Source organism: Coffea eugenioides, unplaced genomic scaffold (assembly GCF_003713205.1).
Source record: "Coffea eugenioides isolate CCC68of unplaced genomic scaffold, Ceug_1.0 ScVebR1_60;HRSCAF=301, whole genome shotgun sequence".
In the NCBI taxonomy this organism is placed as follows: Eukaryota; Viridiplantae; Streptophyta; class Magnoliopsida; order Gentianales; family Rubiaceae; genus Coffea; species Coffea eugenioides.
The window spans coordinates 903-62358 of NW_020864464.1; the positions used below are offsets into that span (position 1 = coordinate 903).

A 61456-nucleotide genomic window follows, 5' to 3' on the forward strand; every position below is an offset into this window, starting at 1 on the left:
AAGGGTAACTCCCTAACCTAATCAAGCAAATGAGCTAGTCTAAAATGAAAATGCAACCCTAAATGTGTAAGGGAAAGGTTAGGGGAGCATGCAGAAGTGAGAAATACTAAAATGGAAATATGCATGAAGTTGCAATGAGGCATGCAGATATGATACTAGCGAAAGGGGGACGACCCTATTGGGTCTAGCATTGGACTAGCCCTTTAACTAACCTTCTCTTATAAGCATTGGGCAATATAAGAGCTCGGGGGGAAGACCATGACTAGCACTGGACTAGCCACGGACATAATCAGATATAATGCTAAAAGCAAATAGACATGCAAGGCACATATTTTCACATAGCACGTAGCACATAAGCATGCTTATCTAGATGTAGAAACCTAGGGAAAGCAATTAAAAACATAGGCCATAAACCATGCAAATCACACAAGGCAACAAGCCCTAACTATTACATTAGGGGGGCCCTACTACAATCTAAAAGGGGGAAATGAAATAAATAATTAAAATAAATACCTAACTATTACAAATTTGGCATTCAAGTGCCTTTCAAATGATCAAAATTGAACTAAAATAAATATACAAAACTAAAGCCAATGAATGAGTAAATAAAATAGTAAATATAAAACACTTTCAATAGGCATGCAATTAAACACATAAAATCACATAGGGCATGTAGGATCCAATAAAGTAAGAAATAAGGGATAGGGTGTACCTCCCTTGAGTTGGGGCCCTAGTGAAGTGAGATTACTTATTTACCCTCCAAAATAAAAGAAAAGGTCAAGGCATCACTTTAATCAAGAAATAATCATGAAATTGAATTGGTTAGATCATGTAAACAAACTACATTTAAGAAATTAAAACAAGTAAGGACTTAATTACAAAATTAACAAAGTTTTGGGGGTCAAATTATAATTATCACAAAGATTTGAGGTCAAAATTAAAGAAAAACAAAGTTTAGGGACATATTTGTAATTAAATTAAGGACCCATCTGAAAGAAAACAAAAGTTTTTAGGGCCACAATAGTATTATATACAAACTAAAGGGTTAAGTGCACTCAAATTAGGGACCTGAATGGTTCAATTACAGAAGATTCTGGGCCATAATGCGATTAGACAAAAGTTGGGGGGCTAAAATAATAAAATACAAAAAACTCAGAAATTGTCATGCATCGTGCCCGAAGCTCTTTTGCGGCTTTCTTCTACATACTTTCTTCTGTAACTCATCCCAAGAATCGCACGAAACAGACTCCAAACAAACAAGTCCTTTTAACAAATTCAATCCCCTCTTAATTAACACAACCCAATCATGAATATTAAATCATTGAAGATCAACAGAACATCAGCGGCCATTTAGCCTTTCTTCGCAGAATAAAAAAAATCAAAAAGTTCCACTTCAACTCCTCTGATCCCTTCCAAGAGAAAATGAAACTCACCCAAACTCCCTTGCACACAACCTCACGACATAATTTGAGTTCATACCAAAGGAAGTACAAGAAAACAAAAAAAAACGGAGAAGGTGCCGCACACAAACACATCAAGATCAAAACTCTCCTTTCTACCATGAAAATCAACTATTATGTTTTAACAAATATTGCACTTGCTCTCTGTTCATCATTTTTCACACGCAAGACGCAGATGAATTGTCTTTCAAGTAAGACTTTCAACTAGGCATTTCATCGAACAGGTTAGGGGTATTAAAATTCCAACAGTTTCCTACTCAAATGAGGTCGCTGCTGGACTCAAAACTATCAGAAAACAACAGGGACTCAATTCAATCGACACATAGGGCATACATATTCTAAAATCATGAACAACCAATAGGAGACTTGTACTAAACAAAATCACGGCAGACATGCTCTTAGAACCTGAAGAAGAGTGAAGTTTAAAAGAAAAGGGATAAGCTTACAGTGCTTTCTCTCGATGAAATTCGCAGGCCGCAATGGATGTGGTGGAAGACGACGGCGGCGTGGGTATAACCCGGTTGTTGACAATAGGAATGTGCGGTCTCATCATAGCATGGTCGTTTCTTCTTTTATTTGCTGTTGAAGATTAGCGCCTGCGCATTATGACTAGAACGGGGTAACTCCGGAGCCGACTGAGATTCTTCTGACATAAACACATCCCGAGTTCTAAGTTTCCATATCCGTAATCGTACGCCAAGGGAAGATGGGAAGGGTTGCGGCTGGGTTGTTGCGGCAGGGGAGCAGACGGAAATCTCTCTAGCCTTTGTAAGGTGTTTGATAAAGGGCCCATTAGCTGTAGATTTTTGAGCTGATGATTCGGCTGAAGGCATTTGCCGGGATAAGTCGCCGGGGAAGCGTGCCGATTTGCGGCCGACTGAAAATTAGGAGCTTTGCCCTTCTTTTGCTCCCTCTGCCTTGTTCGTTTCTTTTCCTTTTCATCCGACGGAGCCCCCTGTTTTTCTTCTTTTGTTGCCTTTTGTTCCTTTTCTTCTTTTTTCCTCTTCCAGCCGCCAATCCAATTCCATTTTGTATTTTCTTTTTTGATTTTTGTCCCCTCAAAATTTCCTAAACCAACCAAGTGTCCCAACACCTCACCTTCTAGGTGTTGTGTTGTCAAAGACACAAAGGGACACTTGTCCCACATGCAAGCTTCCACCTATTCACACATTATATTTTTCCTTCAAAAATTAATTTAAGTAAACAAACAAATGATTAAAACAACTTTTTTTTTGTGGAAATTTTCTTTCTCTGAAATTTAATACTAAAATGTCTAAAATAAAAACTGAGAGACTAGAAATGAATAATAATTAACATTTAACCAATAAAAAATAAAAATAATAGTAAATAAAACTAAATTAAAAATTTGGTGTCTACAGGGCCCGAACTCCACAATAAACATTGGTGGTAATACTCGAGTATACCGATTAGTCGAGGAGATAACACTCCACTCGACATCACTAACTACCCATGGTTCGTTATCTAATCGACCAAACCCTTGCCGGCTCGACTCGATTAACTAGTCAGTGGGGTTTGGGTCCCCAAGATGTCGATGAGATAACATCTCCAATCGACTGAATCAAAATAAAGTACGGAGACGGGAATGAGAGGCACCTCCCACTCGATTGAGTGTGGTACATACTGCCGCTTCGCACTTACAACTCAAGTAACAAATATATCAAGTTAGTTGCAACAATAAACAAGTATATACCACATTAGGACAAGTGCGATAAAGTACACTCTTGCCAGATCAAACAAATCACATATCATTTATTTACATTGATCAAGTATTGAAAACAAGTGTCCAGTTCAAACCAGGTATTTGGAAGCACTCACCAAAATGTAGTGCTTTTTCAAAATCACGTTCAGGTCCAACTCCTTTGGTTGGAGTCCAAATCTGCGATAAATATATCATTTAAGAGTTTAAAATCCACTAGGATTCGAACATAGGAGTTTTCACTTCAAGAAGATCAAGTAAATGAAACTTGTTTAAGTAGTAGTCATATGAGTTCTTAAACTCTCGAAAATTCATGCTCGCTCTTTTAGTTTCGGTAAGGAAACGATTAAAACTTTAGAATCCCCATTTGAGTCGAAAAGACGAGGAAAACGTATTTCTATTTTTCCAAGGGTACGAGTTTTGGCCAAATTCCAGTTTATATACCTGTACGAAAGAAGACTCGAATACCCTAGACAATTCAAGTGCAATTCGACCTCAATTCTTTGCTCGAGTCACAAGTACATCCGCCTAACGTTCGAGTGAAAATTTGGGCGGCATGTCCCTTGTATTTAACTATTTTCCAGCCATTTATGGCTTTATTATTTTCCTCAAATCAGCCCCAAAATCACACACAAATAATATTACCACCATAGCCCTTCAATTAGGCTCCAATTTATCCAATTACAACACAAGTCTTAACAAGGCAACCGGAAATCAAGTTTAAAGGCAAATAGCTAAATGGTAGATTTGACATCTCTTAGCATATTGGTCACAACCGAAGCTACGCTTATCAGATTAGGGTAAAATTTATATCGTTTCGAAGCTAAGAAAAAGGGATACAGCTTTGATGAAGACAACTCAACATAGTTCATAGTTTATCCAGGTCGAATCTACAAATTACAGAACCAGAAGTTCATGACCAGGAGGGTTGTCAGTACTGAATTCAAACGGCAATAACTCAGGCTACACAATTCCGTTTGAGGTGTTTTTGGTTGCGTTGGAAAGCTGAAACATAGGGCTAAAATTTTTATGTTTTGGCCAATGGCTAATTTGAAACGGATCAAGGTGAAAAAATGCAGCCATAATGATGAAATGTCAAAACTGTCCGCAAAACTATACCTATGGCAGTCAAGGATATTTTTGTCATTTCAAGTGCTACAGTACTCGGATTGAGATGAAATTTTACAGACAGCTATAAAACATTATTTCCCACAACTTTCATGTTTTGAGTTAAGCCCCATTCGGCCTCCATCATGGCCGAATGAAACTGGTCAGAACAGGGTAGTACAAAAACTTAAAGCTGGAATTAATGCATTCAAGTGATAATCTTCTTATTCGTGTATAAAACCACTACTACCACTCCCTATCTAAGCTTATTCACATCATATTCTAGATAAATAACACTAATAAAAAAAGAAAATTACAAACCCTAGCTGAAAATTATAAGTTAATAAGCCAAACCATGAAATCTTCCATACAATCCACCACAATCAAGCCATGCTTTGCTTAAATTGCAAAATAAGAAAGAAACAAGGGAGGTTTCTAGTATAATACCTCAAAATCTCCAAAATAACTTGTGATACAAGAACTTTCTTCCTCCCAAAAGTTCCACCAAGCTCACCTCCAAGCTTTCCCAACGATTGATCGGAGTAGAATCAAGTTTTACGGTAATTTTCTCAAGAATCAAGCAAGCTCTCAAGTTGGAAAAATGGAAAATTTTCTCTCTTCTCTTTTTCCTCTCCTAAGTCACGACCAAGCATGAAGAAAATGAGGTGTTTTTTGTTCTATTTTACAAGATGAAGACTAAGGATAGTCTTGGTCAAAGGTCTTGGTCAAGACCTTGGTTGGATTTTTGACAAATGGCTTAATCACAAATATTTCCACCAAAATATCTCTCTTTTTCTTAGTCAATAATGGTGGCTGACTTAAGGGTTAATTAAGAGCTAATTAGCTCAACTAAAACAAGGAGATTAAGGTAATAAAGTAGTATTCAAGTGATGCACTCAATCGGTAACGAACGGTACACATCGGTTCAACCCGTTTTTCCCTTTTTCGCACTTACTAGGGTTTTCACTTACAATTCAGTAACTTATTATTATTACTTCTAATCATACACTTAATATCATCTAAAACTCACTCTAAATCACTAAATTTGATACACACTCCGTACCGAATAATTACACTACAAAAAGACGTAAAAACCCTAGTTTACCTTAACGATGAAAATAAAGGGAAAACCCTTGGTTCTATGATTAATTGTAACTATTGAGGAAGTGAATGAGTAGTAAAGCTATTGTAAAATAATGGATTCCAAATAAAAGGGAATTTTTAAGAAAATATGAGGGATTTTACAAGTCTTCACAATCACACTAACAAAATGCACACAAAAACACACACCAAAACCCTAGTATGCACAAAAACCCTAATTTATGCCCTTCCTTTAGAAAAATTATAACTTGAGTTATAAATATAAAAAATTTATATAACTTGGCTTGTTAAAAAAACTATACTTCAAATACTAAGAATCTTTAGAAGACACCTCAAAGAGATTTAGTTCATAAGTTGGTCCAAATTGAGCCATAAGCTACTACAACATTCCTATGTTTACTTGTGCAGGGCAGAATTTTCAGTCAATTTTGCCAATTTCCTAGAATTTATAGACATTGAATCAAACTCTGAATTTTACACCGTAGGAAGCCCTCGGAGTCTAGTTTCAAACGCAACAAATGGAACTCAATTCCGACTTTCCTATACGAAGTTATAGCCAATTTCCCAAAGCTGCGCAGAGCCTCCTGCGAAAATTTCTAGATTTTCTAACAACTTGAGATTATGAAACTTTTCTTAACAAAATTCACTCCCTTGACTCAAATTCAACCATTAAAGCAACCAAGAATCAAATGCAAGTGAGTTCACATAAGGGTTATAAAGACAAGTGAATTTTCGGAGTCTCACAGTTAGCTCATCCCATTAATTTGTTTTCCTTAACGGGAGCTCGGAATGAAAAGATTTTTGGAGAAGCCGACTTGATTACTTTTGATTAGAACTTTTGGATGTAATTGATTAGTCGACTTCTAGTGGTTGTATTTTTGGGGAAAGTTGATGTACTTTTGGTAACTTATGATGTAAGATTTGAATGTTCCATTAAGGAAGCGACTTTTCTTTACTTCGACTTTTATTATTTGGTTGTTCGTCTTTAAGTTTGAATTTGACTTGTATCGAGTCCTGGCGAGAGCTAGGTAGGTGTTCCGTGGATACCCTTGGGTTCACCTTACAGAGAAGTGGAGGCGTCACAAAGTGACCTTGTGGGTGACTTATAAACGAAAATTTTTCCCAAAAGTGTATATTTCTCAAAAACAAAGTAAAGACCCCTTTAAACGTGATTTTCTCGTTTCTTATACCAAGTTGCGAATTTACAAGTTTTAATCACTTCTTTATTAAAACCAAAAGAGTGAGCATGAATTTTCTAGGGTTTGATAGGTAAAATGAATACTATTTAAACGAGTTTCATTTACTTGATTTTCTTTAAGCGAAACTCCCATATTTTGAAACCTTAGTTGATTGCAAATTGTTAAACGGTATTTTATCGCAGATTTGGACTCCAACCAGGGAGTTGAACCTAAGCTTGGTTTTGGAAAGCAATAACTCATTGGTGAGTGTTTCCAAATGCATGTTTGAACTTATTACTTGAATGAATTGCTTGGTTAACGTGATTGGACGGTACTTAACTTGTTCGATAGGGCAAGGGTGTACTTTATCGCACTTGCCCTAATGTGACTTATTATTGTGCACTGGTTACAATTGGCTTGATATATATGGGTGTGTATGACTTGAATACTACTTGGGATCCTAACCCTATTGGTTAGTCAGTCGAATCGAACCAGTAAGGGCTTGGTCGAGGAGACTGGAGAGCCGTCACGCCCCATTTTTGATTAATTTTGAGTGAAACTGAGTTTTTGATTTGTAGAGAATAAATAAAGAAAAAGGGCCTAAAATGGAACTTAAAAATGCGACGATTTTGGCCCAAATTAATAATTAGAAAAAGGGTTTTTAATAATAAAAAATAGGAGTCACCACTTGGTATTGAGTTAAGGTGTACCAAGTCACCTAAAATGAATTCAAATAAAAAGTAGAGAAAACCCTTTTAAACGACTCCAAGTCTGCGAAAATCAAAAGAAAAGGGGTCGGGAGTCACATTTGAAGAAAGAAAAAGTAAGGATAAAATCCAAGGCACCCTTTCGACCTAGCCTAGAGCTAGTTGCGTGATTTAGTCAAAAATTTTCTTATTTTAACCTAAGAATTTATCTGTGAGGACTCGAAAATTTTCTTATTTATCGAATATTACAAGTTTACTTGAATATTTATTTACACATTTTCTCCGAATTATTTATTTCGACCATTTAAAATCCATTTATATGGAACGACGCCTTTTTTATATTTTTAAAGCGTTTTGTTGAAAAATTCACTTTTCAAAAAATTCGTTTAGTTTGGAACAACGAGTGCACGTCTTTCGAGGCTATACTTGAATCGGGAGTGTATTAATATTGGAGAGATAAGAATGATCAATGGTAGATTAAGAAAGATTAATTGAGGAATTAATACTCGACTCATGTGAGCACTCGCAAAAATTTACCTATTTTAAACTCCTATTACTAGCTCATTTAATTATTTATTTGGCCAATTACCCCGAATATTATTTTCTAACCTCTCTAGACCTAATTACATGGGTGTATAACTTAATTATATTTTTAAAGTGACTCGTTTCAAAATTTAATTTTTGAAAGCTCGTTAAGTGAGAATAGCGAATGCGCGGTTGGAAGCAATAACCGTTTTGAGAATACTATAAGTGTTATTCTTGGTTTTGATGATCACAAAGGACTTTGAAATGTTTATCTAACTCTCTTCAAATATAAGTGTTTTTTGCCTATCAAAGAATCAGGTACGAATATGTCAATAAATGAAAATCAACCAAAAGAAGAAGCAAAAATAGGACACTCATGTCGGACGTCCTAAGGAATCGGTCGGACGTCCGAAAGGATGAAGATCATTAAGAAGAAGATTCTGTCGGACGCTCGTGAGGAAGCATCGGACGTCCGGATGGATCGGACGTACTCCTCGGACGCACATCGAACGTGTCGGACGTCCTAAAAATTCCACAAAGTGTTGATGACTCTCTGCCAAGACTCTGTCGGACGCTCGTAAGGAAGCATCGGACGTCCTGAAGGATCGGACGCATGCTTCGGACGCACATCAATCTCATCGGACGTCCTAAAAATTCCACGAAGATTTGATAACTCTCTGGACGACGTTCGGACACAGAAGCTCGGACGATAAAATCCCATCGGACGTCCGAACAACAACTTGACTGATTTTTGGACGATGGGATCGGACGATGACTAAGCCGTCGGACGTCCGACAGCTCCAACGGCTAGCTGACTCTTCATCTGCCTTCTATCCGTTGGAAGTATTAATGAAGCCCATTTTTGGCTCCCTTTAAATACAAACGATTCTGATTCAGAAGAGGACTTTTGCACACTTTGTTTACAAGATCTCAAGAGATATTTTAGCTAGAAAATAGTCTCCAAAGCTAGATTTGTTCTCCAAGTGGTGTGAATTTCTTGTGAGCTTTTCTCTTGTGGTTGAAAGTTTCATTAGTGTAGCTTTGTTGAGGGTTATCTGAGTGATTGTAAAACTTCTTAGCTTGACTAAGTGAGGCTTAGGGCAAGGAGGAAGTGCTCCCTCCATTGTACATCTAGTTGATCATCTTTCATCAAAGAGAAGTTGCTCAACCTAGTGATTGGTCTTCAAGTTTGAGGAAAGCTTGGTAGACAATCGGTTTGATATTCTATCTTATTCTTTTTGTTTAATAAAACTCTCATTGCTTATCTATACTTGTTTTTCGAATCAATATTGCTCTCTTCTTCTAATCTACTTGATTGATCATTATTAGAAAAGAAGGTAAATTTTATTAAGCAAAAATTGCATAAATTTGATTAAGATTTTAATCAACCTAATTCACCCCCCCTCTTAGGTTGTCTTTGGGCCTTACAATTGGTATCAGAGCTTGGTCTCCTAGAGATTAAGCTCTAACGGCTTGGAGTAAAGATGACAACCAGTCATGCTATGTTTGTTGAGGGGCAATCTGTTACTAGGCCTCCCATGTTCAGTGGCTCCAATTATGTTAGCTGGAAAGAAAGGATGATTATCTTTTTGCAATCTATTGATATTGAGCTATGGTTTATTGTGAGTGAAGGACCGCATGAAGCTAACTTTCTTGATGCAGATACAGGGTTGCTTCGGCCAAAAAGAAGAGCTGAAATGAATGCTCAAGATAGGACTAATCTCACATTGAATGCCAAAGCCATGAATGTTCTTTATAGTGCCTTAGATTCAAATGAATCAATTAGAGTAAAAGGCTGTAAATCGGCCAAAGAAATGTGGGATAAGCTAAGAGAAATCCATGAGGGTGGTGACAACGTGAGAGAACAGAAAAAGGCTATCTTGGTCACAAAGTATGAATCATTTAAGATTGAACCTCTTGAGGATATTGACAAAATGTATTGCAGGTTCAATGACTTGATCAAAGATCTCGAGGTGTTGGGCAAAGAGTACACCTTGGGAGAGAAGAACAGGAAAATTCTCAATGCATTGGGCAAAGAATGGGAAAATAAAGTGACTGCAATAGAGGAGGCTAAGGATTTAAATTATGTGCCTATTGAATCTCTCATTAACTCACTAACCTCTTATGAGTTGAAACTGAAATCTAAAGTGCAGGAGGAAGAGGATGCTAGAGCAAAGAGAAATATTGCTCTGAAGACTACTCAAAGTGAAGATGATCTAGCTCACTTGGATGATGAAGACTCGGATGGTGATGATAATGATCTTGCTCTCATTACAAGAGGCTTCAAGAGAATCTTGAATAAAAGGAAGTTTAGAAAGGGAGGACCTAGCAATCAATTTCAAAATTATTCATCAAATGCAAGGAACAAAGGAAAACAAGAATTCAACAAGAAGCTAGTGGATAAATGCTATGAATGTGGACAGCCTGGACACTATGCAAACGAATGCCCCATGAAGAAAATGAAAGATGGGAAAGCTGATCGAAAGCCAAGATTCAACAACTTCCAGATTACTTGGAATGAATGCAACTCTGAAGGGGAAGTTGGAGAAGAGGAAGAATCAGCTCAAATGGCCTTCATGGCTATTGGAGATAATGAGGTAACTTCCATACACTCTCAATCTGAAAGTGATGATGAAGAAGATGATGATCTTGAATCCTTTGTTGAAAAACTGCATAATGCCTTGAAGGAATCTTATGATAAAAACAAGCAGCTAAAACAGAAAATTGCTTTTCTCATTCATGAAAATACAAGTCTTCTTTAACAAAATAAACAACTAAAGACTGACAATGATTGTCTTGTAAGAGCCGGATTTAATGTTCAAAATGAGCTTGATAGAAAGACAAATATTTGTAAAATGCTGAAGGAAAGACATGGTGATTTGAAGAAAAGAATGGACAACTTGGATGAGACTTTGAAAGCAAGAAAACAAGATTTTCTCAAAAAGAACATGTCATCTACCTTTCTTACTGCTCATCAAAGAACATTAGCACGCAACAAAAATGCACATGGTTTCACAACATATAGAAGAAATGGATTGAGATATGTCAAACCAGTACATGTTAAGGACTCTTCCATTATGTGTGATTTTTGTTGTCAAAAAGGGCATTTGAAAGGAGATTGCTATGTGAAAAGAAATCTGAACAAAGGGATGAAATGCATATGGTTAGTGAGATACAATGCTAACTATTGTGGACCCAAAACTTAAAAAGGGTACCAAACATTTTCTCTTTTCAGGAAAAAGGCTCAAACAAGTCCAAATGGTTTATTGATAGTGGCTGCTCAAGGCATATGACCGGTGATCCATCTTTGTTCATAAAGCTAAAATCAAAATCAAGTGGAAAGGTGACATTCGGTGATGATGTGAAAGCTAAGACAATTGGAATAGGTGATGTTGGTAAGGATGGTGAAACTTTTGTTCATAATGTGCTCTTAGTTGATAATTTAGGTTATAACTTGCTTAGTGTTAGTCAATTGTGTGATAAAGACTTGAATGTGTTGTTTAAAAAGCTTGAATGCATTGTGCTTGATTCCAAATATAATGTTGTGTTCAAAGGTAAGAGGTTTAACGACATATATAGTGTGGTTCTTGATAAAATTGATTCTTCTAGCTTCAAATGTCTTAAAGCTTCAAATGAAGATCCTTGGTTGTGGCATAGGAGACTTTGTCATTTTAACATGGATTTACTAAAGGAAATTTCGAAAAAGGAGCTGGTTAGAGGCTTGCCAAAAATCTGTTTTGAAAAGGATAAAATTTGTGATGCATGTCAATTTGGAAAGCAAACAAAAGTTTCTTTTAAACCAAAGAAGTGTGTTTCAACTTCTAAACCTTTAGAACTCTTGCATCTTGACTTATTTGGTCCTACTCAAATCACTAGCTTGGGAGGTAAGAAATACTGCTTTGTGATTGTGGATGATTATTCTAGATATACTTGGGTGATATTTCTTGCTCATAAGGATGATGCCTTCAAGAATTTCACTTCATTGTTTGCTAAAGTGCAAAATCTGCTTGGCTTAAAAATTGTTAGGATTAGAAGTGATAATGGAACGGAATTCAAGTATTGTGGTTTTCCAGATTTCTGTGATCATAATGGCATAACACATGAGTTTTCAATTGCAAGAACTCCACAACAAAATGGTGTTGTAGAAAGGAAAAATAGGACACTACAAGAGGCTGCTAGAACTATGTTAAGTGAATGTAGCTTGCCAAAATACCTTTGGGCTGAAGCGGTAAACACTGCATGTTATGTGATGAACAGAATCCTTTTGAGACCCATTTTGAATAAGACATCTTATGAACTGATTTTTGATAAAAAACCTACGGTTGGATATTTCAAAGTCTTTGGTTGTAAATGTTTTATTTTAAATTTAAAGGAACATCTTGGTAAGTTTGAGAAAAAATCTGATGAAGGAATATTTCTGGGTTATTGTGAGAACAAAAGAGGATATAGAGTCTTTAATAGAAGGACTCTTGTGATTGAAGAAGCCATTCACATAACATTTGATGAAACTAATGATGATAATTCCAAAAGTTCGTGTGAGGATGATGATGTAGGTGTTCGTGAAGGAATGGAAAAGCTGAAAATTGGTGATGAAGGAATATCTAAACCAGCAGCAATGGAAATGATGGATGAAGCTCATAATGATCAAGAAAAGGGTGATGAAGATGAGAATGATGATTCAGTCAAAGACCTTCCCAATGCTTGGAAATTTAGCCAAAATCATCCAAGAGAGCTTATAATTGGTGATCCATCCGAAAAGGTAAAGACTCGTTCTTCATCTAGAAAATTGATAGACAATTTTGCTTTAGTTTCTCTTTTTGAACCCAAAAATATCAATGATGCTTTAAAGGATGATAACTGGATCTTGGCTATGCAAGAGGAACTTAATCAATTTGAGAGAAATAAGGTTTGGACACTTGTTGATAGACCTCAAAATCAACCTATCATTGGCACAAAGTGGATATTCAGAAATAAATTGGATGATAAAGGTGTTGTTGTAAGAAATAAAGCCAGATTAGTTGCTAAAGGATATGCACAAGAAGAAGGAATTGATTTTGATGAAACATTTGCTCCCGTAGCGAGATTAGAATCTATTAGAATGTTCTTGCTTTTGCTTGTTTCAAAGGTTTCAAATTGTTTCAAATGGATGTGAAAAGTGCCTTTTTAAATGGTTTTATTGATCAAGAAGTATATGTGGATCAACCCCCTGGTTTTGAAAATACAAAATTTCCAAGTCATGTGTTTAAACTATCTAAAGCATTATATGGTTTAAAACAGGCTCCAAGAGCTTGGTATGAAAGATTAAGTGGTTTCTTGATTGAAAATGGTTTCAAAAGAGGTATTGTGGACACCACACTTTTTACTAAGCAAGTGTTAAATGACCTTCTTATTGTGCAAATATATGTTGATGATATTATTTTTGGTGCTACTAATGAGTATCTATGCAAGGATTTTTCCACCACTATGCAAAGTGAATTTGAAATGAGTATGATGGGAGAATTAAATTTCTTCCTTGGTCTTCAAATACATCAAGCCCTTGAGGGAATTTTTATAAATCAAGCAAAATATACCAAGGAATTGCTGAAAAGGTTTAGCATGGAGGACTCAAAGCAAGTTGGAACTCCAATGTGCACTTCTACAAAACTTGACAAAGATGAAGAAGGTAATCATGTGGATGAAAAGCACTATAGAGGTATGATCGGAAGCTTACTCTATTTAACCGCAAGCAGACCTGATATTATGTTTGCTGTTTGCTTGTGTGCTAGATTTCAATCTTGTCCAAAAGAATCACATTTAAATGCTGTTAAAAGAATTTTTAGGTATTTGAAAGGTACATTGGACTATGGTCTTTGGTATGCTAGATCTTGTGAATTTGCTTTATATGGATATTCGGATGCGGATTTTGGTGGTTGTCGTGTGGACAGAAAAAGTACTAGTGGAACTTGTCACTTTCTTGGTAATTGCTTAGTTTCTTGGTTTAGCAAAAAGCAAAATGCAATATCTCTGTCTACAACCGAAGCGGAATATATTGCTGCTTGTGCATGTTGTGCTCAACTTTTATGGATGAAGCATACCTTGAATGATTTTGGATTGTTATATGACTGCATGCCTATATTCTGTGATAATACTAGTGCTATTAATTTGACCAAAAATCCAATTCAACATTCTAGGACAAAGCATATAGATATAAAGCACCACTTTATTCGAGATCTTGTTCAAAAAGGTGAAATTTGTGTAAATTATGTTTGTTCTAAAGATCAATTTGCTGATATTTTTACCAAAGCTTTGCCATTAGATCAGTTCATTCATCTAAGATCAAAATTAGGAATAATCGAAAAATCATCTTAAAATTTCTCAAAGTCTTCGGACGTCCGAAAGAAGATGAACGGACGTCCGATAATGTTCTTCAGCTATTTTTTTCAGAAAACACCTGTTCGGACGAAGCTGTCGGACACACGACTTCGTTCGGCCGTCCGACAGTGCAACGGCTAACTTTTTAAAATAACTTTCTCCCTCATTTGCTTCAAACTCTTTTTCTTCTATTTCCTCTCGGACGACAACTCTCTCATTTCTCACTCTCAAATTCATACCATTCCGAAGCTCTCATTCCCAAATTGACTCAAACAAAACTTTTCCTGGTTGATTGCGATTCATTTCTCCTGATCATTTCACCGAATCGCTTAACAATTCGTAAATTCCCAAATTTCCCTCAAAACCCTACTTTCTCATAACCGCTCTGTCAAATCTTGTTCAAGGCCTTTTTGTCCCAAAATTTCTGTGCGATTCACTTCCCTACTACTGTGTGCATCATTTGCATCCTTCATTCCGCACATTTCGCACAATGGTGAATCTAAGAGGAGGAAAGGTTACTGCCGGACGCAAGCATCCACTCAGGGATGAGGAGGAGGATCTTCCTACGGTCAAACGTTCATCCAAACGCTTCAAGAGAGGAGCCGTAAAAGGTCAAATGTCACGGCCTACTCCACAACCCACCTCTCAACCTGAATCTGGACAGGGAACCTCTTCTCAACCGCCTCCAAAATCAGCCACACTCCCTACATTCTTTGATGATGCGGCAAAAGACAAACACTCCTGGATATCCCAGAAAGGTGTCATCCCTCAACGAATTGTAAACTCTTCTGAATTTCGCCACATAGGTTTAGAATCCATTCTGAGTCTATTTGCTTTCCAGAAATGGTCACATCTCGTTTCTATGCCCAATGTTTATTACCCTGAAATGCTGTATCAATTCTTTGCTAATCTTAGGAAAGGCACTGATCAGACTGAGATTATGTCCAGGGTTAATGGGGTAGACTTAGTCTTTGATTCTGAAATTGTGAATGATATTTTAAAAACTACTATTGAACCTGGATGCAAGGACAAAATTACAAATTTCTTTTCCTATGAAGAGCACCCTACTGCTGATAATCATTTTGATGGGGCTAAAATGTTAACTTATTTTAAAAGAAGTTTTTCCTCCCCTGCTGATGCTAAACTGAATGATCTTGCTCCTGTGAATCTAATTGCCTTTTCAATCATTTCAAACCTGCTTGTACCCACTGATGGCCATAGAACTGATGCAAACAAAATGGAGTTGTATCTCTTTTACTGTTTTCGAGAAAAAATTCGTATTGATTTTGGTTTTGTCATGTGCAAGTTTTTACTTCGCTATGCCACTGATTCTCGCAGAAAATTATCTTATGGAAAGTTTCTTCAAAAGATTTTTGAGTTTTACAAAGTTCCAATTCTAGGTGTTTGTCCCAAAGAAGCATCTTCTTATGCCTTTACCAAAGGATATTTTGAAAGGAAAAATCTTATTTTTAAAGATAATCTGTGGGCTTATAAGGGGGCATCATCTAGTGAACAGAGGTCTAAGACTGCACATGATCCTTCATCTGTTTCACTCACTCCCATTCATCCCAGGAAGTCTGCCACTAAAGCAGCTTCCTCCTCCAATGATGAAGTGATTGAGTTCCTTCGTGAACTCAAACAGCATGTTCTTCTTCTAGAACATGGTCTAATGCTCACCATGTCCTCTGAGCAACAAACAGCCTTGCTAGACAAAAAGAACCTTCTTTTTCCCCCACCTGTGGTTGAGGAAGTTTCCCATGACAAATAACCACACCCCACTGATCCAAGCTCATCAATTCCAGACCCTGGTTCATCAACTCCTGTGACTCCTCATGGCCCTTCCACATCAGATAAAGGCAAGGCATCAGTTGAAGAGGCTGCTGCAGATGATGAAGAAACTGAAGAGGAGGACCTCTCCCAATATCAGCTCTCTCGAAGAACACCTGGATCCACATAGTTCACCATTTAGGACATTTACATTTTGTTTGTCTATTTCATGTGTTTGTGGTGTTCAACAATGGATATGTAGATGAATTCAACATTTGGTTATGATTATGTTTATGTTTCTTTTGGTACTGTTTAAGTATTTTGAATGATGATTGTGTGGATGTAATGAATTTTGTGGATGATTGTGTGGATGTTCAAGTATTTTTGAATGATGTTTGTGGATGAGATGGATGTGATTGATTGCCCTTTTGTGATGACAAAAAGGGGGAGAGGACTGGATTGATTGATGATTGATGATTGATTGATTGATGATTTGATTAAATTTGGATTGGCTGATGGATTGAATTGGTAAAATGTTGGATGTTGGCTGCTTAATTGTCATATTTTGGATAATTGTTTAATTCGGTTGGGCAGCCAAGTGAGGGAGAGTTTTTCAAAAATTTTTATGATTCACTAAGTAAGGGGGAGTTCTTGTCTATTGAGAAAGGGGGAGTTTTTATTGCAATCATCAAATCTCATTTCAAACCTTTGTTTTGTCATCATCAAAAAGGGGGAGAATGTTATTCTTGGTTTTGATGATCACAAAGGACTTTGAAATGTTTATCTAACTCTCTTCAAATATAAGTGTTTTTTGCCTATCAAAGAATCAGGTACGAATATGTCAAGAAATGAAAATCAACCAAAAGAAGAAGCAAAAACAGGACACTCATGTCGGACGTCCTAAGGAATCGGTCGGACGTCCGAAAGGATGAAGATCATTAAGAAGAAGATTCTGTCGGACGCTCGTGAGGAAGCATCGGACGTCCGGATGGATCGGACGTACTCCTCGGACGCACATCGAACGTGTCGGACGTCCTAAAAATTCCACAAAGTGTTGATGACTCTCTGCCAAGACTCTGTCGGACGCTCGTAAGGAAGCATCGGACGTCCTGAAGGATCGGACGCATGCTTCGGACGCACATCAATCTCATCGGACGTCCTAAAAATTCCACGAAGATTTGATAACTCTCTGGACGACGTTCGGACATAGAAGCTCGGACGATAAAATCCCATCGGACGTCCGAACAACAACTTGACTGATTTTCGGACGATGGGATCGGACGATGACTAAGCCGTCGGACGTCCGACAGCTCCAACGGCTAGCTGACTCTTCATCTGCCTTCTATCCGTTGGAAGTATTAATGAAGCCCATTTTTGGCTCCCTTTAAATACAAACGATTCTGATTCAGAAGAGGACTTTTGCACACTTTGTTTACAAGATCTCAAGAGATATTTTAGCTAGAAAATAGTCTCCAAAGCTAGATTTGTTCTCCAAGTGGTGTGAATTTCTTGTGAGCTTTTCTCTTGTGGTTGAAAGTTTCATTAGTGTAGCTTTGTTGAGGGTTATCTGAGTGATTGTAAAACTTCTTAGCTTGACTAAGTGAGGCTTAGGGCAAGGAGGAAGTGCTCCCTCCATTGTACATCTAGTTGATCATCTTTCATCAAAGAGAAGTTGCTCAACCTAGTGATTGGTCTTCAAGTTTGAGGAAAGCTTGGTAGACAATCGGTTTGATATTCTATCTTATTCTTTTTGTTTAATAAAACTCTCATTGCTTATCTATACTTGTTTTTCGAATCAATATTGCTCTCTTCTTCTAATCTACTTGATTGATCATTATTAGAAAAGAAGGTAAATTTTATTAAGCAAAAATTGCATAAATTTGATTAAGATTTTAATCAACCTAATTCACCCCCCCTCTTAGGTTGTCTTTGGGCCTTACAATAAGTTTGGAAAATTGGAGACTTGTACATTAGTCTTAAAATAGGTAATTTTATACTTAAGTATTCAAGTATTAATTAGTGAAGCTATCGTTATAAGAATTTCTTGGAGATTTCACTTTATTGCACAAAAATCGGAAGTACGCGTTTTTACGCGCGCGATTAAATTGAGGGACTTAAAACCATTATTTTTAGACCATTAAGTGTGAATAATAATAGTATGAATATAAGTGCATTAGAGGTTTAGTGCACTAGTGAAACAAACTCGAGAGGAATCGAGCACAAAACACGAGCGTACGCGCGCGAAGGAGAGTTGACTTTGGAAGCAAATGTTGGCCACAAATTTTAAAGCTTCTCACTGAAGCTTACCCTCAGCATTAGCTCTTCTTTTGCTGCTCCAAACAGCGGACCAAGAGGAAGGAAAAACAGCTCCAATTTCCTCTTCATTTCCTTCACCAAATCTTCTCTATTTCACCTCAAATTTCACCTACACTTAGCAAATCACTTGGAGATTACATCGAGCTAAGAAAGAGGGCTGCTTTCCACGGTTTTCTTTGGCTTTGTTGGACCAAAAATTCTGTCTTAGTTCATCTAAGAATGTAAATCACGATCAACCCTTCAAATCTTACTTTATAGAAGTAGTAGTGCACATATGAGCTCATGTTTGCATATGGGTAGCTTGTTTATGTTGGAAAAATTGTTGTGTGGGCTCTATGAACTCCCACTTTGGTTGGATGAACTGATTTGGTGAATGATGATGCTAATAATGTTGGTTTAGTTCTTAAAGTAGTGGAATAACATTGTATTGTTGGTAGAAACTCAAAGGGGAGCGAAGGTGAAAATTTTCCAATTCTGCCCCTATGTTGTCCGTGACCCTTAGGGTGATTTTTAGTGATTCTAATGGCTTATTTATGATGTATACATGTTATATGAATGGTGTAGAAAGTTTCATTGAAAAATAACATGATTTGGTTGGTCAAATGTGGTGATTTCAAAGGTTTAGCAAATCTGGAAATTTTCCCGTCATTGCCCAGGCAGTCTTTTTCTTTCGGCTATAACTTGTTACTCCGATATCGAAATCGAGTACCATTTGTGGCACTGGAAACTAGACATTCCCAGATTTCCAATGGTATAAAATTTACATTCTGATTCTACCGGAGCAGTCCATGCCAATCATTTAAACATGACTGTCCTGTTTCTCGTGTACACTGGAACCCTGTTTTGAACAGCGAGTTAATGCTCAAAAATGACTTAGTTGTGGACAGATTTTGGGAACAATTTCTTCTATGAAATTGTAGACTTGAGAATATAGTTTTCAACGCCACAAACCATGATCAATTCCGAGTTGAATTGAGTAAATTATGACTAGATTTCGAAACCGACTCTGTAGGCGAAAACCCTCATTTTGGACAGATTGTAACCAATATTGATTTGGGCCTTGCTATTTGAAAGTTTTGGTGTAAATCACCTACCAAACACATATTGGATGATTATTAGACCTTTTCTACACCAATGAACCATGTTTGAGGAATTTTCCTTGGCCAAATGCTTGAAAACGGAAAAACGGAAGTCCAAGGCAGATTTGCCTTGGAACTTCTTGGGACTTTAGCGGTTTTATTAACCAACTTCCCATGCGTATTTTTCTATGAAATTTTACAGCGGAATAGCCCTTATATGGTAGTATAATACTGCTAATTTGGTGCCATTTCGAGTCCGTTTCGATACTCAAACAAAGTCCCAAAGTTTGTAACTTAAATCTGGAAATTGCCCAACCGTCTCAATTTTTCAGCAACTTTGAGCTACTATAACTTGGTGCTCAAAACTCCAATTCTTGTTCTGCTTCTTTTGTTTTAAACTTTGAATGCAACTCTAATTGAGTTTCAAATTTGAAAGGCTAGTTCAAATTCTGTGAATTTCACCAAATTTCCAAAGTTGGCGAAAAACCAACCCCGAAACTGTCTAGCAAGCTTTAAACAGCGACTTTGAGCCAATTTTTGAATACCTTCCGTTTGGAATCATGGGAAAGTGTATTCTAGGAACTTTTAGTACTTTGGAAGAAGTGTCCAACGGTACCAAGTTTTCCAATTTTAGACTTGTAAAGAGTGAGATACGATTTTTCAAAAATCTCGTATCAAAACTGAAATTTTCAGAACTTAAGGAAATGGAGTTTTTCGAATTCTCCTTTTTCCCTCATATTACTTGAACGTTTTATACTTGATTTCAAAGATGAAAACTAGATTTCTCTTGTACTTTAAAACCCCACTTTTGAGCCTTAATTTGCGAGTAATTTAGGCTCATTTTAGTGAAATTTTCTAGGATTGTACAAGCGTGCGATCTTCCTTGATAATTGGGGTTTATAAGTGATTGCTCACTATTAATTGCTCACGCTCACACGAGGACCTTCAAGAGGATCCTACGGTAGACGCTTGAACTTCAAGTAACATTTCTCCTTGGTTGATTTGGTGAGTGTCAAGTGCATGACTACTTGAACTCCTGTGAATTTGATACATGCTTACTTGGTATCCATGACTTGAGATTTTGAAAATGGAGACGAGTGTGTACTTTATCGCACTCGTTCTCATTTGAAACCAATGATTCATGATTAACTTGCTTGACATAAAATGAATGACCTTCTGGACATGACATGAATGCTTGAATATATCACATGCTTGCTTGACCTGAAATAGTATGCTATCGCTGCATACGTCGCTGGAGTGAATCTCCTCGACACTCAAATGTACATGGGGGACGCCCAAATCTCACTGGCTAACCTTGGACTCGAGCCGGCATGGGTTTGGTTGGGCTCCTTGGCGAACCATGAGAAAACAAAAGCTTGATCTATTAAGAGATCTTGCTTGGCATACTCGAGCAGTATCGCCTCAAATAAACGACAGGCAGGCCCGATACAGGGGTATGTAAGGTGAAAGGGGACATGATAAGTGAAGTTCTACGGACTAAACCTACCCGATTGACGGAGTGTTAACTCTTGGAGGTTCGTGATCATGCAAGTGGAAAATAGCTCCTGAGAGCTCCTATATTCTTGAATTGTTTCTGTTTACTTTTCTCGCTCGAATTGTTATTTATTGCAATATTATTGCTCTACTTGTTAAATTGGGATTGTTACTTGAACAACGTGCCTGCATGTGTGTTCTTGGCCTCACGAGCGTTTTGCTCACCTGTAGATTTGTTTTCCTTTACAGGATTTGGCATGGAATGAGACTTGGAGGAACCCTTTTGGTGCACTTTTGGCTTAGGGTTTCTAATATATTTTGGGCTAGACCTCTTATTGGTTGTACTTTTGGGAACCTAATGTATGATTTGGATATTTGATGTACCTGGATGTTGTATATTTTGGGTATTGATGTAACTTTTGGGAATTTGATGTAAGGATTGGATAATCGTTATATATATTGTTAAGTTTGGAAGTTTTCCGCACTTTCTTACTTATCTAGTGTTGTTGAATAGTATTGTGCTAAGCTTGAACGGATATTGCCATGAGTCCTAGCGAGAGTTGGGCAGGCATTCCGCTGATACCCTTTGGTTCGCCTTAGGGAGAAGTGGGGCGTCACATTATCACTTTTGGATGTCACTATATGGATGCAAAATCTAACCCTAGGAGGATATTGGGGGGTCGAATATCTCTTCGAAACCTAATTCGTGCAAATCACATTAATTGTGATGCCCAAGTTGACTCTTTGAAGAGGTCACAAATATGCAAAAATATGAGATTTGAAGGAAAGAAAAGAAAATAATAATTATACAAATATACATGATCTAAAGGAATGCATCATAACGGGTGCGGGGGAAACTAACACTCGTGACTTCAATTTTCCCTTTAATGGAGGGAATACGAGCGTGCTAAGGTTAGAAAGCCATACTCGTCCATATCCCATATTTGAGGGGTATTCTGCTGTCTTGTGGTCAAGCAAATGTACTAATGTACCCCTAATTTCCTAAATGAGATGCAAATCTAGATGTTATGTTTCACACATAGGGATAGGAATATACATATAGGGAAAATATGGGATAAGGGATATACATATAGTGGGAATATCATGCAAATATGAAAAAATCCTAAAAAGTAGAAAATATGCATGAAAATATAGTGATTATCACACAAACATGATCTAACGTGTGAACGGTTCCTAAGGGTCTAGCGTTGGACTAGCCCATGTCTATAAGTTCTCACTAGCATTGGATTAGTGAGAAATCAGAAAAGAGGGCCACAACTAGCGTTGGACTAGTGTGGAATCGGAAAAAGTGCCACAACTAGCGTTGGACTAGTGTGGTGACGTCATGCATTTATTATAATCAAAATAAATCATATAAAACATGATAAAAGCAAATAAACACATAAATCACATATAACACCTAACACATAAGCATGATATCTAGATGTAAGATCCTAAGAAAGCAAGCGTCGAGATGTTCTTGCTGCGAAGGGGCGGGCGAAACTACGGAGCATCTTTTTGTGACCGGTCCAGTGGCTACTACCATTTGGGGTCATTTTGGTCAGCAGTTCGGGATTCTGAGGCTGGAGTTCTTCGGGGTGTCATCAGTGCTGATGGCGTGGTTCCTATCGCACCGTATGGTGAGCGAGAACCATGTTCGGGTAGTAGTTCCGATTGCGGCCCTGTGGTTTTTATGGAGGGCACGGAATCAGGCTAGGTTTGAGGGGGTGAAGATGCATGCAGATCATGTTATATGGCAGGTGGGTAACTTCATTGAGCTCCTAGGGCAAGCGCGGAAATTGGGGCGGGCATTTCGAGGAGATAGTGATTGTATTTGGGCTAGGGTGTCTCACGGAACGAGGGCGGTGAAGCGACCGTCTCTCGTGGCGTGGGCCAAGCCCCCCGCCCCATACCTGAAGCTGAACACAGATGCCCGGGTTGGCCAATCTGGGGCGTTCGGGGGTGGCGTTGTCCGAACGAGCGAGGGCATGGTGATTTTTGCGTTTTATAAGGAGTTTGGGGAGGTTGGGGTGGATCAGGCGGAGGGACTGGCAGTGCTGACTGGGTTAGCCTTATGTCATGACAGACAACTGACCGCAGTCAGGGCAGAGAGTGACTCTAGTGCGCTCGTTCGGATGGTCAATTCGGGAGCTGTGGTACGCTGGCCGGTGTGTAATGTTGTGAGGAAGATACGGGGCTTATTGACGGAACTGGGGGCGTCGCTCTGTCACATCTCTCGGCAAGCTAATATGGTAGCAGATGCTCTAGCTTCTTTGCAGCTGGGACACGACCAGGTTTACACTGGTGAGGACTTACTTCCACGAAGGATTCCGCACCTCATGCGCTTGGATACCCTAGGGATTCCGTTTGTTAGGGTATGAACTGCCCACAAAACATTATGTGTTTGCCTATATTATTTTAATAATATTGTAACATTGAAAAAAACAAAAACAAAAAAAAAAAAAATGTAGCACGTAAACACACAAGCATGCAAAACACACAAGGCAAATAAAGCAAATAAAGTCCTAACTATTACATTTGGGGGTTTTAACTACAATCTAAAAGGGGTAAGGAATAAAATAAATAATAAAATAAATACCTAACTATTACATCTTGGCATTTAAATGCCTCCCAAAATAACCAAAAATTAAATTAAATAAATGTACAACATTAAAATAAATAAAATGAATAAAGAAATAAATAAGAAAAACATTCAAACAGTCATGCAATTTCACACATAAAATCACATAGTAGCACATAGGATCAAGTAAAATCAAAATAAAGGAGTAGAGTGTACCTCTCTTGAATTGTGACCTAAAGAAATGAAATGTTTCTTATTTACCCTCCAAAACAAAGAAAAGGGTCAAGGCATCACTTTAATTACAAGAAATGGAAATAAACACAAAATTGAATCAATCAAAGCATTCCAATGAAAGAAACAACCCATATTCAAATTGGGACAAACAAGGACCCAATTGAAAGAATTAAAGAAGTTTTAGGGGTCAAATCACTATTTTTACAAGTATTAGGGTTTAAATTAAAATTAAAATTAAATTAAGGGCTTAAGGTGAAGCCTACCAAAATTAAATACTAAAATTCACAAAATCAATGAAAATCCATTTGCTATAATGAAACAATAAAAATACCCGAATTTTCACTAAAATCCCAATCAAAACTATGCATCTATCAAAAATTATTAAATCTCCAAATTTCATTCTAAAATTTACCAATAATCTGTCCAAAATCACACTAAAGCATGCCAAAGAAAAATAACATTTTAAAAGGACAAGATTGATTGATCTTTTCAATTTTCTGGGCCATAATGAAATAAGGGGAAACTTGAGGGGTTAAACTGCAATTTTATGAAAAATTTCATGCAAGCTTCGAATGCAATCTGCGATTCTGGGTTTCTGAATGCCATCTCCTTTCGTCAAACACAACTCATGACTCAACCAGCTAAAACTTGAACCAAAGTGAAAAACAAACACCAAGCATTCTTTCCACTTTTTGACCATTGTTTAAATACAAAAATTCAGAGAAAAGAGAGCATGCAAATTCTGGCAAATTGCTGCAATTCCAGAAGCCTCCTGCAACTTTCTTCTGGGTTTATTCACTAGTCAATAAACTCTACCAATAATCACCAACATTTGGCCTAAAGCAAGGCTACAAAGCCCATTCTCTACCCAAAACTTCAACATTTAAATACAGAAATTCTAACCAAACTGTTTAGCTATTCTCACGCAGGAAACAAAACGGAAAAGAAAGAAATAAACTGTCATGGATGGAACAGCTCTGATTGATGTATTCTACACGTTCTTACTCCCTTTTTGCAGCAAAGAAAACACCATGTAACGCAAAACCATGAATCAAAACCTTCCCCCCCCACCAGATGCACAAATAGTGAGTACAAGGAAGGAAGAAAGCGAAAGAATGCAGTAACCGTCATAGCAGCAAAGATTTTGATGCCTCTGATATAAACCCAATAATCCATGAACAGAAAGGATGGAATGATTACCTTTAGCCCTTTAAGAGTCCAAACAAAATTCAGATCCTTGCGAAACCGATCCTTGCAAAGCCCTTCTACAGGTAAAGTCAACTTTCGTGCTGCAAAATTCCTCCCCGGGCTGATGACTTCATAAGTTTGGGCTTAAATTTGACGGATCTGGAACTATTTTTCCCAAATTATTTTTGAACAAATGTTGTTAAGGAACCTCCTAGGGAAACGCAGAAGCCAAGAAATCGTTATAAGGGCTTGGGATATAGTCGGAAAATGATAAAAAAAATGAGTTGATGGCTCAACCTGGACGCCAGATTTTCCAGAAAATTTGCTTGTTATTTCCTTCTCTCCCCGCTGCCTCTTACTCTCTTTCATTCCTTCTTTGGTTCTTTAGCCACCACCTTCCTTCCTTTCTTACTTCTCTCAGATTCTCTCCTCTCTCTCTTTTCTTTCTCCCTTTCTTTTCTTTCTTTTTTTTGCCAAAAACCTCTCTCAATCTCTTGCTCTCTCTCTTTCTCTCAGTTTTCTTTTCCCTCTACTACCCGTAGCCTTTCTTTTTCCTTGCTTGGTTTTTCTCTTGGCTTTTTCCTTCCACAGCCCCAAGACCCTTCTCCCGCAGCCTCTGAAGCTCTTCCATTGCTCCTTTTCCGTTCCTTTTCCTTGTTTCCACCTCCCCCAAGCTCTCTCGGTTTCCTCTTTTGCTTCAGCCAAACCTCCCTAGCCTTCTTCATTTTTCTCACTCCCCAACCTCCCTCTCTAGTTATTTCCTTTCTTGTTCCTTTTTTTGTCTGTTCATCCCCGTAGCTCCTTTCATGCTTTTTTTTTTTGCTTTTTTGTTTCCCCTTTTTCTCCCGCCGCCAGCTCTCTCCTTTTCCATTTTCTTTTGTTTGTTTTTTCTTCAAATTTTCTTAGGCTCAACACTTGTCTTGCCACCTACCCCCTTCCCTTTACATGTGTTGTGCTAAAACTTAAGACACTTGTCTAATACTCCTTTAACACACTTGTCCAACATGCAAGCCCCCCACCTATCTTCTTATTTTTATTTATTTATTATATTTTTGTTTTTCAAAATCAATTTAGGCAAACAAAAATGTTAATTCCTAATTGCAAATGCATTGCAAAATTTTCATTTATTTTAAAGAAATTGAATCTAAGAGGATTAAAATTTTTTTTTTTGAATTTTTGTGAAAATTTTCCTTTTTAGAAATTTAATGCAAAAATATCTTAAAAATAAAAATGATGAACCTAATTTATAAAAATAAGCAAAAATAAACACTAACTATCATTTAATCAAATAAAATAAAATAAAACAAGAATTGAATTAAATAAATGAAATTTGGTGTCTACAAGAACCATAGGTACTGTTTATTGTTTATTTTTTATTGTGGAATCCTATGGATATGGTCCACTGGATTCGGTATACTCGAGCATTACCATCACAATTACTTTGGAGTTCGGGCCCGATAGGGGGTTGATTGGTGGATGGAGATTGGAGTTAAGTGGTGATCTACTGGACTGGTTACTCTACTTGAAAGTTCACGGAGTGTCAACTATTGCTTGGTGAAGCTATGATGGAGCTAACTCGCAAGAACTACTGTATCCTTTTACCTGGAAATGTGGATATCTAATGATTTGTTATTTGAAGTGTTATTACTCATTTTTATGAACTCTTATGCTCATTACTTTGATATTTCAAGTTTTATACAGTGATCAACTTGCTACTTGAGTTTTGCATGATGTTTAGAACCTCAATGAGTTTTGACTCACCCTATTAGTTTTGTTTTCCTTACAGGGGGTACGATCGTGGGCGTGAGGTTGGTGCAAGCTAGCGTCGTCTAGATTTTTTGGTTTTTGTGAATTGTACTCGAGCTAGTGCTTGATTGGAGTTGGAAGTAATCTGGATCTTAAATCTTTTGTTGTATTTGGGAATGTATGAACGATTGAGACAGACTTGAGCATAAATGTACATTCTAAGTTTGGAACTGCTGTTTCATTTTCTTTTGAAGTTATAACTTGTTTTCTTGAAGTGAGTGAGTGAGTCCTGGCGAGAGTTGGGCAGGTGGTCCGCTAAACCCTGGGGTAGGTGGGGTCATCACAAGTGGTATCAGAACCTAGGTTTGAATTGGTTTGGGTGGATTGAGTGACTTGTACTTGATATGGCTTATGTACGAACGTCTAAGTGTGAAACCCTAGAGGGTAGGTGGCTAACTTAGCTTTACTTGTTTGAATTGCTTATTCCCGTAATGTTACTTGTGCTATAGGAAATGGAAGGAGATGGCGAGAATGGGAGTGCCGAACGACCTCGACGGGTGCTTAGCTATCAGGAACATCTAGGAGGACCGGTACTTTAGTGGGCCCTGGGACGTGGGGTAAGGCACTGTGATTGCTGGCGGACCTACTCATATCCCGATAGGGTGGTCCTTGCCATAGAGGACGAGAGGGAAATGTTGGCCAGTGCTAATCGTAGGGCCCAAACTAAGATCGAGCGCTTGAGGGCAATGCTGGGGGAGCAAGGTGCTAGAATTCGGGAGCTCGAGACTTCTATTCTCGAGGAGCAGGAGCGAACCAATGCCTTTCGAGAGCAAGCCCAGGAGGCTAATGGTCGCCTTGTTCGAATAGTGAGGGAAGTAAGGGACCGAACCGATAATATTTTAACCGAGTGTGGGGCACTTGTGGAGGAAGTAGTACTGGTGAACTTGGCCGAGGAAAGTCAAGGGAACGTAGCTCCTAGTGACTCAGGAGCCAGCCGCACCTAAAGAGATGGTGGAGTCGGCTGGATCGGTGACAAACTAAGTTAGAGATCTAGAGTTTGGGGGATGTGCAAGATAGCTAGGACATAGAATAGGATGGCTGGGATGACATGTCACCTTTCTTGTTTTGCTTTTGATATTGACGTGTTATGGTTGATGTATATAGCGTACACTTTTGTTCTATGTCCTTTGGTTGCTATAAGTACTCGATTTTGTTAGGTTGATATGTACAGTACTTCAAGATTTGATATGTGAATTACTATGATATGTATATAAAGAAAGTATGTTATTTTAAATGTGTTCTATTCTTCTCATTTTATGCTTTGGAAATGCTTTTATCAAGTTTTATAGCTACTTTATTTTGCTTATACCCATATAGCCTATTTTCCAAAAGGAGGCATGGAAGGTAGGTGACTTCAAGGATGTGGAACTAGTCAAGGACGCGGTTCTAACCGTGGACGTGGGGTTAGACGAGTACAAGAATCGAAAGAAGAGAGAGATACGATGGGCGAGCAACAACCTGAACCGAGGGTTGAAGGAGGGAATCAAGTAGCAACGGTAATCCAGTAAATGACTAATATTTTAGCTGGATTGGTAAAGCAACAGGGTCAAGCCCCTGTCAATCAGCATAGGGACCCTGAAATAGGGGAAGATAAGGCCCTAGAGAGGTTTCAAAAGCTTTCTCCTCCCAAGTTTCTTAGAGGGCCAGACCCAGAGGTAGCGGAGAGATGGCTGGAAACAATGATAAATATTTTCGCCGCCTTGAATTATACGGAGGAAAGGCAGGTGAACTTTGCCGTATTCCAATTTGAGGGACCAGCCAGAGTTTGGTGGAATGTAATTAGGGCTAAGTGGGAGAGAGAGTGGATAGTGTGGGCTTGGTTGAACTTTGTGCGAGAGTTTAATGAGAAATATCTTCCACCAATAGTCCAGGAGAAAAGGGAGGATGATTTCATTAGGCTACGTCAGGGAACCTTAAGTGTATCTGAGTATGAGACTCAGTTCACCAAGTCATCCAAGTTTGCTCTTGAATTGATAGCTACGGAGCAAAGGAGGGTGAGGAGGTTTGTACAGGGATTAAATGTAGAAATACAAGAGGCTTTGGCGGCGGCACAAATTAATACTTTCACGGAGGTTCTTGAGAATGTGAGACCCCTAAATTTTACTTGTTTTTATAGCTCTTATTTGAACTTACTTGCCTTAGATTCTTGGTTGTTTTAATGGTTGAATTTGAGCCAAGGGAGTGAATTTTGTTAAGAAAAGTTTCATAATTTCAAGTCGGTAGAAAGTCTGGAAATTTTCGCAGGAGGCTCTGCGTAGCTTTAGGAAATTGACTATAACTTCATATAGGAAAGTCGGAATTGAGTTCTGTTTGTTGCGTTTGAGACTAGACTCATAGGGCTTCTTATGATATAAAATTTAAGATTTGATTCAATCTCTATAAATTCCAAAAAATTGGCAAAGTTTACTGAAAATTCTGCCCTGCACAAGTAACAATAGGAATGTTGTAGTAGCTTATGGCTCAATTTGGACCAACTTATGACCTGGATCTCTTTGAGGTGTCTTCTAAAGATTATTAGTATGTGAAATCTAGTTTTTAACATGCCAAGTTGTATGAAATTTTGATATTTATAACTCAAGTTATGATTTTTCTAAAGGAAGAGTGTAAGTTAGGGTTTTTTGTGCATACCAGGGATTTTGGTGTGTTTTTGGTGCATTTTGGTAGTGGAATTTGAGTGGGGAGAACTTCTGAAATCGTTCGAGGGCTCTGTCCTCACCCTCTACATTGTTACCAAGGTTTTCAGGTTGAGGAATAGGGTTTTGGCCCTGGCGTTCCACTACTTAGGCCAATAGATCGGTCATACGCTGGATAGCGATGGCTACCTGAGATTAGGATGCACTTCAGGTTCAGGGTTTGGTTCCGGCATTGGTACACGAGTACCCTCTTCAGTTAAAGGTTGTCTAGATCCGCGCCCACGGCCGCGTCCATTACAGGTACCCTCCATTAGATTAACCAATCTAGGGTCGATGCGCGAATATAATATACAGACTAGCGGGGTCAGTCAGTCAGATATACATATAACACATCTACATCAAAGCAAAAGCAAGTATACATATAACATGACTATATCAAACAAATCACACAGTGGCAGTCAATCAGATACAAGCAAAAAGAATCCCATGGAAGTAGGAGGGTCATTCAAAATTACAATATGCAAACTAGGTCAGAAGTACAAAACAACTAACTGAGAACTTTCCCTATCTATCGCTCACATGGAATCAAAACATGGCTCAAAGGAGCCTTAATCTAGTTCCCAATTGAACCAACGTACCCTCCCGAATAACACCATTTATATCCTAGACAGGGCTAATCATACTTAATGATACCTTAACACATCGCACGAGGTTTCGTAGAATCAAAGTTCAAGCTCGCCCAAGTTATTTCTAACCTAGGCTCTCATCTTTAGTATCCGGGTACAAGAATCCAAAATAAGATAATTCACAACTTGAGCTGGCCAGTCCCAAGAGTAAATAATCTACATTTGAGATTCCTACCTGATATACATATATATTACCTCCAAATACCATGATAAAGGTTTGAAACCTATAACATTTCACGATCCATAACTTATGCTCAAAAGAGCACTTAGTCCTTTACACTCATTCACGATATCAGGATCATAACACCACTTTGCCCTAAGCTCACTTCGCGCAGAGGAATTGTACCTGGGTTGAGAATCTGCAAATCATTTCTTGTCCTAAGGGTCCTACTACTTATGCAGATCCTTCTCAGTTTGGGCCTGCTCGATCAATTAGGCTAAACTGAAAGTCCTTGATGGGATGAAACGCCGGTAATATCCAGCCAGTCCTAAAAAGCTGCGGACCTCGGTGGGAGTTTCTGGCCTCTTCCAATTCGTCACGGCCTCTACATTTTCCGGATCAACCGAGATACCTTCGTGGGAAATTACGTGTCCCAAAAACGCAATTTTCTCCAGCCAAAATTCGCACTTGCTGAACTTGGCGTACAGTTGATGGTCTCTTAGGGTTTGTAAAACAACCCTCAAGTGCTGCTCATGCTCTTCACGCGTCTTGGAATAGACCAGAATGTCATCGATGAAGACCACGACAAAGCGATCCAGATAGGGCTTAAAAACCCTATGCATTAAATCCATGAAGGCGGCAGGAGCATTGGTTAATCCAAAGGGCATAACTGCGAACTCGTAATGCCCATATCTCGAGTTGAAGGCAGTTTTCGAAATATCCTCCTTCCTGATTAATAACTGGTAATACCCTTGGCGGAGGTCCAATTTTGAAAAGACCACTGCTCCTTGCAGCTGGTCGAACAACTCATCTATGTGGGGCAGTGGATACTTATTTTTCACCGTAATATTATTCAGGCCCCGATAATCGATACACATCCTTAACCCACCATCCTTTTTCTTCACAAAAAGTACAGGAGCTCCCCAAGGAGACCCACTCTCTTGAATAAATCCCCGCTCCAGAAGGTCTTGCAATTGCAACTTTAGCTCCTTGAGCTCAGCAGGAGCCATTCGGTATGGGGTTTTTGAGATAGGTGAGGATCCCGGTAGCAGGTCTATTTTGAATTCAATCTCTCTTTCCGGAGGTAAGGCTACTAACTCATCAGGAAACACGTCCGAAATTCCTTCACTATGGCCACATCCTCTACCTTCACTTTATCTGTGGGGTTGTTGATCAAAAAGGCCAAAAATCCTTGCGCCCCTCTACTTAGCAATTTCCTAACCCGAATGCCCGAAATCAAAGCAGATGAGGCTAACCGACCCCTTATATCCAACCTTAAGGTCGCCTCACCAGAAATGCGAAATTCTACCACTTTTGTTTTACAATCCAGTTGGACATTATACTTGGCTAGCCAGTCCATACCCAATATCACATCATACCCTTTAATAACCAAGCTTATCAAGTCCCCTAACAATCTCTTCTCTCCTACCCACACTTCACAGTCCCTATAAACCATACTAGTAACCAACCGTTGATTCCCCGTAGGTGTACTAACTTCTAGGTCGTATGGTAAACTAGCAGGTTTTATATCGATGCCACACATGAAATCAGGGTTAACGAAAGAATGAGTGGCACCAGGATCAATTAAAACTTTGGCAAAACGGTGGAAAATAGGGATCGTACCTTCTACGACCTCCGACGAATCTGGGACCTGTTGAGGTTCTAATGAATATACTCGAGCTGGCACCTTAGGTTTCGTCCCATTCCCCTTATCCGGTCCTGTATTGGTCTTTGGCGCGGTCTGAGTTCCCTTTCCGTCTTGCTTTAAGAGCGGGCAGGTAGCAAGCTGGTGGTCTGCGCTTCCACATCGCAGACATTTGCCTCCCTTCTTCCAGCAATTATCTTCGGAATAATTCGGCTTTCTGCAGTACCCACAAGGCCCGCGGGACGCCGAACCTGTACCCTTTTGGAAGTTTCCGCCTTGGCCTCTCCCGGCTGGGCCACCCCTAGACTGAGCCCCTCTGCCGGAACCTGACTGTCGTCAACCTCCAGCTCCGCGTCCGAACTTGGAGGGGGTACCTTTATCCCCTTGTCCCGAGCTGCTTCCAGGAAAACCCCGCTTTTTTGCCTGGAAGTTCCGTACTTGTACCCGGGCATTTTCTACCCGTTGGGCCTTCTCAACGGCCTCGCTAAAAGCATTGATTTGAGCCACTGCGAGGTCCTTCTGAATCTCCACGTTGAGGCCCTGGATAAAACGCCCAATTCGCCGTTGCTCCGTCACAATCAACTCAGGCGCAAATTTGGACAGGCGGGTGAATTGACTCTCGTATTCCGTCACAGATTGAGCCCCTTGGCGGAGTCGAATAAACTCATCTTCCTTCCTCTCCCGAACTAGAGAAGGGAAGAATTTCGCGTTGAATTCCCTGATAAAATTCACCCAAGTCCTGAGCGTTTGTTCCCATTCCCATTTTTGCCGTATTACGTTCCACCAGGAACGGGCCGCCCCTTCTAATTGGAAAACGGCAAAAGTCACCTGTCGTTCATCGGTGTAGTGCAAGGCTGCAAAAATATCGACCATCTTTTCGAGCCACCTCTCGGCAACATCCGGATCAGGCCCCCCAATAAACTTGGGTGGAGCAAACTTTTGGAATCGTTCGAGAGCTCTGTCTTCGCTCTCGACATGGTTGCCAGGGTTTCCAGGGTTAGGGTTTGGGTTCTGGCCTTATTGCTGCACCACTTGTGCGAGCAGGTTAGTCATTTGCTGCATAGCGGCAGCGATTTGCACATTGGGGTCAGGGTTAGGTCCAGAAGAGGTTTCCCTAGTACCCCTATCCGGTGTGGGTTGTCTATTACCGCGCCCACGCCCCCGTCCACTACGTGTGCCTTCCATGAACTTTACTTGGTCTAGACAAATGTACTAAACCAATATAAGAACAATGCATGTAAGTAAAACCCAAAACTTTTCCAAGCAGATATATACATTCCAAACAAGGCAAACAACACACATAGCAACAAGCAGTCAAGTCAAGTACAAACATGGACAATCCCCAAGGGAATGGCCTCATCAAAAGAAATATACACGTAGCTAATCTAGACGTACAAAACGATTAGCTAAGGCTCTTTCCCTATCCGCCCTATGTACAGAAACAAAACTATCCAAAACAAACCCTAGGAGTCGTGACCTAGTCCGACGACGAGCTAGTAGACCCACCGGACGGAGTGGATCCAACCCCAGCCTCAGGCCCAGCACAAGAGTCCTCGTCACTCACGCCCTCGACCACGTCCGCGCAAAGGTTCAAGATCGATGCGGCTCGAACCTTAACCTTTCGAGCTCTCTTGGACTCGCGCTCACGCGTCTCCCTAAGCTGAGTGCAGAGGTCATCAACCCTATCCTCTACCTCAAGCACATCATACTCTAGCCCCTTAATGCGCTCGGCCTGTCTCTCATTGGCCGCCCTCAGCTGGGTCACCTCGGCCTCAAGTCTAGCATTCTCTCCGGCCAACTCCTTACGCTCCTCGGCCACGGCAAACACTAGAGCGTTAGGGTAAGCATACTTATGTCGACACTCACACCGTCGGAGACGATTAGACGGGCTCCAACGCACGACGGCCCCTCCTGGCCGTATCTGGTATGGTATCACGGGGAGCGCTCCACGAGGTCTCTCGCCCGGAGGACTATCACTAGGCTCACCCTGTCCGGCCATCCTACACCAAAAGAGCAATTAACCATAAATAAGCTTAAAGGCCATAAACAAAGAACCCTCAAATCAAGCATTTCTATTACTCCCAGGCTAATTCAAACCTAGGCTCTGATACCACCTGTGACAGCCCCACCTTCCCCTAAGGCGAACCAAAGGGGTTAGCGGACTGCCTGCCCAGCTCTCGTCAGGACTAACGGTGCAGTTTAGAGCGATATATCGCGTTCCGGAACTTATAAACGAGTGTAAACAAGTCAAAATGGCAAAATAATCCAAAATAAAAAAAATGAAATCCGGAGTCGGCCATGAATAGTAACCGACCCGTCAAAACCCAACCAAATAACAAGCAAACAATCACATCTTGAAATTTAGCATTTACAAGCCAAAGTGGCATACAAAAGTATTCAAAAGTGGATATATACACGGTTTGCCAAATCAAAAGAGAAAACGCCCCAAAAGTACATTTAGGGTTTCAATCAATGAGCTATACAAAAGATATGTCCAACTAGCTCAATTCGGCAATCAACTATCAATTGCAGTCCAAAAGTATTTATTTTCCTGTAAGGAAAACAAAAGGAATAGAGTGAGCTAATTGCCCAGTGAGATAATACTACTCAAGCAACCAAGTTCATATAAGCATCAAGCTTTTCATTTCAATACATCAAAAGTAGACAAAGGCACACACTAATGGTGGTGATAAAAGGATACAGGCGGCTCTCAAGAGCCCTTTTCCTCGTTTGCATTCTTGATCGGATCTCATTGACTCTCCGTCAATGTTTACAAGTAACCAACCGTAGACTTCACTTTACTTCCATTCCTTCCACCTAACATCCCCCTACCGGGCCCGAACTCCAAACACTTGCACTGTGGTATTACTCGAGTATACCGGAATCGAGAGTCTCTCATACTACAAGATTCCATATAACATTTCCCCAAGGATCATTAATTGGCACGACCAAGCCCTCGCCGGCTCGATTCAATGAACTACCAATGGGGTTGAGCTCAATGATAACAATTGTAGTCGTTGGATACTCGTCCAATCGACACCGAGTCAAGTACTTTCATTTCATGTAACATTTCATATAACATTCCAATAACATGATAAACAATAAGTGAGAGTGATAAAGTACGCTCTCTCACTTCAATCAATTAACATTCAACTCATCAAGTTCAAGTATCAAAGCTATATAGTAACACACAAGTGAGTGGTACACTCACCAAGCTTGCAAATGGTGTTTCATGCACTTCCGTCAAAAGAACGTCGTGAACCACTGTCACGCCCTAAAACATGCAAACAAGTACAATGAGACTCGATAACGAGTCATAAACCAATGCCAAATATTCCCAAAATAGGGTTCCATAAGCATATACAAGCATAGGGAAAAACCAGAAAATCCGGAAATGGAATTAGCTTTAGCCCTGAAAAAAACAGTTTTTGACCTCATTTTGCGGTAATGGTGCCAATGGCACTACGATTATCGGATGAAGGTGCAAGACCCACCGTTTCGAAGCTAAGAGATAGGGATACAATGTTCCAGAAGGTAACTCTGTCCAGTTTTGAGTGTAACAAGGTAAAAAATGCAAGATACTACACCAGAACCGGAAAAACAGATTCAGAAAACGTATTCTGGTGTAAACATCATAAATCAGCCTACCTAAGTCCAAATCCAGAAATTACAAAGCCATCTGAAAGCTAAGAAACAGGGTTACATTTCATCAGAAGGCCTCAACAACCAATTCGGAAGCATTCCTAACCAAAACAACCCATAACAGAAGCAATTCTCAAATTCGGGTAAAACCAGGACAGCAAGGGTAATTTCGACTTTTCTCAAGCTACGCTACTCCGATTGACCTGAAATGTTGTAGGCACCTCTCAAATATCATTCCCTACAACTTTCATGTTTTAAGACAAGGCCAATTCGGCCTCTAACTATGAGCTACAAAACCGGGCTGAATGTAATTTCATAAACCCTAACTTTCCAACATTTCTTCCAAAACAGAAATTGCTTGAAATTATCCACTTTTTCCACCTCCTAGGTCCCTTACACACCATTTCCAATCATCATACATAGCCACACAATCATATTCATATTAAAACAGAAAAATTCCCAATAATTACAAAACTTCATCAATTCAACCAAAAATCACAATATAATCCATAAAGTTGCATCTTATACCACCACTAAGCATAAATTAAGCTTTATTAGAGGGAGGAGAGTGGTTCTTCATAACTCACCTTAGAAACAAGAGAGAGAGAGAACAAGTCCTCTTAGCTTTCCAAACAACTCCACCAAACCCCACACAAACACTCACTTAAGGTTTTCTATGGAACAAAAGTAAGATTAAGTGGTTGTTTTGATGATTTGGAGCAAGAAGGAATCAAGAACTTGAAGAGTTTCCTTCTTTCTTCTTGAGAGAGAGGGCCGGCCAAGATGAAGAGAAAAATGGTGAATTTTTGGGGATTTTTGTGATTTATTTGGTCAATTGGACAAAAGGTGAATAGTGGTCTTACTTAAGACCAAATCCCATGGTGACACTTGTCACCTTCATTAATGCTTGCCTAACTTTTGTCTCTCTTATACCAATCCACTTAGCATCCTCTACTTATCTCTTAACACCCAGTAAATTAAATCCAGTATCCAAAACTTAACCTAGTTGGCCGAATTTTTCCGAACTTTTCGCACTAGTAGGTCCCACGTCCGGTATACGCTCTTAATTTCTCAAAACCTATTCGATACTAGAAAAATCATCTAAAAACTATATTTACTCATAAAAATTATCTAGAAAATTTTTCTAATAAAGAAAATGCAGAAAACAAGCCATTAACCCGAATAAAACCTAAAAATGGAAAAATTACGGGTTCTCACAGCTAAGTTCTCCTTCACCTCGATGGGTTGGTCCTCCAAAATATGACTCGGGTCTGATACATACTTCCTCAGTTGGGAAACATGGAACACATTATGTATTCTTGACAAAGCAGGTGGGAGGGCAAGTCGATACGCCAGAGGTCCAACTTTATCCAGTATTTCGTAAGGTCCCACATACCTCGGACTTAACTTGCCACTTTGTCCAAACCTCATCACCCCATTGGTAGGGGACACCTTCAAATATACCTTTTCTCCTGGTTGGAACTCCAAAGGTCTCCTTTTTGAATCTGCCCAACTCTTGTTACGGTCCTGGGCTACTTTTAATCTTTCTCGTATGATCTTAATTTTCTCCAGAGTCCGTTCCACCAAATCAGGGCCAGTGATTAGTTTCTCACCTATCTCATCCCAATATAAGGGGGATCTGCACTTTCGTCCATACAATGCCTCAAACGGCGCCATACCTATACTGTTATGATAGCTATTGTTGTACGAGAACTCCATTAGCTTCACCAACCTATCCCAACTATCCGTAAAGTCTAGTGTACAAGCCCTGAGCATGTCTTCTAGAGTCTGTATGGTCCTCTCCGATTGTCCATCCGTTTGAGGGTGGAATGTTGTACTTAATCTTAGGTCAGTCCCCATAACTTCTTGATAAGTCGACCCAAATCTGGACGTGAACCTAGAGTCTCGATCAGACACTATACTCACTGGAACCCCATGAAGGCATACGATTTCCTCCATATACATCTCTACCAGCCTCTCCATTCATATCCCATTCAATATTGGTAGAAAATGGGCCGGTTTGGTTAATCTATCGACTATAACCCAAATGGCATCATTATTTCTAATGGTTCGGGGCAGTCCCACCACAAAATCCATTATCACATGTTCCCACTTCCATTGGGGAATCTCTAGGGGTTGCAACAAGCCGGCAGGTCTTTGATGCTCGGCCTTTACTTGTTGGCACACCAGACACTTCGCCACGTATTTGGCTATCTCTCGTTTCATCCCATTCCACCAATAATTCCTCTTCAGATCTCAATACATTTTGGTCCCACCAGGATGGATCGAGAACCTCGAATTATGTGCCTCCTTTAGCAATTCCTGCTTTAATTCTTCATCCCTTGGCACACACAACCTACCATCCTTCCACAAACTCCCATCGTCTTTCAATTTAAACCCATCAAAGGGTTCTAATTCCAGTTTTTCCTTAATTTTTGCAAGCCCGGCATCCGAGTGCTGCGCCTCATTAATCCTATCTATCAAGGTAGGTGCGACTACCAGGGCAGCTAGCACTTGGGCCGTGGAGTCTACCATCTCCACCTCAAAGTTTTCCATCTGATCCTTCGCCGTGGGCTCTCTTAACACCCTCGATTTCCTACTAAAGGCATCTGCTACCTTATTTGCCTTGCCCGGATGGTAACTGATTGTCAAATCATAGTCCTTAATTAATTCTAACCATCTCCTCTGCCTCATGTTCAATTCCCTTTGAGTGAACAAATACTTGAGACTCTTGTGATCGGTAAATACCTCACATTGTACACCGTACAAGTAATGCCTCCATATTTTTAACGCGAATACTACCGTCGCCAACTCCAAATCATGCGTTCGGTAATTCTGCTGGTAAGATTTCAGTTGGCAGGAGGCATAAGCAATAACTTTTCCATTTTGCATCAAAACGCATCCTAAACCGTTCTTAGAGGCATCACTATAGATCACAAATCCTTCTGTTCCAGAGGGTAGGGTAAGTACTGGGGCTGACACTAATTTCTCCTTTAACTTCTGAAAACTTGATTCATATTTATCTGTCCATTCAAACTTTGCTCTCTTTTGAGTTAACCTAGTGAGAGGCATAGCAATGGTGAAGAATCCTTCCACAAATTTTTGATAATATCCAGCCAATCCTAAGAAACTTCTCACATCGGTTACATTTGTGGGTCGTGGCCAGTCCACAATTGCCTCTACCTTTTTTGGGTCAACCGACACCCCTTGACCTGATATCACATGTCCAAAAAATGCCACACTCTTCAACCAAAATTCACATTTACTGAATTTAGCATACAGTTTCTCTCTTCAGAGTATCTCTAGGACCTCACTAAGGTGGGCAGCGTGGGTTTCTTCATCTGGAGAGTACACTAGAATGTCGTCAATAAACACTACCACAAAACGGTCTAGTTGCGGCTTAAATACCTGATTCATCAAATCCATAAAGGCTGTCGGAGCATTGGTTAATCCAAAGGGCATTACCAAAAACGTATAGTGCCCGTACCTTGTACGAAATGCACTCTTCTGGATGTCTTCAACTTTTATCTTCAATTGATGGTATCCTGACCTTAGATCTATTTTTGAGAATACCTTAGCACCTTTCAATTGGTCAAAAAGGACGTCTATCCTTGGAAGGGGGTACTTGTTCTTTATTGTGATCCGATTCAACTCCCTATAATTGATACACAACCTCAAGCTACCATCCTTTTTCTTTACAAAGAGCACTGGCGTACCCCAAGGAGAAACACTAGGTCTAATGAATTTCTTATTCAATAACTCCGGTAATTGCTCCTTGAGTTCCTTCAATTCCGCAGGCGCCATCCTATATGGGGCCTTAGATATGGGGTTCACTTCAGGTATAACATTTATTTCAAATTCTATTTCCCTATCTGGAGGTAGACCAGGAAGGTCCTCCGGGAACACGTCAGGAAAGTCTTTCACCACTGGAATCTTTTCTAAAGACATCCCCTCCTCCTCCGTATTCACAACATAAGCCAAATAGGCCTCACACCCTTTTCTTATTGCCCTATACGCCTGCATGGCAGACAGAAGAGGTAATCGACGAACTCTTCTATTACCAACATTTCCTTGGTATGAGAAATCCTCCTCATCCGGTTTCATAAATACTACCCTCTTTCTCCTACAATCAATTTGTGCAAAATGCCTAGTTAGCCAATCCATTCCTAGGATAACATCAAAGTCACTCATGTTTATTTGTACTAGATCCACTTCTAATTTCTTATCCTCCAATTTCACACTACAGTTTGGATACCTAGTATGAGACACTAAGATTCTATCTCCTGGAGCAGCCACTCGGTAGGGGTGGTCCATCCATTCAGGGGGCATGCACAAGTACTTTGAAAATTTCTTAGCGACAAAAGAGTGACTAGCTCCACAATCAAATAACACGTATGCAGGTACAGAATTAATTAGAAGAGTACTTGTGACCACGTCGCCTGACACTCCCGCCTCAACGTCGGTCATGGCATGCACCCTCGCGTTAACCTTTGGCTTCTTATCAGGGGGATTGTTACCTTTATTTCCTTCTACCTTCTTACTTGGGCAATCCATAGCTCTATGACCCTGCTGCCCACACTCAAAACAAGCTCCAGTCCTCATTCGGCATTCCCCTCGATGTATTTTCCCACAAGTCTTATACGGAGGAAAAGTCGTCTTAAATCGGCATTCCCCCCGGTGCATCTTCCCGCAAGTTTTGCACGCCGGAAAGGTATTTCCCCCAGTTACCTTCGATGGTGGCCCGTGACTCTTCTTAATTAAGCGGAATCGTCCGCCGGGTTTCAGTGCTCCCGACACTGCAAGTTCGTTCCCTAGTCTAGGCCTTTTATTCCTACCCTCTTCATCCAATCTTTTGCAATCAGCCTCCGCCTTAACACTGGCATCCAATACATCATTAAACGTAGGGGTATAAGCGGTGTTCACCCTGGTTTGAATCCTACTCGACAACCCCCATATAAACTTATATTTCTTCCATTCGACATCCGCCATGGTCGACGGCACGAACCTTCCCAGTGCCGTAAACTTATTCGAATATTTCACCACAGACATCCCTGGTGTCTGTTTCAGGTTTTCAAACTGATCTATTTTCTGCATCCTCACGGCAGGTGGGAAAAAGTATTTCAGGAACTCCTCTCTAAATTTTGTCCAACTTACTGGTGGGACAACGGTAGGTTCCAGAGTTGCCCACCACTTATTGGCCTCTCCTACCAAAAAGGGTTTGACGATTAGGTGTTTCATCTCCTCCGGCACTTGCAGAAGCGCAAAATTATTTTCTATTTCATCTAACCACTTTTCTGCCAAGTCCGGGTCAGGGGTTCCATCAAAAGTAGGGACATGGACCCGTTTCATTTTCTCATAGTAGGATTGGGTTCCCCCCTATCTATGACCCTGGGTTTGGACAGCCTGAACTTGTGCTAACTGTGATTGGGCTTGTAATGCTTGGGCTACTCCAGTTAGTACAGTCACTAATTCCGTTGGTAGCATCAGGTAGGGTTGATGCCCGCTTGAACCAGCCCCCTGGTAACCCGTATCCTGATCATTATTTCCTTGATATGGTTCTTGGCTGTGACTACCCTGAACATTCTCGCCATTTGAGCTGCCATTGCGATTCCCGCCGCGCCTAGTTCTTGGTGCTATTTCCTAAGTCACACAAATGAATCCCATACTAGGTGAGTATTTCACCCCTGTTTATTACTATGCATACATGTATACATACATATAGGTACATAAGAAACACGCTTTCAACGCTGTTAAGACGATCCGACTAGAGTTGCCTACTTGCATACTTTACGCATAATACCCTTAAAATAATATGGGCAAAAAATTACATTAAGCAAATCATAATGATAATAAATACTAAAAGAAAAAAAAAATTTAAGTAGGAGGTTTCATTCGCTAACTCCGAACGAGAAGAACAATCGATCCCTCACGCATCGGAGCCAATAATCCAACATTTTTCCAAGAAGACAATGTCTAACAACCTAGCGTTCAACTATTTAATTATAGCCTACGACTGGCTAGAGGACTAATCTACGCGAACAATCGCTAATCAACCTACCAATGTTTTTGGACTAATATTTCATAAAACTAATAAAATGAGTGGTTCGCCAAATGAAACCTCTCTTAGACCAACTCCACTACTCATCGACTGGTGGATCCGCATCCACAATAGCTCCATCTCCTATGCCCTCTCCAGGACCGTCCTGGTCCTCAACTCCATCTTCCCCCTCTTGATTTTCCATGGGCATGTCCTCAGGGTCCTCCTCGGGGTCATCCTCTATCTCCGCATCACTATCAGGCCATAGGTGATTCCACCCGTGCATCTGAGGTGCAAGGGGCTGGTGGTCAGCTATCCAGTTTGTGACGCCCCGAAAGGATGAGTGTGAGAACCCGAAAATTTTTATATATTTTTGAGACATTATTTTGTTTCCTTGTCTATAATTTTATGCCTTTCTTCAATATATTAATTTTCTATACATTTTTATAAAGGAATATAGTTTTCAAATCATTTCCTTGATACAAGTTAGTCCACGTTGAGTTTGAAGTGTATTATGGACGTGGGACCCGCTAATGCGGTAAATGCAATATATTTTTGACAACTTGTTGGAGTTTTGTATTAAGTGATATTATTTTACAATGTGCTAAGAGATAATTAGAAGTTACCTATATGGATTAGTATTAGAGAGACAAAAAGATAAGCTTTACGTGAAAAGGTGACAAGTGTCACCATGCAATGCATCCTTGGACTTTTGACCAAGATATTTTTACCTTCTTAAAGCTAATTTTGGCCAATTTATTTCTTCATTTCTAGCTCCTTTGGCCGGCCCTTTCAACAAGAAAAGAAAAGAAAGCTCTCAACTTGTTTCTTCCATTTCTTGCCTTGATCTCACAAACCAACCGTTAAAACTTTGATTTGCTCCATAAAAACCTTTCTCTTGGTAGGATTAAGGTGAGTGGTGAAGTGGTTTGAGAAGCAAAGGTGCTAAGTTGCTTGTTGTCTTGAGGTTACAAGATGAGTTGTTAAGAATCTTTCCCTTTAGCTTTGATAATGTTCAATTGGTGGCTTTAGTGGTTTAATATGATGACATATGGTGTGATTATGGTTTGTTTATGGTTGGAAGTGAAGGTTTGATGAATTTTGATTTATTCTTGTTATTTTTCTATTTTGTATGAGGATTATGGTTTGATCATGGTATGATGGCTTGTAATGGTGTAAATTGAAGCTTGTATATGTTAGTTGAAGTTGGTTGCGGAAAATTTATGGTTTGATACGAAATTCCAGGTTTAGGGTTTGCTTTTACCCTGTTCTGACCGGATTTATTTGGGCATGTTAGAGGCCGAATCAGGCTTAGGTTAAAACATGAAAGTTGTAGAAAATGGTGTTGACTAGCGGTCTGAAAAATTTCAGCTCGATCTAAGTACTGTAGCCTGTGAAATGACCGAAATACCCTTGACTGTCCATGAAGCCTGTTCCGCGCCCAGATTTCTGTTTTCGTGGAGTTTTCCATTTTTGACCATGAAAATGCATGATTTGGCTTTTGAGGTCTTCATAAGAATTGTAGGTTTATGTCTTGGCTTCTAAACGCCATAAGATTCGTTTCAATCCGATAAGGGTAGCTTCAGTTATGGATATTGTGACGAAAGGTGTTAAACGAAACTTTTATACGTTAATTGCGATCGTTGCGGAAAATTTACGCTTGAGGGAATGAATTCCGGTTTCTAGGATTTAATTGGGGGTTTTTCTAATGGTGGCTCTTAAGCTTCTAATTAGCTTTGATTGAAGGGTTTTGTGGCCTAATTGGATGTGTATTATTTTTTATGAGTTATATGTATGATTGTGGTTAAATTGCTATGAGAATGGGCTTTTATTTGTAGGTTGGAAATGAAGCATTTATGGGGAAATGCTGTCCGAACTTTGAGAATGTATGATTGCTTTGAGTTTGTGATTTAGGGCTTGGACTCGGGCAAGGTAATGATATATGATGGATGGTTTCTGAGCCGTGGAGGTGAGTGACCCTCAACTATTTCCCAAGTACTTTTGAAATGTTTCTTGTATTATTTACTCGACTGCATATCATGCGTGCTTGCATGTGAGTTCATGACATGATTTGGCTTTAATGAGTTCTTGGGGAGTCTTGTGCTGAACACCAACGTCTCCACCCTGTTTATTGTTCATGACATGATCTGGAGCACCAACGTTGCTCCCCCTTATTGTTTAACGTTAAGTGATCTATTTGAGCGTTGGGTGTTTAAGTGCAATGATTTCACTGGCTCACCAGAGCAATAAACGTATATTTGATTACTGATTCATGACATCATTGAAATGAACTATTGAGAAACTGATTTGATGACTGCTTTTATTGGTTACTCACTGAGCTTCTAGCTCACCCCAAAAATATTTTATTCCCCTCCACAGGGCTCGTGGCGAAGGAAGGCTTGTAGTACTTATTCACGTGACTGGATGGCATATATCTCGTACAGTTTGGATTTGGAATCATTTTATGTATAGTTGGGAATTGTTTCCGCTTCGCTTATGACATGTAATTATTGGAGAATTTGATGTAATATTTGGAATTTATGTTGTAATCGATTTGAGGATTGTAGTAAGTGAGTGAGTTCCGGCGAGAGTTGGGCAGGCGGCCCGCCGAACCCTTTGGTTCGCCTTAGAGGGAGGTGGGGCTGTCACACAGTTCATCACGCGTTGCCTTCTCTCTCCATATTTCCCCGCCAGGGTTTCGTACTCCGCCTGTCGATTCTGGAGTAGGGAAGCTACTTCCTCAAATCCTTCATTATACATATCAGCTAGTCCCTTCTGTACTTCCATATCCGTTTTCAACTTAATGACCTCTTCTCGCAGACGGAGGGCCTCTCCACGCCAGCCTTCCATGTCCTGTCTCATGTGTTCCCTCGACACTATCAACGACAAGATCTCTTGCCTTTGATCAGCTACTTGGTCACTCAATGCATAAGCCTTCCTAGCTCCGACTGTGGCTCTCTCTAACTCCTCGAGGAACCTGTCCCTATAAAACCTTTGTCTCTTCCTAAGGCGAGCCACGTCATATCCCATCAAATGGACTGGGCAGTCGCAATTCTCCTGCTCCCCGTGCACTGGTTCGGCCATCACCTACAATACCAAATGGAACACCATCAGTCATGCTCCCTTCCTCTTTACCGTACAAAGATCTTTCCAAACCTAATTTACTGCTTACACTACTTAGTTCATGAATTATTCCACCTTATGGTTTTATCTCGAACCTAGGCCCTGATACCACTAAAAATGTCACGCCCCGAGCCCGCACGTGCCCATCACATGACATTCGCCGTACTCCCAAGTCTCACTCAAGAACACAAGGCTACATCAACTAATTTAACTTTAAAGGTACTAAATAATTTAACTAGATAACGTGCGGTACAACCACGTATAAAAGAAAGTCTACAAATGTTCATGACGTTCGTACATTTATTCTCTAATTGAAACAGCGGATATAAAAGTAAATAAAACTAACAACTAGACGTAGCTAGCTTGCCAACTCCTTTTCATCCAAAACTAATAAAAGTCATCCTTAGGGTCTTCTACGTAAACCAATTCATACTCTTCAGAATCTGCAAAAATGTTAAGAAGTGGGTTGAGCGACACATCGCTCAGTAGGTAATATTTACCCCTCTGTTGGACCATGCACTCTTAGTTTTATAGTTACATATATATATATATAGGTACAACCCAAATCGTTTGCAAATCATTCACATCCATAATTTTGAAAGTAACGTCATTTATAAAATAATCAGTAGTAAAGGATGACAAGGAATTTAAAAGCACTTTATTGATACCCGTACATGAGAAATCGCAATGTCATAAATCACTTTGTAACAATTCACAAGTCTTTTCATATCCATTCATGAATCATCCCATAAACGTCGCATTTCCGTTCATCGATCATTTCAAAGTAGTTCATAAATCATTTCATATCCGTTCATAAAACTTCTTTCAGTTCAGCTCATAACAAGTACATGCAATGACCGGCTACTGAGTACTCAGCCTAGAGATTTTACCCCTTCTAGGTGGGCGACCAATAGGTTTCATGACTACCGATTGGTCTCATTTCTTACATGGGTCAATCGGCCGGACTTTATACCAGGCTACCCTGACCTTGTCAATTGGCTGGGCTTTATACCAGGCTACCATGACATCGCCAATCGGCTGGACTTTATACCAGGCTACCATGGCGGTTAGACAGGACTATAGCCCCTACCGTCTATTCCATGACTGCTCTGAGCTTTACTTGGCAAAATTTATTTCACATATCACATACATAAATCTTTGCTTTCATAAAAGATTCAGCCCATTTTGTATATACGAACATATCCAAACATTTCAAATAAGTCACATGGTCCATTTTTGTATAGTAAAATATAACTTTCATAAATATCCAAGTAAAGCATTTAATCAACCAGCTTTCGAGTCAACACCACAAAATAGGATTGAAAACAAGCATTTCATTTTGCACATTTGAAATCTCAGAAGGGTAAGTACTGTCTACCTCTGTTTGGCTACTCGAGTAGAACTACCTTAGATTCTTGTCTCGTACCTATCAAATACATAGGTTCCCTAATTAGTTGTTACTTCCTATAGATGCATAAATATACAACCTCTAAGTAAGTACAAGATTCATGTCTAGACTATTATATGGACCCTACTAGCATTTCCCTCAAATTGGACGATTTCTATTTTGGAAAGTTTCCTAATTTGGAAAGTTTCTATTTTTAGAAAGTTTCCTAATTTGGAAAGTGTTCATTTTGTAGAGTTTCCTAATTCAAAAGAAAATAATTATTCATAATCCTGTCTATTATCCTGACTACTATCTTACTATATTTATTTATAGTCCATGATTATCCAATATTATTGTTATTATTACTACTATTATTATTATTATTATTATTATTTACATGTTTCGTTTAACTATTTAGAACTTAACCCGCTATGTCTACATTAACCTAATAAGGCTAGATAAAGATGTTTTAGATTTTCCTTTATGCATCTTAGACGTAATCAATTAAGTATAATGTTTATGTGGCCAATCCTTCAATTCTAACCATTGCCTTAAATTGGGTCTTGAATTTAGTATTCACGATATACCATAAAAATGGACTAATTATATTTAAAATTCATTTACTAAACATTTACTAAATTTTTATACTATAGTTTGGTCCAAGTTTAAATTGCCTCCCTTTTTACCTATTTATTTATTTTTATATACATATATATATATATTTATTATTATTATTATTATTATTATTTTTTATTTTTTTTTCCTCGGGTGGGTCCCATGGTTGGCCAAAGGCCAACCATGTCCGATCATGGTCGCCAGGCTCTCTGGCGACCCAAATCCTTCATTCGGACAGCCTGGCGACCCAAATCCTTCATTCGGACAACCATAATTTGCTCCATTGTCGCCAGCAAGTGCTGGTGACATCCACTTTTTTTTTTCTTCTTGGGTTGACCGAAAGGCCAACCCCTGGGAATTCTTTTCCCTGCGGCAGTGTTTGGCCAAAACAGAGCAGCGGCAGCCGCCGCTGCTCCTCTTTTTTTTTTTTTTTTTCTTCTTCTCTTCTTCAACAGATTTGGGTTGTGACAGCCCCACCTTCCCCTAAGGCGAACCAGAGAGGTTAGCGGACTGCCTGCCCAGCTCTCGCCAGGACTAACGGTGCAGTTTAGAGCGATCTATTGCGTTCCGGAACTTATAACGCGCGTAAACGAGTGAAAATGGCAAAATAACCCAAAATAAAAAAAATGAAATCCGGAGTCGGTCATGAATAGTAACCGACCCGTCAGAATCCAACCAAATAGCAAGCAAACATTCACATCTTGAACTTGAGCAATTACAATCCAAAGTGACATACAAAAGTTCTCAAAAGTTAATATATACACGGTTTGCCAACTTGAAAGTGAAAACGGCCCTAAAGATTGTTGACCTTGGTCGATCAATCCTTGGTTTTGATGATTAACAAACCAAAATGTAGATTTGGGCTAACGTTTTTATGTGAGCAATTTGTTAGAACAGATTCTTGTGGCACAAAAGAAGAAGCAAAAACAGGGCACTCATGTGGGACGTCCGAAAGGAAGCTATCGGACGTCCGAAAGGATGAAGAACATCAAGAAGGAAATTCTATCGGACGCTCGTGAGGAAGCATCGGACGTCCGGATGGATCGGACGCACTCCTCGGACGCACATCGATCGTGTCGGACGTCCTAAAAATTCCACGAAGATTTGATTACTCTCTGGACGACGTTCGGACACAGAAGCTCGGACGATAAAATCCCATCGGACGTCCGAACAACAACTTGACTGATTTTCGGACGATGGGATCAGACGATGACTAAGCTGTCGGACGTCCGACAGGCCAACGGCTAGTTTCGACAGCATTTAATATTTGACCGTTGGAGAGCCTTTTGGAGCCATTTCTCACCTTCTATAAATACCCCAAAACACAAGAAGACACGGACCTTTTGCCAACACTATATACAAGCTTACAAGTGAGATCTTTGAGTAGAAATATTCTTTGTTGGTTGTATAAGGGGTTGGGAAAGTTGGGTTGTGAGGTTGCTCAAGTGAAGGTTACTCTCTAGGAGAAGTAAAACCTTAGTGAAGGTGAACCTATCACTTGAAGTGGTAAAACCTTGGTGAAGGTTGCCTCATTTGTATAAAATAGTTCTTAATTGGGTGGGTGATCTTTCAAGTGTAGGTTGTTGAGGGTTAACTTGAATTGTTGTAAAACTCCTTGGCTCAACCAAAGTGTGTTTGGGGTGAGGAAGGAGTGAGCCTTCACTTGTACATCTTGGTTAGCATCGCCATCAATTGAAGAGGCTATTGGTTTGATATTTGGTTTGCATTTCTTATCCTTTCTCTTTAATTAAGTTTTCTTTATTGTGCTTAAATTTGATATATCTTTGTGCATCATTGTGAATTTGTTTGTACTCATTGGGTTGCACCGGGCACTTACAAAGATACATTTAGGGTTTCACTTCATATACAGAACAAAAGAGATATACATCTAGTTCATTCGGCAACCATCTATCAAGATTCATTCCAAAAAGAGACATATTCCTGTAAGGAAAACAAAAGGAACGGTGTGAGCTAATTGCCCAGTGAGTTACTATCACTAACGCACCCAAGTGCATATAAGCATCACGCTTTCATTCAATATAGTAAAAATAAGCAAAGGCACACGTCAAATATGATGATAAAAGGATACGGATGGCTCTCAAGAGCCCTTTCCTCGTTTGCATTTCTTGATCGGACATCATTGACTCTCCGTCAATGTTCAAAAGTACCAACCGTAAACTCCACTTTACTTCCACTCCTTCCACCTAACATACCCCTACCGGGCCCGAAATCCAAACACGTGCACTTTGGTATTACTCGAGTAAACCGGAATCGAGAGTCTCTCATACTACAAGATTCCAAAACATTTCCCCAAGGCACATCAATTGGCACGACCAAGCCCTCGCCGGCTCGATTCAATCAACTACCAATGGGGTTGAGCTCATTGATAACAATTGTAGTCGTTGGATACTCGTCCATACGACACCAAGTCATGTATTTTCATTTCAAGTAACACTTCGTGTAACATTTCAATCACATGATAGCAAGGATATAAGACACATAGTGAGAGTGATAAAGTACACTTTCACTTCAAGCAATTAACATTCAAAGCACCAAGTTCAAGTATCAAAGCCATATATTAACATACAAGTGAGTAGTACACTCACCAAGCTCGCAAATGTGGTTTCATGCACTTCCGTCAAAAGAACGTTGTGCACCACGGTCACGCCCTAAAACATGCAAACAAATACAATGAGACTCGATAAAGAGTCATAAACCAAGGCCAAACATGACCCAATAGGATTCCATAAGCATATACAAACATTAAAGGAAACCAGAAAATTCGGAAATGCAATTAGCTTTGGCCCTGAAAAAAAACAGTTTTTGTCCTCGTTTTGCGGTAATGGCACCAATTTCACCACGATTATCGGATGAGGGTGCAAGACCCACCATTTCGAAGCTAAAAGACATGGATACAACATCATAGAAGGTCACCCAACCCAGTTTTGAGTGCAAACAGGTCAAAAATGCAAGATACTACATCAAAAACGTAAAACAGATTCACCAAAATGCATTCTAGAGGAAACATCATAACTCAGGCTCTCTAACTCCAAATCCAGAAATTCCAAAGCCTACTAAAAACTAAGAAACAGGGATAAATTTCATCAGAAGGCCTCAACAACCAATTCGGAAGCAATTCCAGCCAAAACAACCAATTACAGGCGCAATTCTTACATTCGGGCAAAACTAGAACAGCAATAGTAATTTCGACTTTTCTCATTCTACACTACTCCGATTGACCTGAAATTTTGTAGGAACCTCTAAAATGTGATTCCCTAAAACTTTTATGTTTTAAACCAGGTCCAATTCGGCCTCTAACTAGGAGCTAAAAATTCGGGCAGAATGCTCCCACAAGAACCCTAATTTTCTGAAATTTCTTCCAAACCAGAAATTGGTTGCAATTAATCACTTTTTCCACCTCCCAGAGTCATTATATACCATTGCCAATCATCATAGATAGCCACACAATCATGCTTATATTAAAACAGAAAAATCCCCAAAAATAATAAAACTTCATTACTTCAACCACAAATCAAGAAATAATCCATAAACTTGCATCTCATACTACCACTAAGCATGATTTAAGCATCAATTAAGGGGAGGAGGGTGGTTCTTCACAACTCACCTTAAAAACAAGAGAGAGAGAGCAATTGGTCCCCTTAACTTTCCAAATAACTTCACACAACAACTCACCAACACTTCCTTAAGTGGTTTTATGGAGCAAAATCAAGGTTGGATGGTTGGTTTTGATGATTTGGAGCAAGCTTGAAGAGTTTTCTTCCTTGTGCTTAGAGTAAGAGAGAGAGAAAGAGAGAAAGAGAGGGAGGCCACCATGGAGGATTTTTTTGATGATTTTTGGTTTATTTAAGTCAAATGGTAAGACCATGAATAGTGGTCTTAAGGTATGAAGCAATCACATGGTGACACTTGTCACCTTTTATTAAATACCTACCTAACTTGTCTCTCTCATATCAATCCAAATTGCAACCTCTACTTATCTCTTAACACCCGGTAAATTAATTCCAGTATCCAAAACTTAACCTAGTTGGCCGAATTTTTCCGAACTTTTCGCACTAGTGGGTCCCACGTCCGGTATACGCTCTTAATTTCTCAAAACCTATTCGATACTAGAAAAAGCATCTAAAAATTATATCTGCTCCTTAAAATTATCTAGAAATTTTCCTAAGCACGAAAATGCAGAAAACAAGACATGAAAGATTCTAAAACCTAGGAAATGGAAAATTACGGGTTCTCAAACTCTCTCCCCCTTAAAAGAATTTCGCCCTCGAAATTTCTCACCCTAACTCACGAAAAGGTTAGGGTATTTCGTTCGCATTTCTTCTTCCACTTCCCAGGTAGCTTCCTCTACCCCATGGTTTCTCCACAGTATTTTCACCAATGGAATCTGCTTGTTTCTTAGCTCTTTGACTTTCCGGTCAAGCACTTGGACAGGTTTTTCTTCGTAAGCAAACGATTCGTCCACGTCGATCTCCTCTGGTTGTAAGACAAGGGAGGGGTCAGGATAGTACTTCTTGAGCATCGAGACGTGGAAAATGTAGTGAATTCGAGAGAGACTTGACGGCAGTTCTAGTCTATACGCTACCGCACCTATCCTCTGCAAGATCTTATAAGGTCCGACAAACCTCGGTTGAAGCTTCTTTCCTTTGCCTGCCGTGACACTCCGTAAAGGGGTGACTTTAAGAAATACATGGTCTCCAACCTCGAACTCCAAATCTTTCCTTCTATTGTCTGCGTAGCTCTTTTGTCGGCTTTGAGCTGTTTGGAGTCGTTGCCGTATCAACTTGACCTTTTCTCGAGCTTCCTCCATCCAAGGAATAGTTGCTGGATCTAGTGTCTTCCTCTCGCCAACTTCATCCCAATAAATTGGTGATCGGCATTTTCGTCCATATAGTGCTTCATATGGAGCCATTTGAATCGACGAATGGTAGCTATTGTTGTATGCAAACTCTACTAAGGTCATGTGTTGACCCCAGTTGCCTCCAAAATCCAGAATGCAAGTTCGTAACATGTCCTCGAGAGTTTGAATGGTTCGTTCCGATTGTCCATCCGTCTGAGGGTGATAGGTCGTGCTCAAGTTGAGTTTCGTCCCCAGGGTTTCTTGGAACTTCTGCCAAAACCGAGATACAAACCGGGGATCTCTATCAGAGACGATGCTTACAGGAACACCATGCAGCTTTAGAATCTCGTCCATGTACAGTTGAGCCAACTTATCCATGGAATACTTCATGTTCACCGGTAAGAAATGGGCCGACTTGGTTAATCGATCGACGATCACCCAAACGGCATCGTGTCCTCGCTGCGTTCGCGGCAAACCTGAAAGGAAGTCCATGGTGATGTTTTCCCACTTCCATTCAGGTATCTCAAGGGGTTGTAACAAGCCCGATGGTTTTTGATGCTCTGTTTTCACTTGTTGACATATGAGACATTTTTGCACGTACAGAGCAATTTCCTTCTTCATATTGTCCCACCAATAATTTCCTTTCAGGTCTTGATACATCTTACTACTACCCGGATGGATTGTATACTTGGATCGATGGGCTTCCTCTAGAATCTCCGTTTTCAACGATTCATCCTTCGGCACCACTATTCGGTTTCGGTATTTTAAAATACCCTCAGGACCAAAATTGAAATCAGTGGTTTCTCCTTTTTCCACTTTCTCTCCCCACTTCCGTACCATCTGATCCTCCTTTTGAGCTTCTTTAATTCTCTCCAAGAGAGTGGAAGTCACTTGAATATTGCCAAAAATCACCTTATGGCTCCCAGGGCAAGGTTTCCATTCACACACGGAGTCTAACAATTCCCACTCTTTGATCATTAGACTCGCGACCTGAGCTTTGCGACTTAGGGCATCAGCCACCACGTTCGCCTTTCCTGGATGGTAGTTGATGGTACAGTCGTAATCTTCCAGAAATTCCATCCACCGTCGCTGCCTCATGTTTAATTCCTTCTGTGAGAAAAGGTACCTCAGACTTTTGTGATCGGAGTAAACCTCGAAGGTTACCCCATATAGGTAGTGTCTCCACTTTTTAAGAGCGAAAACAACGGCAGCTAGCTCCAGATCGTGGGTCGGATAATTTTGCTCGTGGGGTTTTAACTTTCTCGAGGCAAAAGAGATCACATTTCGGTTTTGCATTAGTACACAACCCAGACCTTCTCGTGACGCGTCAGTATACACAACAAACCTGTCACCTCCATTTGGCAAGACGAGAACTGGGGCCATGGTCAATCTCTTCTTTAATTCTTGAAAACTTGTCTCACTTCGGACGTTCCATAAGAACCGACCATGTTTCTTCGTTAAATCGGTTAGAGGACCGGCTAGTTTGGAGAAGTCCTTGATAAAACGCCGGTAATATCCAGCCAGTCCTAGAAAGCTGCGGACCTCTGTGGGAGTTTCTGGCCTCTTCCAATTAGTCACAGCCTCTACTTTCGCCGGGTCAACTGAAATACCCTCTTGAGAAATTACGTGCCCCAGAAAAGCAATTTTCTCCAGCCAAAATTCGCACTTGCTGAACTTGGCATACAGTTGATGGTCTCTCAGGGTTTGCAAGACAGTCTCCAAGTGTTGCTCATGTTCTTTACGGGTCTTGGAATAGACCAGGATGTCATCGATGAAGACCACTACAAATCGATCCAGGTAGGACTTAAAAACCCTATGCATTAGGTCCATGAAGGCGGCAGGAGCATTGGTTAGTCCAAAGGCCATCACTGCGAACTCGTAATGCCCATATCTCGAGTTGAAGGCGGTCTTCGGAATATCCTCCTTCCTGATTAGTAACTGGTAGTACCCTTGGCGGAGGTCCAGTTTCGAGAAGACTACCGCTCCTTGCAACTGATCAAATAACTCATCGATATGGGGTAGTGGATACTTATTTTTAATTGTAATATTATTCAGGCCCCGATAATCAATACACATCCTCAAACCACCATCTTTTTTCTTCACAAACAGTACAGGAGCTCCCCAAGAAGACCCACTCTCTTGAATGAATCCCCGCTCCAGAAGGTCCTGTAATTGCCACTTTAGCTCCTTGAGCTCGGCAGGAGCCATTCGGTATGGTGTTTTTGAGATAGGTGAGGATCCCGGTAGCAGGTCTATTTTGAATTCAATTTCTCTTTCCGGAGGTAAGGCTACTAATTCATCAGGAAACACGTCTGGAAATTCCTTCACTATGGGCACATCCTCCACTTTCAACTTATCTGTGGGGGTGTTAATAAAAAAGGCCAAAAATCCTTGTGCCCCTCTACTTAGCAATTTCCTAGCTCGAATGCCCGAAATCAAAGCAGATGAGGCTAACATACCCCTTATATCCAATCTTATGGTTGCCTCACCAGGGATACGGAATTCCACCACTTTCGTTTTACAATCCAGTTGGGCATTATACTTGGATAGCCAGTCCATACCCTATATCACATCATACCCCTTAATGACCAAACTTATCAAGTCCCCTAGAAATTTCCTTTCTCCTACCCACACTTCACAATTCCTATAAACCATACTAGTAACCAACCGTTGATTCCCCGTAGGGGTACTAACTTCTAGGTTGTATGGTAAGCTAGCAGGTTTTATATCGATGCCACACATGAAATCAGGGTTAACAAAGGAATGGGTGGCACCAGGATCAATTAAAACTTTGGCAAAATGGTGGAAAATAGGGGTCGTACCTTCTACGACCTCTGAGGGATTTGGGACCTGTCAAGGTTCTAAGGAATAGACTCGAGCTGGCACTTTGGGTTTCGCCTCATTCCCCTTATTCGGTCCCGTATTGGTCTTTGGCGTGGTTTGAGTTCCCCTTCCGTCTTGCGTTATGAGTGGGCAGGTAGCAAGCTAGTGGTCTGCGCTTCCGTAACGCAGACATTTACCTCCCTTCTTCCAGCAATTGTCTTCAGAGTGATTCGGCTTTCCGCAGTACCCGCAAGGTCCACGAGACGCCGAACCTGAGCCCTTCTGGAAGTTTCCACCTTGGCCTCTCCCGGCTGGGCCGCCCCTAGACTGAGCCCCTCTGCCGGAACCTGACTGTCGCCCACCTCCAGCTCCGCATCCAAACTTGGAGGGAGTACCTTTGTCCCCTTGTCCGGAGCTGCTTCCAGGGAAGCCTCACTTCTTAGCCTGGAAGTTCCGGACTTGCAATCGAGCACTCTCTACCCTTTGGGCCTTATCTACGGCCTCGCTAAAAGCATTAATTTGAGCCACTGCGAGGTCCTTTTGGATTTCGACGTTCAAGCCCTGGATGAAACGCCTGATTCGCCGTTGCTCTGTCATAATCAGCTCAGGCGCAAATTTGGACAAACGGGTGAACTGGCTCTCGTATTCCGCCACCGATTGAGTTCCTTGGCGGAGTCGGATGAACTCGTCTTCCTTCCTCTCCTGAACTAGAGGAGGGAAGAATTTCGCATTGAATTCCCTAATAAAATTCACCCAAGTCCTGGGCATTTGCTCCCGTTCCCATTTTTGGCGTATCACGTTCCACCAGGAACGGGCCGCCCCTTCTAACTGGAATACGGCAAAAGTCACCTGCCGTTCATCGGTGTAATGCAAAGCTGCAAAAATATCAACCATTTTCTCGAGCCATCACTCGGCAACATCTGGATCAGGTCCCCCAATAAACTTGGGTGGAGCAAACTTTTGAAAGCGTTCGAGAGCTCTGTCTTCGCTCTCGACATGATTGCCAGGGTTTCCAGGATTAGGGTTTGGATTCTGGCCTTGTTGTTGCACTACTTGTGCTAGCAGATTAGTCATTTGCTGCATAGCGGCAGCGATTTGCACATTGGGGTCAGGGTTAGGTCCAGTAGAGGTTTCCCCAGTACCCCTATCCGGTGTGGGTTGTCTATTTCCGCGCCCACGTCCCCGGCCACTACGTGTTCCTTCCATAACTTTACTTAGTCTAGGCAATGGTACTAAACCAATATAAAACAATGCATGTAAGTAAACTCAAAGCTTTTCCAAACAAATATATACATTCCAAACAAGGCAAACAACACACATATACACAAGCAGTCAAGTCAAGTTCAGTCAAGTCAAGTACAAGCATGGACAATCCCCAAGGGAATGGCCGCATCAAAAGAAATATACACGTAGCTAATCTCGCCGTACAAAACGATTAGCTAAGGCCCTTCTCTCTAACCGCCCTATATACAAAACCAACACTATCCAAACAACTCTAGGAGTCATAACCTAGACCGATGACGAGCTATGAGACCCACCCGATAGAGTGGATCCAACCCCAGCCTCAGGACCTGCGCATGAGTCCTCGTCACTCACGCCCTCAACCACGTCAGCGCAAAGATTCAGGATCGATGCAGCTCGAACCTTCACCTTGCGAGCTCGCTTACTCTCGCGCTCTTGGACCTCCTTCAGCTGAGCGCAGAGGTCATCTACCCTATCCTCTGCATCAAGTACGTCGTACTTCAGGCCCTCAACGCGCTCGGCCTGTCTCTCATTGGCCGCCCTAAGTTGGATCACCTCGGCCTCCAGTCGAGCATTCTCTCCGGCCAACTCCTTACGCTCCTTGTCCAGAGCAAACACCAGAGCGTTAGGATAGGCATACTTATGTTTACACTCACAGCGTCGGAGGCGATTAGACGGACTCCAACGTACGACGGCACCTCCTGGCCGTATCTGGTAGGGTATCACGGGGAGCGCTACACGAGGTCGCTCGCCTGCAGGGTCACCACTCGGTCCACTAGATCCGTCCATCCTACACGAAAAGAGCAATTAACCATAAATAATCTTAAAGGCCATAAACAATAAACCCTCAAATCAAGCATTCCTATAACACCCAGGCTAATTCAAACCTAGGCTCTGATACCACCTGTGACAGCCCCACCTTCCCCTAAGGCGAACCAGAGGGGTTAGTGGACTGCCTGCCCAGCTCTCGCCAGGACTAACGGTGCAGTTTAGAGCGATCTATTGCGTTCCGAAACTTATAACGCGCGTAAACGAGTCAAAATGGCAAAATAACCCAAAATAAAAAAAATGAAATCCGGAGTCGGTCATGAATAGTAACCGACCCGTCAGAATCCAACCAAATAGCAAGAAAACATTCACATCTTGAACTTGAGCAATTACAATCCAAAGTGACATACAAAAGTTCTAAAAAGTTAATATATACACGGTTTGCCAACTTGAAAGTGAAAACGGCCCTAAAGATACACTTAGGGTTTCACTTCATATACAAAACAAAAGAGATATACATCTAGTTCAATCGGCAACCATCTATCAAGATTCATTCCAAAAAGAGTCATATTCCTGTAAGGAAAACAAAAGGAACGGTGTGAGCTAATTGCCCAGTGAGATACTATCACTTACGCACCCAAGTGCATATAAGCATCAAGCTTTCATTCAATATAGTAAAAATAAGCAAAGGCACACGTCAAATATGATGATAAAAGGATACGGATGGCTCTCAAGAGCCCTTTCCTCGTTTGCATTTCTTGATCGGACGTCATTGACTCTCCGTCAATGTTCAAAAGTACCAACCGTAGACTCCACTTTACTTCCACTCCTTGCACCTAACATACCCCTACCGGGCCCGAAATCCAAACACGTGCACTTTGGTATTACTCGAGTAAACCGGAATCGAGAGTCTCTCATACTACAAGATTCCAAAACATTTCCCCAAGGCACATCAATTGGCACGACCAAGCCCTCGCCGGCTCGATTCAATCAACTACCAATGGGGTTGAGCTCATTGATAACAATTGTAGTCGTTGGATACTTGTCCAAACGACACCAAGTCATGTATTTTCATTTCAAGTAACACTTTGTGTAACATTTCAATCACATGATAGCAAGGATATAAGGCACATAGTGAGAGTGATAAAGTACACTTTCACTTCAAGCAATTAACATTCAAAGCACCAAGTTCAAGTATCAAAGCCATATATTAACATACAAGTGAGTAGTACACTCACCAATCTCGCAAATGTGGTTTCATGCACTTCCGTCAAAAGAACGTTGTGCACCACGGTCACGCCCTAAAACATGCAAACAAATACAATGAGACTCGATAACGAGTCATAAACCAAGGCCAAACATGACCCCAATAGGATTCCATAAGCATATACAAACATTAAAGGAAACCAGAAAATTCGGAAATGCAATTAGCTTTGGCCCTGAAAAAAACAGTTTTTGTCCTCGTTTTGCGGTAATGGCACCAATTTCACTACGATTATCGGATGAAGGTGTATGACCCACCAATTCGAAGCTAAAATACAGGGCTACAACATCACAGAAGGTCACTCAACCCAGTTTTGAGTGCAAACAGGTCAAAAGCAAGATACTACATCAAAACCGTAAAAACAGATTCCCAAAACGCATTCTAGCGGAAACATCATAACTCAGGCTCTCCAAGTCCAAATCCAGAAATTACAAAACCATCTGAAAGCTAAGAAACAGGGTTAAATTTAATCAGAAGGCCTCAACAACCAATTCGGAAGCAATTCCAGCCAAAACAACCAATTACAGGAGCAATTCTTACATTCGGGTAAAACCAGAATAGCAATAGTAATTTCGACTTTTCTCATTCTACACTACTCCGATTGACCTGAAATTTTGTAGGCACCTCCAAAATGTCATTCCCTAAAACTTTCATGTTTTAAGCCAAGGCCAATTCGGCCTCTAACTAGGAGCTAAAAATTCGGGCAGAATGCTCCCACAAGAACCCTAATTTTCTGAAATTTCTTCCAAACCAGAAATTGGTTGCAATTAATCACTTTTTCCACCTCCTAGAGTCATTATATACCATTTCCAATCATCATAGATAGCCACACAATCATGCTTATATTAAAACAGAAAAATCCCCAAAAATAATAAAACTTCATCACTTCAACCACAAATCAAGAAATAATCCATAAACTTGCATCTCATACTACCACTAAGCATGATTTAAGCATCAATTAAGGGAGGATGGTGGTTCTTCACAACTTACCTTAAAAACAAGAGAGAGAGAGCAAGAGGTCCTCCTAGCTTTCCAAATCATTCCAAATCACTCCACCAAACAACTTACTAACACTAATTGAAGAGGTTTTATGGAGTAAGTTCAAGTTTCAATGGTTGGTTTTGATGATTTGGAGCAAAATGGAAGCAAAACTTGAAGAGTTTCTTCCTTTCTTTTTGAGAGAGAGGGCCGGCCAACAAGGGAGAAGAAATGAAGAATTTTTGGTTGTTTTTTTGATTTAATTAGTCAATTGGTAAGACCATGAATAGTGGTCTTAAGGTATGAAGCAATCACATGGTGACACTTGTCACCTTTTATTAAATACCTACCTAACTTGTCTCTCTCATATCAATCCAAATTGCAACCTCTACTTATCTCTTAACACCCGATAAATTAATTCCAGTATTCAAAACTTAACCTAATTGGCCGAATTTTTCCGAACTTTTCGCACTAGTGGGTCCCACGTCCGGTATACGCTCTTAATTTCTCAAAATCCATTTGATACTAGAAAAATCATCTAAAAACTATATCTGCTCCTTAAAAATATCTAGAAATTTTCCTACACACGAAAATGCAGAAAACAAGCCATGAAAAATAATAAAACCTAGAAAATGGAAAATTACGGGTTCTCACAGGTTCTAAGTTCCCAATTGGTTCCAAAGGAAGGGAGTTTGACTTATTTATGGGCACGCCCTCAAGCCCTAGATGGTTCTAGAGAATTCTACCATATATACAATGATGAACCTCTACAACATTCTACACGACTCCAGTCCCAAAAGACTTATGCAAAAAGCTCTAGGAGTAGCCTAGAGAAATCCGGATAGTTCTAGTATCTCTATACACTTCTACTAAAATCACTATGCTATCTATCAAGGCCTTCATGGCCGTTCTTCAATTGTTCTCTAGACATACCAGAATGCCTACTGGTCCTAATTTTTCCAGCAAACTCCGAAGGAAGTGCATGTCTGGCACTTCGTGGGAGCAAGACATGTGCAGACCATGCCACAAGGGAAAACTACACTAATCGTCCCTCACATGTCACCGATATGAAAATTAATCCCTTAAAATGAAAAAAAAAACAATTTTAATCCCTAAAAAAATGAAAGATCAATTTTGGTCCTTTTGCTTTTTCATTCGATTTTTTGACGAAATTAATCATGGGAACATCACGTGACTAATTTTTAAAGGGTAAAAATGATATATCTCTCCAATGTTGACCAAAATGTAAGGGACCAGCAGCTTTTCTTCTTCAATCTCCTTCAATTCTTCCAATTACTAGATTTAATTGAAATTGCCATGATAGAACCACCAATCTGTGGTTGCGGTGAAGACTTCATGGCTGTGCCTATTATGAAGTAAGTCTTTTCTTGAAATTCTTTTCTTTTCTTTTTCACACAATGTGAGCTCTTAAGAGAGAATAATTTCACCATGAACAACATAATAATGGTGGAGGTGGTTGTGGCTACTTCAAGTGGTACGACACAAGTAGGTGTGAGAGGTGCGATAAACTGGTGAGGCACATTTGGAGGTTAACAAAGAAGGTGAAAGAGCTAGAGGCAAAAATGAAGGAAAGAAAGTACAAAGAGTGAATAATGAAATGTTTGCTATTCATGGCCTTTGTTACATTACTCTACCAATGGTTATGTAATGAGTGATTTGACACTAGTAGCATTGTTTGTTTAGGTTGTGAATTAGGTGCCTCTGATATAGTGCAATTAGGTAGTTGATGCGGCTGCCAAAAACAAGATCCGAGCTGAGCTGCGACGGGTTGAGCGAGCTGAGTGGGAGCGAGCTGGCGAGCTGGTTAGGTGAACGAGCCGACCTGGAAATGGGCAGACGGGGCTAGTTCCCCGAGCTGGCCAGCTGATGCCGAGCTGGTCGGGAGCTGCTGAGCTGACAGGGGAAGACCGAGCAGCCTGAGCTGCGAAGGGTTGAGCGAGCTGGCGAGCTAGCCTGTGAGCTGCCAAGGATGCAACCCGAGCTGAGCTGTTATGAACCAAGCTGGCTGAGTGTAGCCGAGTTGAGAAGAGAAACCGAACTGACTATCCTGCGAAGAAAGAACAACGGCGGGACTAGAGTCCCCGGAATAACTCCGATGGTCAAGTCAGTAGAGCTCAAGAGTAGAACAACAGTAGAGAGAACTGTAGATGGTGTCCCTTGTGTCGTCTTATGGTGCTGTATATATAGGCTTAATGGGTAGTAGTTTCCATATAGGAGTCAAAGTCCCCTTAGGGTTCGGAGTCCTTCTAGGGTTTCATATGACACCCCTAAAGATCCGGAGGCGGCGGCCCATCAGGCCCACTTCATGGAGAGGCGGCGGCTACGGCCGAACTGACCTCCCTCTACTCCGAGCTGCTCTGCCCGAGCTGCCATATCACAGTATCCGTAGATTGGTTGGCCGAGCTGACAGGTCATCATGTCCGAACTGACACGTGGCTACTGGGAAATTTGCCCCACTACACTAGCCCCCCTTTGAGTCTAGAGTCATCGAAAAGTCGCATGAGTCTGGACCAAGTTTCTTGGCGAAGAGTCAGTTCGGTATGAGACCCAAGATTCCACGATTGCGGCCCTTGCTCGAATAACTCGTAAGACCGAACTGAGTAGGACCAGTTCGTTTTTTGTATGAACTCCTCCTTTGTAAGTAGACTCTTGTCGAATGAATAGACCTTTGTTTCTTCTATACTTAGCAAAATTTTTCATTCATGTCTTTCTTATCATGCTATTTAAATACACTTGCGCGAGCAGACCCTGGGTTAGCGCGCGAACTGACTTCCAAATAGTTCATATATTTGCACGAAAAGATAGGACCATGCGCGACCAAACAACTTAGGTCATGTATGGACAGAGTGAGAGTTTTAATGAAAGAGCTTCATACTCGGATTCGTTATTGGAAGCCCTGAAGTCGAACCTCAAGGCGCAAGCCAATTCTTCCTTCGTAGGGCTGATTAGGAGGGGTCTGACTC

General features: G+C 40.4%; 2 protein-coding genes across 2 annotated transcripts; one reads left to right on the plus strand and one right to left on the minus strand.

Annotated features, from left to right (window-relative positions):
• Nucleotides 1–28119: 28119 nt before the first annotated feature.
• On the plus strand, nucleotides 28120–29515 carry LOC113758626. Its single transcript, XM_027301397.1, has 2 exons — nucleotides 28120–28695; nucleotides 29456–29515. Exons 1-2 carry the CDS (start codon nucleotides 28120–28122, stop codon nucleotides 29513–29515), a joined length of 636 nt encoding a protein of 211 aa, XP_027157198.1.
• An 8118-nt stretch (nucleotides 29516–37633) lies between these two features.
• Nucleotides 37634–40726, minus strand: LOC113758628. The gene is made up of 2 exons (XM_027301398.1): nucleotides 38786–40726; nucleotides 37634–38620 (listed from the first exon to the last, which is right to left on the minus strand). The coding sequence occupies exons 1-2, from the start codon at nucleotides 40724–40726 to the stop codon at nucleotides 37634–37636; spliced, it is 2928 nt and encodes a 975-aa protein (XP_027157199.1).
• Between the last annotated feature and the right edge of the window lie 20730 nt (nucleotides 40727–61456).

Excerpts from the sequence above, each read along its gene's own strand:
- LOC113758628 (XM_027301398.1), bottom strand. The coding sequence starts at position 40,726 with ATGAAACGGGTCCATGTCCCTACTTTTGATGGAACCCCTGACCCGGAC. Across the intron at positions 38,621-38,785 it reads TTATGGATTTGATGAATCAG|AGTGTGGCATTTTTTGGACA; the intron begins GTATTTAAGCCG and ends TTTTGGTTGAAG.
- LOC113758626 (XM_027301397.1), top strand. The coding sequence starts at position 28,120 with ATGACTAATATTTTAGCTGGATTGGTAAAGCAACAGGGTCAAGCCCCT. Across the intron at positions 28,696-29,455 it reads TCACGGAGGTTCTTGAGAAT|GTTCAGGGTTTGGTTCCGGC; the intron begins GTGAGACCCCTA and ends GATGCACTTCAG.